Below are 72,089 nucleotides of genomic sequence, written 5' to 3' on the forward strand. Positions count from 1 at the left end.
GCGGCACCGTCGTACCCTTGCCCCCTGCACTTAGAAAGGTCTAAGCCGCTGTCCTCCACAGCCGCAACAATCTCCCTTGTAAGCTCGCTGGCCGACGAGTCGTTAACCTCACGAAATCCAACGAAAGACTCTTTGATCCTCACATTAGTGGCAACACCGAGAGCATCTCGCTCAACTATGACATATCTGAAGATCTGACTCACTGATCTACTTTAGCCACATCTTGTGTTGTGTCCATAATCACGGAAAAAATGGAGCATATCGTATTTCATCTAGAATGTGTTTCTGAGTATGTTTTGCAAGAATTTCGATTAGCTCATTTTGTATCAGTGGGCTCAGGTACTTGATCGAGCGAGCAGGGCGGCTAATCAGATCTTTAAGCACTGGGTCGTACATTGCCAGGAGCTCAATGATAGAAAGGAAATTGCCATTGTTAATTTCTCCTATTTGTTCCCTATGTCCTCTAAAGGGAATGTTGTTCATAGCTAGAGTGAGTGTAACATTAATCACACGGTGTAGTACCTGTCTCCAAAAGCTGGCCTCATGAAGTATGTCCCTCTCCATATCCTTATCCATAGTTTTGTTCTGACGCCAGTGGTCGCACACCACACATGCAGCTTTATGTACAGCGGATGACTCGTGTTGTTGAATTTTCTTTGATAAATTACGCCAGGTGTTTGTTTTCCATGTTGATATAGCAAAAAGCCAACAGGGCTTGCAGTAGGCTACATCTAGTGAGGGAGAATAACACAGCCATGTCCTCGGTATCTCCAAACCAGACTTTGTATGGCAAACGTAATATGCCGTAGTAAAGGAGCGGTTATCCTGTGCGGGATCCCGTGGGAAACGGCCAGTAGGTTTGCATGACCCCAAAGATAGTATATAATGTTTAACATTTGAGTCTAGATTCTCAGGAAAATGTCCCATGTCCGTTGGATACTCATGCAAAGATGATATAGCAGTGATGGGCATAGAATCTACCTCCTTCTCCTCAACACTGTTGGATGACCCGCTGATGTTAGCACAGGCCACCGAGCTCTCTGCGGGTGCATCACTCCATTCCTCCTCAACATTTTCACCTTTAGCATTAGCCAGTGAGCTGCTAGGCCTACTGTCAACGGTCGCTTCAGGTGCTTCACTGTCTTGCTCCAGCTCAATGTCGATCTCGCCCTCCTGTGCTATCTTTTTAAAGAAGCTTCCTATTTTTGGTCATTTAGATCTTACTTTCTCTAATTCCTCCTTTCGTTTTCGCTTTTGAAAGCCACTTTTGTGTTTGTAATTTGACGACGACTCCATTCTCTGTCTCAAGTTCAACAATACTGTTTTGAACGCACTACGCATGTTCACTTAGGCTACGATATCCCACAATTCCCGGTCCCAATTCGAAACAAATTACGTCAAAATCCATAATTGTTGGTTTCAAACATGTATTTAATGATCAGTAAAATATGTTGTTGACACTATTTATTCCAATAAATTTGCTTAATTACTTTATACATGTATTTATGTAGTCAGATGACATTCTTAGAGGGAACGTTTTACAATGAAAGGCCCGGTCGCGAGTGACGATTAATGCTATAGGGGGCCCGGCTGTCAATCATGTATTTCAGTGTGATGCGGGCCCCTGATTGGACCAGGCCCGTAAGCAACTGCGTACCCTGCTTACCGATAGTTACGCCCCTGAACCTAGCCTAAGCTACCCACAAATTCTGATACTTCTAGCTTCTATACTCTTTAACATGCCTTCAATAATGCATGACTGTCATGATAGAGATAGAAATTAAGGAGGAGGAATCAGTTGTGTGTACCTATCTGTTCCTATGTTATTTTTAAGTTTGTAGAACCCAACTAGCTAACGCTAACGTTAGACTATTATTTAGCTTCTAACTATAGCATAGACTGTATATATAGAACTGAACAGTGTGGCTGCATTCTGCAGTGTTCTATGGAATTGAAGCCGCCGAGGCGACGCCATCTTGGAAAATTTGGAGCCAATTTGAAGTGCGGCTGCGCAGCAAAAGTTGAAGCATGCGCAGTGAAGAGGAGTCGCGGTCAGGCACGCCCACTCAGTTGCCACTCAGCGAGTTAAACACGCCCCTTGTCAAGTGAAACCCGCCCCTTCTCCTTTCCACAACGCAGGTCGACTCGGCGCCGAAGGCTAGCTGGCTGGATGAATTTTGCGGCTGTGAGTTAGCTAAACAGTACAAACAACAATCGGTTTGTTCTTGTCTGGTAAGTGTTCCGTATCAACTGAAAAGTTTTTTTTGTCTATTGGTGTTCTTAAATACGTCTAAGAGAGCTTATTATGTTGATTATAGATTGTGACAATTTAGTATGGTGAATACTAATGAGCTAACAACAGAAATACGGACAGCGAATTACATGCTAACGTTAGCAGCTACATTAACGTTACCGGTAGGCTAAGTTAGTCGTTGAAGTGAAGATTAGCACACAGCTCCCGTAAGAGTCGATGCATGATATACTTGGTTTTATTAGTTGTTGCTGTTTTCAAATATCTCAATGTATGCCATCTCAACATGGAGTAACCATTGACTGTACATGGGGATTAATAACACTAGACAGTCAGTACAGTATATGATGTGATAAAGCAACGGTATGATGTGATAAAGCAACGCAAGTTAACGTAATGTGAAGCATGGACCTCATCAACCTCATGTTAATGTAACTACTAGCCAGTTTGCCAGCGTTGCATTTTTTCTAACGTTAACGACAGACACCTCTGTTAGAGCTACTTCTGTGATGGTAGGTCGGTAGCATAGATAGACTGTAAAAAATAGATCGGTAGGTCGGTAGTTGTAGACCGCATAAGTGAATGATCGATAAATGAAACGCCTGCATTAAACACTACGCCAAGAACCAGTCACTTCCCAGGGATATCGGTGAACATTTGAGAAAGACCTTAGTTTGTCATCTAACGTCCATGATCAGTCATACTGATGACGTTATTTTTCAAGCTGACGCAAGTTAATAACATTCACACCGCATATTTAAATGTGTAGTTAACATTAGGTAGGCTGTGAAGTTTATTGCACACATATTTTAATTAATTGGTATTACTAGTGGTGTTGAGTGCCTGATTAGATGCTTTGTAATGTTGTAAAATTGTCTGACTAACTTTATTGTAACTTTCCTTTTTGCAGGTAAGATATGGGTGATGGCTGAATGTACTGGAGGTGGCGGCAAGGTGGTCTCCATGGTCTACATTAGTCTGCAAGCAAGGGAATGCCTACGTGAAGTAGGGGTGGGCGATATAGACAAAAAATAATATCTCGATATTTTTTGTGATTTTGATGATAACGATAATTAGTCGATATCCAAGATTGGATCCAAGATGGCGGCGCGTACACACGCAGCGACCTCTCTCTGTCCCAACCGTACGGTGTTTTGTTCGTTTAAAAAGTGTTTGTCCGAAAGTTTTACGTGTTCGTCTCGTCTTACTACGTCGTACTACAAGTACAGCAGGCAGTTTTTAATTGACATCTGCAAAAGCAAGTTTTGCAGCGTTCTGGACTTTGCAACAGAGACGCTAAAGGAACTCGGACTACTCCGGCCTGCAACAACACCGGACTCGCCTGCTACTCCTCCCCCGGAAAGAAAGCGTCGGAAGCGGTGTGCGAGGAAGCAGAAGAGGGGCAAGCGCGGAGGCGTCCGGGCCAGGTTAGCGGCCAGCCCAACTCGCCCAGCAATACCATCCATTCTCCTGGCAAATGTACGATCACTGGACAACAAAATGGATCACATACGACTGCTGAGATCAACGAACCGGACAGTAAGTAACTGCTGTGTGCTCGTCTTCACTGAGACTTGGTTAAATGACAACATTCCGGACTCTGCTGTACAACTGGAGCAGCTAGCATGCTATCGAGCAGACAGGGCCATTGTAAGGGGAGGTAAATCACGAGGAGGAGGAATCTGTGTTTACATCCGTGACGAATGGTGCCGGGACACTGTAGTAGTATGCAAACACTGCTCACCACTGGCAGAGTTTATGATCATAAAGTGCCGTCCTTTTTACCTGCCAAGGGAAATTACTGCGATTCTGCTAGTCGCAGTATACATCCCGCCTACCAACAACAACAGCGATAAGAACGCGGCTCTTAGTGAACTGTACCAGGCTGTCAGTGAACAACAGACAGCACACCCAGACGGTTTCACCATCTTCACTGGAGATTTTAACCATGCTGATCTCAAAACTGTACTTCCAAAGCTACACCAGCATGTTGATTTTCCAACAAGAGGAGATAACATCCTGGACCTGGTCTACACTACACACAAAGGAGCATACAAAGCCACCCCCCTCCCCCACATTGGACTTTCAGACCATATCACTGTTATGCTAATGCCCGCATACAGACAAAGGGTAAAAGCGAACAAACCGGTTCGTAAGCAGGTAAAAGTGTGGCCTGAGGGAGCCTCCGATGCTCTTCAAGACTGCTTTGACACAACAGACTGGGAAATGTTTAAGCAGGCAGCCACTTACAACAACCGGACAGACATAGAGGAGTATACAGACACTGTAACCTCTTACATCACCAAGTGCATCGATGATGTGACCCACACAAAAGACATCATCACTCGGGCTAACTGGAAGCCATGGCTGACAGGGGATGTCCTCAGGCTGCTGAGGGCCAGAGACAAAGCCTACAGAGCTGGGGATGAAGCTGGCATGAAAACAGCGAGAGCCAACCTGTCCCGTGGCATCAAGGAAGCAAAAAAGGAATACACTCACAAGATAACCACCCACTTCAAAGACAGCAGGAACTCACAAAGCCTATGGCAGGGCATTCAGGCCCTCACGGACTACAAGCCCGCGCCACAGAGCTGTGAGAGCAACATCCCTCTGCTCAACAACCTGAACCGCTTCTTTGCTCGCTTTGAAGCACAAAACAGCACCTGCCCACAGAAGACCCATCCCCCTCTACATGAGCAGCCCCTGTGCCTCTCTGCCGACAGCGTGAAGAGGACACTTGCTGCTATCAACACCCGTAAGGCAACAGGTCCAGACAACATCCCAGGTCGTGCGCTGAAGGACTGTGCAGGGGAGCTTAAGGATGTCTTCACAGATATCTTTAACACTTCCCTGAAGCAAGCCATCGTCCCATCATGTTTCAAAGCTGCCACCATCATACCTGTGCCGAAGAAAACTGCTCCATCCTGCTTCAATGACTACCGCCCTGTGGCACTGACACCCATCATCATGAAGTGCTTTGAGCGGCTTGTCATGTCACATATCAAAGCCATTCTCCCCCCCACCCTGGACCCCTTCCAGTTTGCATACCGAGCCAAGCGGTCTACAGAGGATGCAATCTGCTCTGCCCTCCACCCAGCCCTCACCCACCTGGAAAAAAGAGACTCATATGTGAGATTGCTGTTTATAGACTTCAGTTCTGCATTCAACACCATAATACCACAACAACTCATCTGCAAACTTGACAAACTGGGACTCAGTACCTACCTCTGCAACTGGCTACTGGACTTCCTCTGTCAGAGGCCCCAAGTAGTACGTGTTGGCAACAATACCTCAAGCAGCATCACACTGAGCACAGGGGCCCCCCAAGGCTGCATGCTCAGTCCGCTGCTCTTCACCCTGCTGACGCATGACTGCACGGCAACCTACAGCAACAATCACATAGTGAAATTTGCTGACGACACAACTCTGGTGGGTCTCATCACCAAGGGCGACGAGACTCAATACAGGTTGGAGGTCGACCATCTGACCACGTGGTGCAGGGACAACAACCTCCTGCTGAACGTCAGCAAGACCAAAGAGATTGTTGTTGACTTCCGGAGAGGTCACACCCAACACCTGCCACTGACCATCGACGGTGCTGTGGTGGAGAGAGCGAGCAGCACCAAATTCCTGGGGGTGCACATCAGCGAAGACCTCTCCTGGACCACCAACACTGCATCACTGGCGAAGAGAGCTCAGCGCCGCCTGTACTTCCTGCGGAAACTCAGGCGAGCAAGTGCTCCACCAGCCATCATGACCACATTCTACCGAGGCACCATCGAAAGCATCCTCTCCAGCTGTATCGCTGTGTGGGGCGGAAGCTGCACTGAATACAACAGGAAAGCCCTGCAGCGCATAGTGAACACAGCTGGAAGGATTATTGGTGCTTCACTCCCCTCCCTGAAGGACATTTACACCACCCACCTCACCCGCAAGGCGACCAAAATTGTGAGTGATGCAAGTCACCCCGCTCACAATCTGTTTGATCTACTGCCCTCTGGGAAGAGGTACAGAAGCCTGCGCTCCCGCACTACCAGACTCACCAACAGCTTCATACACCAAGCCGTAAGGATGCTGAACTCTCTCCCTCCTCTCCCCCCTCCACCCTCAGCTACATAACATCCTGGACATTGGACCCAAAATGGCCGCCTGCACTACTCCACTTGCACACTTGCACACTTTACAACTGGTGTTGTTGTCCTGAAAACACAACACTTCTGCTGCTCTTACATAACTTGCACCACTATGCCACTTTCTTCTTACTTAGGTCAAACAGAACTACCCAAGCCTTTTATTGGCCTGTATTTGCACTAGTATTTTTATTGACTGTCTATGCACAATTTCAACCACATTTTGCTGCTCTTATTTTTTCATTATTATATGTGCCCTCTTATTTACTTATTTACTTACTTTTTTATTTACTTATTACTTACTTTTTTTGTTTACTTGAATGTTATGTTTGTCTGTGGACCTAAATTGGTAAAATACGTCTTGTCTTCACCGTGGGATAGTGAGAAACGTAATTTCGATCTCTTTGTATGTCTGGAACATGTGAAGAAATTGACAATAAAGCTGACTTTGACTTTGACTTTGATATCCTTTAAAAACATTTTTTGTTAAAGTCTGACTTACTTTACAGCTCATTATTTATGAATAGCATCATTACAATAATAACCAATAACCTAACCTGTGACTTTTTAACCAAATCAACCAATGCATTGTCACTCTATGACACATTTCCAATTCTGCCCCCACTTGTGTGTGTTGCAATGACATGGTCTAGCCAGCTACATTAGAGAAGATGAATAGGCCTAACAGTTTCCCAAGAGAAAGTCTGAAGCTGGAGTTACTTTCAAACCTTTACATAGGATTCACTGTAAAACTAAGAGCAGACCAACAGAGTAGCCTACATCTCAGTTATTTCCTTATATGTTTTGTTTTAGAGCAATCACGTAGGTTAGCATTCCAAGTTACAGAATAGAAACTAATGTGTTAGCTTATGGCTAATGTATATGAGAAATCCCATAGAGATGCTAACGGTTAGCATAATCGGTAAACGTAGATATTTAGAGCGAACTTCAGTCCATTTACAAAAGAGTTACATGATAATAGTTATTTGTTTACAACTGACTATTAAAATACTCAAAGGCTAATGTTTTCTCTCCATATAATACCGTGTAGGACAAAACGTGACTGTCTCATCAATGCTACTTGAACAGAAGTAGCCGCATAAAATCCCAAGTAGGCTACTCTTGCTGCACAAAATAAACATTAGGTGTGCGTGGGACAACGTTGTGACCCACTAGTGATCACGTGACACTTGCTCTGCTGCACTTCTCCCGCATCGCCTACCTCCTGGGAATGTATGAGTCTTCAGTGCGTGATTTCGAGTGTTTTTTCCCCATAAGTAATTTAAATACTCGATAATGTCAATTTGCACATCGTTAAAACAACAATCATATTATCGCAGACGATATATATCGCCCACCCCTAACGTGAAGTGGTTTGGCTGGGGTGGTCTGAGGTGGTCTGAGGTGGCATGTCCTCCCCCTTTCTCCAAGTCCCCTGACATCCATCTCCCTGACATCATCACCCACCGTCACTGGATCAACCTGAAGCCCCTTATACATGGGACATGGCACAGCACCACTACGTTCTGAAAACACATGACTTTCAATAACTTGCCTGGCACCAAGAAAGGTCTGCCGCTGCTCTGAACCTTCTGTTAATGTGACATCATTCATACTTGAGGCTGTACACATCCCTTTGTTTCTATTTTCTTCATTGATGTCACCCAAACTTCAACTTTCTGTATGCCCTGAACTCACACAAATTGTAAATTGCAATGCGCCATTTAACCAGTGGTGTAGTCTAGTTAGTTAGTTGTAGTGGTGGGTACACTGTGAGCAACCCCAAATGTTATTAAATACGTATCCTTGCCTATTTTAAATGGGTATACTGAGATGATGATGCTTTTTAAATGGGTTTACTGTGTAGTCCTGTGTATCACGTAGACTATACCATACCACGGTCATTTAACTGCCTTGGTATTTAAGTCAGAGGCCATTGCTTAGTATTTAACTGTAGCCTGCACAAAGATGTAGACATTACAAGAATATTAATATCAGAATAATTATTAGTTGATACTAAATCAATATTGAATGTTTTTTTTTATTTCTTTTGTGTGATATATCATTCAGAATGCTGCAACATGACTGGTCTTCAATCAGCCAAAGAGGACACATCGTAACTCCTCTCCTAGTTACTCTCCATTGGCTCCCTACAGTAGCCAGAATTAAATTTAAATCTCTCACTTTGGCCTATAGGACACTGACTGGATCTGCTCCTTGTTATTTTAATTCAATGATCAAGATATACATCCCCAACCACCCACTGAGGTCTTATGATGAGCGTCTGTTGTGTCGACCAATCTTAAACGCTAGGTCAAATTCAAGACTCTTTTCCTCAGTGGTTCCATGTTGGTGGAATGAGTTGCCCAGTGCTCTTCGTTCTTGTGATAGTTTTTGGTCTTTTAAGCACTTCTTATACATTATGGTTTGTATGCAGTAGTACTGTTTTATTTTCATTATAGGCTGTTGATTAATTTGACATTGTTTATTATTGATATTCTCCTTAATGTAGTCTTACCATGTTTTTGTTATTATATTATTGATTGAATGGGCATTATCATTTATTATTGCTTTCCCCCCTCATTTTCATTGTTTATTTCATTAGGCTATTGATTGATCCCTGTTTTAAGTATTATATTGTTTTGTATTTGTTAAGGGTAACCATAACCATCATGCACTTGAAACAAAGAATAAAAATGTTTCTTTAAACGTAGTACCACTTTAAACACATCACACACTGAACAGCAAAGTAGCTTCCTGATTATGTGTAAAATGTTTACAGAGTATCCTGATGTAGTAGGTCCATGTTCTCATATTTTTACAGCTGACATGAAGGCTGCAGTATTACATTTTTGATTTATAATGGAGCACCCTCTCTGGTGAAAGACTAGCAAGCATGTGGTAGAGGCATACGATTACAGACATATTGAGAGAGCCTATCAATGAGTTGTCACAGTTTTCAATTTAGACGTATTATTTTGAAATGATGTACGTCTACGGGAGGATTTACACATCACTGGCAAGACCTGATCAAATCATACCAATGCAAAATGCTTCTCCAGCAGTGCAATCGCAGGTAACAACGATACCTTAACGCATTTTCAGATACCGCTGTTCTGAACATACTAAGCAAATTGGCCATTTGTAACTTTGAATCCCTCCTCACGTTAAGCTATGGTCCAATAACGTGTTCACTAAAACACAAGTAACATTATTTGTCGGGCTGATTCATAAATGGGCATACCGAGGTTGTCGACCTAGCAGGCTAGGTGGCGTTTATTGCCATTCGCAAAACTAAGCAAGAGTTAACGTTAATGAAACTTAACATCGCCTTCTCCAGTGACAAAGTGTATTCAAATGAAGCTGCAACGATGATAGCGGCAATCACTGGTTACGTTAAACCATTTGAAACAAGTAGGAATGATGGTGACTATGGCTAACGTCACTTCGGATCAATATAGCAAGCAGAGCCCTTTTACTTTACCTATCAACTGGCTAATGCTAGCATGATGTAGCATGCTATGAGCTAATATACTTAGCATCTACGAAAGAACAGCACATATCTTTTTTCACAAAGAATCGGTCACAACTAACAACGATGTCTCTTACAAACAACTACACAATCAGTGTTTCCCCTAGAATTTTTTCCAGCAGCGGTGCTATTACTTGGCGGGAGGGGGGGGGGGGGGGTTGTTGCGCATTTTTTTTTTTTTTTTATATATCATACCTTCGTGTTTCTTTTGTGGACATTTTCAGCTTTCTTTTACATTATTGGTTAAAAATGATAGAAGAAAAATTAAATGGCACAACCATTTAATGACCATTAATAATTAAAAGATTATTTACAATTTATTTAAATTTGTCTTAATGGCAAAGGCCACACCCAATCTGCGAGCACTTAATTTTTCTGGGCTTTGAATTGAATTGAATTGTGGGGGGGCCATTAATGCTGACACGCATGCACGTAGCCAGATGCTCTCCTTGTAGTCTAATTCTCAGTCCCAAAACAACAAACCCACGTATAAAAAAGTAAATACTCACTTTTCTTCTACATCACTCCCACAGTTACCATACAACTCACTCACAATTAACTCGAAAAAGACCTAGGCTACTTGATTGAAGTGCGACCGTTCGTCTCACCGTCAAGAGAACGCTGAAGTTATGAGAACATGTCTTTCTGATAAGAGAATAGGCTCCTATATGTCTAATGCCGTAAACGTAGAAAAGGTCTGTTTGTGATAGCCTATTATAGCTAAGTGGACAGAATTTAGGCTATACGTATATGCCAACATATGCGCATATTTCCTTTAACTATCAGACAGTTTAAACAGGCCTAGACTGTGTTCGCCTAGCTTTCCCATGCAAACATTACATATAGCCCTACGCTAACGTTACAAGTCTAGGCTACAATTAACGTTAAGACCATACACCTTGTAGCACATTGGTTTACTCTATTGCATTACTTACGTTTTAATAATTTGTCGTTGAATGTTGATGGAGGCTCATCTTTGGGAAATCAGCTCTCTGGATAAAATTGTCAGCCGGAGCAAGAGTTCTCAGAGTTGACGACACGGGGGTAAATCCAATCAGCAGAAAGAACCGCATCACAACAGTAGGCTAAATCGCAACAAACTTTTTTCCCCCCATGTTAAATTAATTTCGGTAATCATGAATTGGTTTCTTTTATTTGATGTAGGCTAGGAGAGGAGGATGCATGTTTCACATTAGTGTCAATGTGTCAAAGCAGGCTTTGGATCAGAGGAATTGCTCAAGCTTAACATATGGCATAGGCTACAAGCGAATTCACGGCATACAAACAGCTTCGTGATGAAATATAACTAATATCATTTTTTATTGTCACCAGGCCTATAAGTAGACTATTTATTGTGTAACCTACAAGTGAACGATGACACCATAGGCTACACTGTGGCGGAGCAAGACCCCATCAGTCGGATAGCTAAACAATGTAACCGTGTTCAGAACGTAGGCTAGCCATATGGGCTGCAGACTTGTCTTTGGGCTTGTAATCACCTGACACATCATGCCGCATATATGTCCTGAATAATGAGAGGCTAAGTGCGGATTTGATGCACTTAACTTACTCAAGACTTTCAGAAAACAATTTCGAGATGACGTTGGCCATTGTGCTTTTACAGTGTGTTAAGTGAATCTCGTGATATTATGTTGCAGCGGCGCTGAAAATCCAGCGGCGGCGCTGCGCCGCTGTTAAATACATTGTAGGGGAAACACTGACAATGTATGACTATAAATATGTATTTAGGCAGACTGTGATAAGATATATAATGATAATAACAGCAACACTTATTTAGGTTAGATTATGTGTCGAAATCAGGTGTCGTTAAAATAAGTGAGCGATGACGTGGTAGTGTCTGCAGCCTAGACCAGGGGTTCCCAAACTTTTCCACGACAAGGCCCCCCAAATACCGCTAGGTTCTGGCCAAGGACCCCCTTGATGTGTTATTAAACCCATCGAGAATACTACGGCAAATGTAAAAATACATTAAGCTAATCCTAATAATTATTTTAGCCACAAACACTTCGCGATGGAGCATACAGTGTGTAAAAATTGTATTTGGGGATTTCTGCTATATGAGAGCTATCACTCTACTATTATTCCCAGTCATTATCATGAAAAATATAATGTTCAGATATGTGACACATTATTATAATGGCATTGTATAACAACCCTAATAGTAATAAGTATATTTTAACATTTTCAAATGTATTTATTTGTTGCTTTTATTTTTCCTTCCAACTTGCTGAGGCCCCCCTGGCACCCCCTCGCGGCCTCCACTTTGAAAACCACTGGCCTAGACGGTAAAACATAATGGACAAAGCGTCGTGTCTGCAGCCAGCCAGCTGTCAATCATAGGTGTAAACATGCCCTTTTTAGATTGTTAATATAACATCAAAAAAAATTATTTCAGCGAGAAAAGAAAAATTGTGTGTATTGAAGCATCTTGAAAACTATTTTTTCGAATAAAAAGTTGTTGATACAAAAATAGTTTTAGGTGAGAAAAGTGACATGGAAAGTTGGCTACTTGGCCATTGAAATACATGGGGATGGGCAGAGTTACACATTGTACTGCAGCCAGCCACCAGGGGGCTCTGGACTAACGCTCGCATCACTCTTAACAGACGGCACACTGTCCAGTTCTGTATATACAGTCTAGGTTTTTAACAGTTATGTGTCAGTTTAAGACAGCTGGTGAGTGCTAGGATCAGCAAGACTTGTTGTAAGTGTTGCTATGAGAGGAGATGTTCTCTAAAGAGCTGGGTCTTCAGGAGTTTTTTGAAAATGGAAAGGGATGTCCCTGCCCTTGTAGGAACTGGCAGTGTGTTCCACCAACGAGGAACAACAGATGAGAAAAGTTTGGATTGGCCTGAGCGTACTGGTGGTAGAGCTAGACGTCGTTCGTCTGAGGAGCGCAGCGGTCTGGAGGTAGCGTATGTCTGTATGAGGGCATTCAAGTAGGTGGGAGCAGAACCGGAGACTACTTTGTAGGCAAGCGTTAGAGCCTTGAATTTGATGCGGGCCACCATAGGTAGCCTGTGTAGCTGGATGAGCAGCGGGGTAACGTGCCCTTTTGGGTTGGTTGTAGACCAGGCGCGCCGCCGCGTTCTGGATCATCTGAAGTGGTTTCACTGCACAGGCTGGGAGACCTGTCAGGAGGGCGTTGCAGTAGTCGAGTTGTGAGATGACTATTGCCTGAACCAGAAGTTGGGTAGCATCTTGAGACAAGTAAGTCCTGATTTTCCGTATGTTGTAGAGTGCGAAAGGGCATGACCAGGCGACTGAGGCAACATGATCTGAGAAGTTTAGTTGGTTGCCAGTGACCATGCGTTTGATTGGCCGATTGGCCAGTGACCATGCGTTTGATTGGCCAGTGACCATGCGTTTGATTGGTTAGTGACCATGCGTTTGAGATCATTTAGATAAGGCCCTAAGGGCCCATAGGCCTTTTGTGTGGACATGTGCTACAGGTGTTCACCTGCCTTGGACATGTGCTCCAGGTAACCCAGAACCTACTGTAATATGCCTACTGTACTGTAAAATGCCTACTGTATTAGTCCGCACAAAGTTTGTGAGATCAGACAGACAGTTGAAAAATGGCGAGTGAACAGCGTGTGTGCAATAGTGTGGAGTTTCTCTTAAAGAACTCATTCGAAAGACTTGAGTTTGTAGTTAAATTATCAAAGACTGATTGCATAGACATTTGATGGGGCTAATCCGGTGGCAGGCAGGTGTGGATATCAATTTGTAAATCAAAATAGGATTGGTAGACTGTCGGAATGGCGGTAGCCTACTAAAATGGGATTGGCAGCATGTCGGACGGAAATAGCAGCATGTCGGAGAGCAGTGTAGTCAAATCCTGTCTGCATAAAGAGGCGTGTCGATGACGTATTGATGAGCGTACGTTGCAACCGGCCAACAGCAGCGGCATAAATAACCGGCGCACACCTGATATAAAGTCGATTTTCTCCAGACTGGAATGCTCAAAAATGCTAAAAATGTACCTGAAATGTTTAGAAGGGTTTGAGGATAATGAAAACGTGCCCGAAATTCACATTCCTAACTCTATAGAACCAAGACCTTAACATATGTGGTAAAATTCTGAGCTATGCCCATAGACTTCAATGGAGCAGTCGCTGCCTTTGCTCTGCATAAAGGGGGATTATGACCCCCCCTCGTGCGATCTAGGTTCCCGGAAGTGGCTCCTGATGAAATATCTTGCTCCGCCTTAACAATCTTTGGTGTAGCCAAAGATCCTTGATTACTAGCAAGATAGAGCAACGTAATTCGTTACTATGGGAGCAAAACGGGAGTTCCGGTCTGCATACGTGGGAGTGTCACCTTACGTCACTAAATAAACTTTCTCTCTTAATAAGCAATAAGAACAAATAAACATAATTGTGTTCACAGTATTATTGTATATAATCGTGTATGATACCAATGAATCATTCTTTAGGACATGATATGAATAATTTAATTAGTCATGTGAACCGAGCTAGCTAGCTAGCTAACGCTAGCTTAAAATGCTATACAAGTGGATGGTAGTAGCTTTGGCATAGTACAGCTATGCGCTAACAAGTGACTAGTAGTTGAAGGACTTCGCTTAAACTTAATATACTGTTGCAAATTCACTTGAGTATAAACTATCCACTTTAACTAATGTCAGTAATGTTATTCAGCTAAGTGTCATTTCAAAGAAATTACACTTCTCCGTTTAAAATGTTACCTTAGCTAAGAGGCTAGCTAGCATGCTAACAACCAGACAGTAACTGGCAGCAGCATGGTCTGATATTAAGTTATTTTATTACAAATCCGAACGCTAAAAAATTACACTTTTAGGCTTGAACTGATCCCAAACACTTAACAGATTATGATAAAAATTTTCAAAAAACCCTCAACAAATCCAGAAAGACATAATGACCAATTTATTTGTAAAATTCCACAAATCTCCATTGACATTGAATTTATACCAGTGTTACGTACAGCTGTCTCTGAACATTCTTTGATATTCACGTGAACACACAGTTGCGTACAGTTTACTTTTTTCAGCGAATGTAATTAATCATTTCCGGGTCAACAAAAAACGTAAATACCGTTGGAAACCCTGATTTGTCATCTTTCTGCTGGACTTCGTTTGGAGGACGGGCTGCACTAGAGAAGTAAGTATGGCGATATACCTTTTCTGCGTTGAACACTTCTCAAAATGGCCATGGGGGCGGGTTTGGCGTTTGTCCTCAAATAAAGTGGGGAAGAGTTAAAACGACTATAGTGACGACTTGTGGCAAAATTTGTTGAGATGAAAAGTCAAGTAGACATGTTGAATTCACTTTTTCCGTTGTGTTTAAAATGTTAGCGTGAAAATTAAAGGACGGTTTTTTTACTTTTGTAACGGTCCTTCAGAATACGTCGCGAGAAGAGACGAGAGACTGAACTAGCGTCGTTTGATAGCCATATATTGTTACACAGAAGTAGCCTATATATTTTTTCAGTTTAAAATATAAACTGTGAACCAAAACTACACAGTTAACTATTCTGTTTCAGTATGCCTATATTAACTATTAGACCAGGGGCCCCAGCTTTTTCTTAATATGAAAATGAATAAAATATTTTAATATAATTTCATTTAATTGTCAAGCTTTACTTGAAGTATATGGACTAATAGGCTATATCTATATTTCTATGATAGAAATTAATGGAAAATACAGTATAGCCATGACGATAATAGCATAGAATGGTAGTTTAGTAAAGTGTAGTGACTGACTATCTGTGTTAAAACGTCTCTGATGTCTTTTGACCCCAGACTGATTTAATGTTGTATTTACCATCAAAAAATGGCCCTTTGGAAAGAAAAGGTTGCCGACCCCTGTGTTAGACCAAGTTTTCTAGGCTTTGAATAAATAAAAGTGCCACCAGGGAGAGCCATTACTGTATTCAAAAGGCAGGTTTGACATTTGTGCTTTGTGCACTAATCAGTGAAAGGAAATAAACTATACTTTGATATTTTTTTTTGGTCTCTGCATTTATCCCAATCCGTGAATTAGTGAAACACACTCAGCACACAGTGAACAGTGAGGTGAAGCACACACTAATCCCGGCGCAGTGAGCTGCCTGCAACAACAGCGGCGCTCGGGGAGCAGTGAGGGGTTAGGTGCCTTGCTCAAGGGCACTTCAGCCGTGGCCTACCGGTCGGGGTTCGAACCCTCCGGTTACAGGTCCGAAGTGCTAACCAGTAGGCCACGGCTGCCCCGGTAGCCTCAAGAAGACCGAATGACATGGAGACCGAGAGGATTCCCGGGGCTACGGTGGCACGGGTGGACGAGCTATTCCACGTCTGCCCTGGACGACCGGTTCGGACTCCGCGGGACCCCTGAGCTCATCTACAACTGCGATGAGACCGGATTCGGCGACAAGGGCTCCTCCAGAAAGCGTGTTCTCTGTGGGAAAGGCCAAAAGACCGTCTATGCGCAGCAGGTGACAACCAGAGAACACGTCACGGTGCACTGCTGCGTAAACGCTGCTGGGGAGGCCATACCACCATTTGTCATCTTCGCAAAGTGCCTCCCCAGCACAGCCTACGGTTTGGAGGGGCCCACCAATGCGCTCTACGGTGTGTCTGGTACGGGGTACATGGACAGTGAGCTGTTTTTGAAGTGGCTGGAGCACTTCGTGAAATATGCCCGGCAGGAGCGACCACTCCTCCTCTTCATGGACCAACATGACACTCATGTTGGGACAAGAGTGGTCGACTTCTGTCGGGCGAACCAGATCGAGGTGGCGTGCCTGCCATCGCACGCCACCCATGTGCTCCAGCCGCTGGATGTGTCGGTGTACGGCCCTCTGAAGGCGGCATTTTCAGATCTGGCGAGACATCTGGGGCTGGTGAGAGGCAACCTCATCATCGGGAAGAAGAACTTCACGCCGGTGCTGAAGGTCGCGTTTGAGCCTGTAACCCACACAACATCCAGAGTGGGTTCAAGAACACAGGCGTGTAACCCACACAACATCCAGAGTGGGTTCAAGAACACAGGCCTGTAACCCACACAACATCCAGAGTGGGTTCAAGAACACAGGCCTGTAACCCACACAACATCCAGAGTGGGTTCAAGAACACAGGCCTGTTCCCGCTGGACAGGAAGAGTCCAAGGTGAGTTGACAAAAATAATAATAATACTAATACAACCATCATGAAAAGTTAAATGATTTGTATCTTCATTTGTTTAAACACTGCACTCATAGTATCTGTTTTTCAGTTTTTTTCTTGTGTTGCAGCTCGTCAAAGGCCTTACCACCCGCCCAAGGGATGAATACATCGACCAGGAGGACAGAGACGATGACTCGTCCACCTCCCATCCCAGCACCGGCGAGGATACCCCCACTGCCTCCACCAGCCACATCAACACCGCTGCCGCCAATGCCGTGCCCGACCCCGTACCCCTGTCCACCACCGTAGTTTCCACCAGCGTTGTCGCCGCTTCCCCAACCCCCTGGTAAGGGGCGGTGTCATCCCGGCGGCATTGGCCGAAATTCTAATGCCGCCACAATTCGACCGGCCGTCCAGGGGGCGGGGAAGAAGGATGCCTCTGCCCGCCAGAGTGATCACCAGCGACACTCACGCTGCGCTACTAGCAGAGAAGCGGGCAGAGGAAGCCAGAAGAGAACAGGCCCGGCAGGATCGGGCAAACCGGCGCGTCGTCCGGCAGGATCGGGCAAACCAGCGCGTCGTCCGGCAGCAGCAGGAGGCTGCACAGGGCTGTGAGGGAGGCCGCAAAACGGCAGAAGGAGGCAGCACAGCAGGAAGCTCGGCAGCAGAGAGAGGCGCTACAGGCATCGGCCCGGGCTGCCAGGGAGGCCCAGGAGGCAGACAGGGAGCTCCGGGAGGCAGTGCCTTCTGCGGGCAAGGAGGGCAACGACTTTTTGTACAATGTGACTCCTGTACCCTCTGGCACCACGCCAAGTGCGTCAACGTCGGCATGGTACCAGAGGGTACATGGTACTGTGACGTGTGCCGAGCAGACGCAGCAATGGAGGCGGCGACCGTTTTTGAAATGTGAAAAAACCCTTAAAAAAAACAACAACAAAAAAACATTAAAAAAAAACATTAAAAAAAGAGTTATTTTTAAATTCCATTGTGTGTGATTTTCCAAATATTTGTAAATATTATTCTAAATTATTTTCTATTCTATATGTCCTGGTCTTACAAAGGCCGCATTTAAAATTTTAAATGAGAATAGTTGTATATAGTTCCTTTGTGTGTGATTTTCCGAATATTTGTAAATAGTATTCTAAATTATTTTCTATTCTCTATGTCCTGGTCTTACAAGGGCCTCATTCAATGTTTTATCATTAGTTCTCTGCTCTGTTCTCTATGTCCTGGTCTTACAAGGGCCTCTGCACTGTTCTTCATGTCCAGGTCTTACAAGGGCCGCATTCAATTAATCACTTGTGCCATGCTGTATTACTGGTCTTACAAGGTCTTCTTGTAATTGCACTTTAATCATTACAGGCGTCATGTTTCTGGTCTTACCAGGTCTTGTTGTAGTATTGCACTTCAATATCTAAGTGTTGTGTCCATGGTGCTTACAAGTACAGAAGTAGCCTACTTCAAATGTTGTGTTTCTGACACAAAGCCTTCATGAAATTGCACGTTTTAATGCTATATGTGGTGTTAAAAAGAGTGTTCCCAAATATAATACATTTTGCCGTTTGTTTTTAACAGTAAAACAATGAATGTAGTTGCTACTAAGTTGTTGTCCCACACTTTGAACCATTTATGTTATGCCGCGTCGGCTACTGGACACTGTACAGTGGCAGTTTCTGTTCCTGTGATTGTGATTAAACACTTGATACACTTTTGAATGTAACATAAAATATTTCACTACTGCACTACTACCAATGATTTGAGGACTTCTCATTTATTATTTCATGGGCAACAGAGTTAACAGTTAACAGTTTATGGACGCGTAAGTATGAAAACTACTTGCCGTTATGGTGGACCTAAATCTAAGCTAATCTTAAAATGATCCTTACCACGTATTAAGCCACCAAAACTCTTTGACGAAGTAATTTAACAACAAACAAATATACCAACATTATTTACTACATGAAAAGCGTTTACGGTGTGAAATGTTTGTTTAAATTGTATTACAACGGCGCTGTACGCAACTGTGTTTCGCGAACGTCAAGCCGAAATCTCTAGTTCTGTCAAAATCAGAAAAAGTCGGCACAAAGCTCAAATAATCGGTCGAAGGATTGACCACAATGTTCAGAGGTAAGTGAATTTGGATTTTTCTTGAAGAAAAGACTCTTTTGAATGAGGTATACAGGAAGTGTATTGATTACCGTGTCACTCAATCGTCTTAAGAGAAATGCAAAAAACTCCGCTCCACTAGGGGTAGACTGTACGTAACACTGGTATAAATTCCTAGTGCAGCGAGGGTTTACTGTGGTCTGCATAAAGGGGGATTTTCCCCCCCTCCCCCTTGCAATAATCGAACGTGGAAATTGTCGAACGTTTGCGCCTCTCACTCCGCTTGAACCAAGGGGGCAGGCGAATTCCCGGAAGTAGAAGGATTGACGTAGGCTAACCTCTCTGCTAACTCCCATAGAGCTGGTAAGTCCCGCCCTTTCCGCTATCCCCGCTGGACCTCTAGATTGAAAAATCGTTAATGCAAGTGAATGTGAGAAAATAATTATTTTCTGGTCCCGTTTGAATTTTGCCATGAATGTGAACATATGTTGTCTGTGATTTTTTAATATAAATTTTCGTGTAAAGATTGCTACAATTGAGCGGGTAGAAGTTTGATGCGGTTAAACTTTGTGTGAGAGCACTTTGTGGACTACAACTTTCCGCTAGACGACAGCTAACTAGTTTCCCTTAACCATCAGTTGGTCGGGATGTAGAGGGTTATTAAGATCGACTTTGAACACAGTGAACCATACATCTTTACAATCACACTGTATCATAGTGTTAATGTATTGAGTGAAGCTAGACATGTTTCGAATATTTTTGTTACCATGTGTGTTTATTCCTGCCGTTACAAAAACTAGCATCTCAGTTAATGTTAGCGATTAGAGCTAGCTCACGTCACAGGCGACATGTAGTCTTTCTCGTTATGTCTTTTTCACAACTGATAGCCGAAGAATCATATAATATACTGTCAAACACGTAACATGAAAAATTATATTAAAAATTCACAGACAACATATGTTCACATTCATGGCACAATTCAAACGGGACCAGAAAATAATTATTTTCTCACATTCACTTGCATTGACGATTTTTCAATCTAGAGGTCCACTGTGGGTTTAGCGGATGGGCGGGACTTACCAGCTCTATAGAAGCCCATTCATTCTAGGATTTTTTTGAAATACCATAACTTCATATAACATATATCCTGTGCCGATATTTTATTTATATAATTTCAGAGGTTTTCGATGGATTGACCGTAGGTCGGAAAAGTGGAAAGAAGATTAGCTTCAAGGCTATAACTTTTTTGTTTTGTTTTAGCATGACTGTTTTTGAAGATGATCATGTATGGTAGCTTCAACATTAACACGACTTGGTGAGGATGATATTAATAATAATACATAAATAAATGTTTAACTTTGATGACTTTGAAGGCGAAGGAAGTGTGAGAAGAATTTCTGTGTATCTATCATATGAGTTACAAGATTCAGTTCTATGGCTAACGTCATGAAGTTAAGTGTGAGTCTGCGCAGTACTGGGGGGACCAACTGAAAAATCGTTCTATTTGACTCAGTGCCCTCCCATTGAAAACGACGGAGTCTGTACGTCCATTTGTTTTACTGTCTATGGCTTGAACCAGAGAATGTCTAATAAGGGGAGAACTGCCACTCTCGGAAAACTTCCGGTTTCTGAACTGGTTGCAGTTCCTTCTGTGGTTCCACATGAGGGCGCTCGTCCACGAGTGCAGAATGTATGGAGGTCTATGGAGCTGTACCCCTCAAAATCCACTTTTCTTGGGATATAATTTTTTTTCAAGTAATTTGAGTATTGCATTCGAAAGGGGAGGCAAAGAAAATACACTTGGTTGAGTATTATATTTTTTAAAGTCACTTAATTGTTCTAAAAAGCCTTTCAAATGTGTCAATGACGTCATTCATTAGCACAATGCTAGCGTGTTATGTGCAACAACGACCCAACCTGTAAGAAATCAAAAAGTACTCGTTCATTCAACTTTTGACCTATAACCCATGTTGTAGTTATACAAACTACAATCAAATCTGAGATTTGTCAACGACAATCAGGTGAAAGAGACCAATTTAGCGGTCTAGCTCCATTGACTCCCATTCACTCTGCACTCATGGCGATCGCCCCCAGTGGAACTCTGGTGGAACTGCATCCAAAATTCGGTACAATGGGACTTAAAGGGGTGGTTCAGGATTTTGGACATAGGACCTCATTTCCAAGTAAGCAAGTGTGATATTTATCAGTGGAGACCGTTTTCAACACGTTTCATCCAGTCGTTCTAATTGCAGAGTTCGCAGGTGCTAGGCTAGCGCAAGTCAACGGTATGTGCTAGCCTGCCACTAAAAACAGTCTTACCTACTCCAAAGGACACTCGAGGCAAATTCCAGACAATCGATGTAAATGTCTGTGTTGATAGAATAGTGTAAGAAATACAACTACCCTCGCATCGCGTTGCAATAGTTATACTTTGTTCCCTGAAGTTGGTAGTAGTCATTTTGCATCTCAGCGGCGGACTGATATTACCAAGGCTACTACTAGGTATCCCCATTGGAGTGCGCTTTACTGTTTACTTTTTGGCGCAGTACTACTAACTGGAGCAAGTATAATTCCGCCGCTGCTAAGACACTAGTCCCTCATAATGTAATGCGATCGTTGAAATGCAAGGATAGAATAATGTTAGAAATAAAACTATCAATACAGACATTTACATCGATAGTCTGGCGTTATAATTTATTTGCCTTGGGTGTACTTTGGAGTGGGTAAGACTGTTTTTAGTGGCAGGCTAGCACATACCGTTGACTTGCGCTAGCCTAGCACCTGCGAACTCTGCAATTAGAACGACTGGATGAAACGTGTTGAAAACGGTCTCCACTGATAAATATCACACTTGCTTACTTGGAAATGAGGTCCTATGTCCAAAATCCTGAACCACCCCTTTAATACGGAGTGGCAATGCTCTCCGTAGACGGGCTCTGCTTGAACCCTCTCTGGTGTAGTGTTTGGCAGTGGTGTAATGTGTCTGCCACTGCGACAGGTGGAAGCCGTGAGCTACGGGATTTCTATCTTTCTCTCTTGTTGCCGATGTTGCGCAGGCGCAGAATGTCTAAGGAAACTGAATAGGGAAAGCGAGGAAAGCCACGATTTGCTGATGCAGGAGTGGTGAAATCTACTGAGAGGGCGTTGAAAGAGGAATGCATGTAAAATGATTAAGACAAGGTGTCTTTGATTGACAGGTAAGAACACATAGCAGAGCTGACAAAACGTATTTGTATCTTTAACATGTTTCATGTAAACTCGGGTTACGGACATATTAATGAAACAACAAGAAGTTTAAAATAACGTTAGAGAACCAGCCTCTGAGCTAAGGATAACCACTTCGGTCAACGAGCGTTCTATTTTAACTGGTGGAAGTTTTTGATCCGGGAGAAGTTGAAGAGCTTGCTCCTATGTTGGGATAACGGTTGCTTCATTATTTTAATGTTCGTCGTGTTAAGAACGTTTGTCTTTAACCTATATTCCGCTAGCGCCGCCGTTAAGCTAACTTTGGTTACTCTGATAACGTTAGCTATCGAAACATTACCATAGCTGTGTTAGCTAGTTATATCATTAGCCAACGTCAATTAGCATAGCTATTGTTACTCGCATAGCTATCGTTACCACACCTGCTCTCTAACGTTAATTCTAAACGACTCGATGTCAGTAGCTAATGTTACCGATGGATCAGGTCGAATCCTGCGAGCAGAGTTAAATAGGAAGAAGTTTCTGCATCTTACTGTCTGATAAAATAAAGTATGTGTTGCTCACCCATGTTGTCTAATGTCAGCTAGCCGCGGCAAATGTTAGCCTGATGGCTTTGTTATTGTAACTCGGTGTCTTTGGTGATTTGAGTCAGTAAAGTGACATGCACTAGACGATTGATTGTGAAGGCAAGATGTATTTTTCAGTACCCCCTCTTGGCTGGGTTATTTTAGGGGGTGTATCGTATTCGTAGTTGCCCTGAACGAACTGATAGTCACTGACAGTAAGTTACAAATTACATTACAGCTGATTCAAAATGCTGGAGCACGCCTGGTCTTCAATCAGCCAAAGAGGACACATGTAACTCCTCTCCTAGTTACTCTCCATTGGCTCCCTATAGTAGCCAGAATTAAATTAAAATCTCTCACTTTGGCCTATAGGACACTAACTAGATCTGCTCCTAGTTATTTTAATTCAATAATCAAGCCTTACATCCCCAACCGCCCACTGCGGTCTTCTGGTGAGCGTATGTTGTGTCGACCAGTCATGAAAACTGGGTCTAATTCCAGACTCTTTTCTTCAGTGGTTCCATGTTGGTGGAATGAACTGCCCAGTGCTCTCCGTTCCTGTGGTAGTTTTGGGTCGTTTAAGAGGGGTCTAAAGACATTCCTATTCAACATATACTTAGTTGTTTAAGCGCTTATGTGTTATGGTTTATATAATGTTGTTTTATTTTAATTGGGCTGTTAATTAATTTGACATTATTGTTTATTATTGATATTCTCCTTAATGTAGTCTTAGCATGTCATTGTTTTTATATTATTGATTGAATTGACATTATTGTTTTATTATTGCCTTTCCCCTTTTTTACGTTGCTTTTTATTAGGCTATTGCTTGAATTGATATTATTGTATACTACAACTATTCTCCTTACTATATTTGACCTACATTTTAATCTGTTCCCTGTTCAATTTTAAATATTATTATGTTGTTTTGTATTTATGTGTCGCTTTGGACAAAGGCGTCTGCTAAATCCATAACCATAACCATACAAATGACAAACAACGCACGTGACGTCCCAACTGCGTCTGCGCCCACTGTTGTAATGCTACTGTGTCAAGTGGTCAGTTATCTGTCCGCTATCTGTCATTCCAACCGCTTGTCCACCCCAAATTTCCATACGTTCGTACAATGCTCGTAGTCAGCAAAACTTCTTCAGTAAACCAGACACGCCTCTTTCTAGACAGTGCAGTGCTGGCCACCGCCAGTTCTGGGAGGTAGTTGTCAGAGCCTCATGGTTGTGTGACGGCGCACATTTTATAGCGCTTTATCTAAATACCCAAAGCACTTTACAATGAAGTATTTGTGTTGGTGTACAGAGCTGTATGTTAGACTGAAATAAGGCATCACAGTGTAGCTGTAACCCGACTGTGCTCTTGCAGGTGTGTGTGTGCGTGCTCAGGTGTGACTTGTAACTGTGCTCTTGCAGGTGTGTGTGCGTGCTCAGGTGTGACTTGTGACTGTGCTCTTGCAGGTGTGTGTGCGTGCTCAGGTGTGACTTGTGACTGTGCTCTTGCAGGTGTGTGTGCGTGCTCAGGTGTGACTGTGCTCTTGCAGGTGTGTGTGCGTGCTCAGGTGTGACTGTGCTCTTGCAGGTGTGTGTGCGTGCTCAGGTGTGACTGTGCTCTTGCAGGTGTGTGTGCGTGCTCAGGTGTGACTTGTGACTGTGCTCTTGCAGGTGTGTGTGCGTGCTCAGGTGTGACTGTGCTCTTGCAGGTGTGTGTGCGTGCTCAGGTGTGACTGTGCTCTTGCAGGTGTGTGTGCATGCTCAGGTGTGACTTGTGACTGTGCTCTTGCAGGTGTGTGTGCGTGCTCAGGTGAGGATGACAATGGCTCATGTTGGAGCAGTGGTCGCGGCGGTGACTGGGCTCATGGCCATCCTCCTACACTCATCCATACACCGCATAGACGAGGGACACGTGGGCGTCTACTACAGGTAAGGGACACTACGGGTAAGGGACAGGTGGGGGTCTACTACAGGTAAGGGACAGGTGGGGGTGTACTACGGGTAAGGCACAGGTGGGGGTCTACTACAGGTAAGGGACAGGTGGGGGTGTACTACGGGTAAGGCACAGGTGGGGGTGTACTACAGGTAAGGCACAGGTGGGGGTGTACTACAGGTAGGGGAGACTACAGGTGGGGGGATACTGCAGGTAAGGGACACTACAGGTGGGGGTCTACTACAGGTAAGGGACACTACAGGTGGGGGTGTACTACAGGTAAGGGACAGGTGGGGGTGTACTACGGGTAAGGGACAGGTGGGGGTGTACTACAGGTGGGGGTGTACTACAGGTAAGGCACAGGTGGGGGTCTACTACAGGTAAGGGACACCTCAGGTAAGGGACACGAGTGAGGTTAGGTGTGTTTTATGTGTGTGTGTTTTATGTGTGTGTATTTTCATTCTCGTTCACAGAGGTGGAGCACTCTTGACTTTCCCGAACGGGCCTGGATACCATATCATGCTGCCTTTTATCACTACCTACAGATCTGTGCAGGTGTGTGTGTGTGTGTGTGTGTGTGTGTGGTAGAGAGAGACAGAGGGTGTACACTACCTCTGAAGACGATGTATGTTTGATTTGACACATGCTCAGTCAACTGAATCAGGCTTAATGCTGAGCTCCTGAGCTCCTAGCTTGTTAGCAGCTTTCTCTACAGCTCTGTGCAGGTGTGTGTGTGTGTGTGTGCAGGTGTGTGTGTGTGTGAGTGTGTGTGAGTGTGTGTGAGTGTGTGTGTGTGTGTGCAGGTGTGTGTGAGTGTGTAGGGTTGCAAAGGGGCGGAAAATTTCCATGGGAAGTTAAGCTGGGGAATTTTGGAAATATTCCAAATTGGAAACTTTCATGGAATTAAAGGAAATTATCGGAATTTACGGGAATTAACTGGGATTTTTTTGTAATTCCTACTGTTTCATATACATTAACATTTTGTTTCGTAATAAGCAATATGATTTGTTTGTTTGTGTTTTCGCTTCACTTAGCATACAAAGCTAGCTACCATGCTAGCGGGAATTCCATTCTCTGCCTATGGTTTACTAGCATGCTAAGCTAGCAACACTGAAACCACTAAACTGCCCAAGAGACACCACGCCACTCAACAACAAAATCCAATTGGTTGGAACATTGACTGACTATCATTTTGTTCAGTTAGAATACCAGAAAATGGTAAAACAAATAAAAATATAATGACACAACATACCACCCCAACCAAACCTTATAGATTATGTAAGTTATATATAAGTTGTCAAGCTTAATCAGACAGATTAATTGTCCCATTACAGCTTATGCAAAATGATGTACATCCATTTGAATGAGGACAAAAGTGACGACAAGCCCATAACTGGGCAACTCTGTTTGCAAACTTCCCCCAGTTTCACACCAGTTATTCCCACATGAGATGACATTTTCACTGGGAATTTATTTTCCCCATGCACATTAACGCACCATAGGTTTACTTTACGTCTCGTAGCCTATGCTGATTGCTGTGTGCATGGGATTGACGTATGTGCAGGGTAGAAATTTGACTGAAATTGCATTAAATCAGGTTGTTTTAACTAATATTATTCTGCAAGATGGGTTTTGTCCACTACATTTAAGTTCCCTGTTATAGACTAACTTGCCATATTAAAAATTCCCAGTTTATTCCCATTAATTCCCGTTAATTTCCGTATATATTCCCGTTAATTCCCATGGAAAGTTTCCAACTTCCGGAAAATTCCCGGAATTTTGCAACCCTGTGTGTGTGTGTGTTTCTCTACAGCTCCAATACTCTGTTTCTCATCAAGTAGAAGCTGAATATAGCTGTGCTGCTGTGTCAGGGATGTACACCAGTTTTATTGGGTGGAGAAGTTCTGTGATCTAATCTTCTGGCAATGTTTACATATCAATAGTAAGTATTTATCAACTATCTCTCTCCCCCCAGACGACACTGCAGACAGATGAGATTAAGAATGTGCCTTGTGGAACCAGGTGCCCACACACACACACACACACACACACATACAGTGGGGTCCCCGTTAAGTTTGGACGGGTTCCTTCATGAATCACGCACCCCATTTTCTCAGCAGAAATGGCACAAACTGCATTTGACACAAACAACCACAAGGTGTCACTTGGGTGCCACTACTATTTTTGATGCGACTGACTTACTGCTTCCATGATGCAGCGGGGGCACGGGAACTTAAATTGATCACGGTAGTTTAAGCTTACACTTGACAAAACATTCTAATATGAAAATGTAGATGCAATTGTTGTAAAATGGTGCAGCTCCTTTAAGAAAGCACCGTGTGCAGGGATGGAGAGAGAGAAAGCGAGAGGGGATAGGCCTATGTGTGTTAGAACTTAGCGTGTGGAAAAAGTATGTGCTGTTGAGACTGGAGCGAGTCATATTCAAAATAATGCAAAAAAAGCAATTATCCTCATTCATTGCAACCAAAGCATGCCTGCTTGCCGACGTTCAAACGAAAAATATATCAAAGCACCTTTTGCGTTTGAATGTAGCACGAAAAAATGTTTAAACAGCTGGACAAATGATTTAGCTAATTGATTATATAACCTGTACACCAGCAATTGTTGAACATTTACCTGTACAAGTATATTGACAGTAGCCCAGCCTAACAGCATGTTGTAGGCCTACTGTAGAAATTTCACTTAAATTGCAACTGCAACATGCCTGCTTGCCAACGTTCAAACGACAACGAAAAAGATAATAAAACAACAAGAGGGTTGAGTCTGAATGACACTGAGACACTGAGATTTTAGACACTGAGTTTTTGTAGTTAAGAAATATTTTCGTATAAAAAATGGTCATTCTTCAATCTCCTTCACTGACGCCTATGGAAAAGGCTTAACGTCCCAAAACAACGATCAATGATCATCAAATTTCTCTCTCACATTGCTCCTCATAACCATCTATAAAAAAGTGTTTTTTCTTTTCTTTTTGAGCACGCCCGAATCCCAGGACATAACGCACTGGACCTTATAATAGGCTCGAGATATAATTCCAAAGGGGGCAGATAGGGGCCACTGCACTTAAAACTTAAAAAGATGAAGCTTTCCGAACTTTGAAATTGCGATCAGTGACTGGCATCGGGTGAACGAAGCTTTTCGAAGTTGAACAGGCTATTAAAAACTATTTGCGCACCTCCATGTCACAGGAGAGACTTGGCTCTCCCTTATATGAAAAAGACGTTAGGCTACCTGCAAACTGGCCTATGATTTCATTGCTGAGTTTGCGGCAAAGCAAGAAAATGTTTTTTTTTCCTGAGTCAGGATATGGCGAGTCAGTGTCATTTATTTGTCCAATGTTAGCCTATACATACAGACCAGTACATCTTATCAATAGTTTGAATGTCGTGTGTGTTTCTGCTCATTGACAAATACCGTTCAGCACAATGATTCATGCCCAATTAATTCCCCCTGTTAAAGTGTTCGCCTTTGTTACACTATTTGGTTTCGTGATGTAGCCTATGATAAACACCATATGGCCAAATATGTGACTCAGCTAATGTTATAGGCTATACAAGGCAAGGCAAGCTGGTGTAGCTTATTAGACTAGGCTACTATTAAAATACACCGACGGTAGCCTTGGCTATGTGTAAAGTAAGCTATCGCATGATTTCATGCACGTAAGTGAAAAGGGCCTTGCATCTGTCAAGTTTGCACAGGGCCTCGCATCCCCTTGCGACGGCCCTGCAGCTCCTCCTAAGACAGCGAGGAAAAAGTTAAAATGCGCGATAAACCCGGGAAAAGTTGACAGGTTTGTTTCGGTCCCGGTGATTATTTGTGAAATTGTGCAAACGACAGCCTTTTCAAGGCATTTCAAGGAAGGAGTCGTAGCATGCAAGCTCCCAAATTGACCCAGTAGCCTAAGGCATCAATAAATTGTTGGGACTGGGGAGGGTCATGCGTTTTGTCTCAATCACTTTGGAGGGTCATAGAAAAAATTCTTGCTGGCGAGGGAGGGTCACGTCTTTTTTGACTAACGCTCCCAAAACGCCTCCGGTAGCCCCTTAATTAAATAAATAACGAACAGTCCCTAATTGATTAATAGGCTAGGCCTACACCAGCAATTGTTGAACATTGACCTGTACAGGACATTGACAGTAGCCCAGCCTAACAAGCAAATGTAAATAATGTAATCTGCATCGCTTTATTTAACAAACTGCAAGCAACAAGAGCATTGAGTTCGCTGTAAGGCCAAACCCAAGAGCAAAGCCTATCTGTTAAGGCAGTCGATAGGCTATATAACGAGCTGTGTGCCTGGAAAGACGATAGATGACGGCTCTGGTCATCCCATACCCTCCCCCCACTTCCTGTAGCCTACCATTATGAAGACCTGTAGCCTAAAACGACTCGTTGCCGTTTTGTGACATTAAGCTTTTTCACGTTAAGCCCCCTCCCTTCTTTCACAAGCAGTGGGGGAGCGCGGGGCACAAAGTAACACTTTTTGGTAGACAAAGGAGGGTTCTCCGCGCTTATGTCGTTTGGCCACAATCCGTTGCAACCAGGCCAGGACAGATATTTTAGAGAGGAGAGACGCCGGTGCAGCTCAGATGTCTTCTTAATTTTCTTTATTCTTCAGTAAAAGGTGCAGAACATTATTAAACTTTGACTAACATTTCGATGTGTCGATGTTTTTGACTAACGAACATCGAAACGTTAGTCAAAGTTTAATAATGTTCTGCACCTTTTACTAAAGAATAAAGAAAATTAAGAAGACATCTGAGCTGCACCGGCGTCTCTCCTTCTCTCTAACACTTTTTGGCTTTGGCTAAATATTTCTAAAATCATTTGAGTTTCACTAGTCACATGTTTTAACAAGCAACACTTGTTATTGAACTAATAACAGACGTGTGTCGAAAATTGACTTTATTTTCCATACGGAGAAATAACATATGCAGAGTCTAACCAAGGTCAATCTTGCCAAAAAAGCCCTCAAACCTGAAAACACATGAGGCAAAAGTGCAAAACATCACAAAACTAGCTAAACTAACACGCGCATATTTTTGTATTGCAATCATTGTAGCCTACAGTTGTAACAGCGCGTAACAGTCGTTTTACTCCCCGGATGCACTCATTATAAAGAACGTTTAACGTGTCCCAAAAACAGCTATCAATTAATCACCAAACGTCTTATAAACAAGTATTGCCAGGAGCAACACCTTGCAAAAAATGATAACAATAGGCCTAGGCCTTTATATGGCTCTGCTCCTGCCTAGATTCGAACTCAGAACTACCTGAAAGTTGCAGACCTGTTCTGGAAATATGTGCATTAACCCACTCGACCGTCAGACAACGCTATCTGCTTCGAGTAGGCCTATTGGGTAGGACTGTAGCCTACACTGGTTGCTGTGGCACAGTCTTGTGACCGAATTCGTTTTTCTTTGTCATATGAATGCTGTCATTTTGTTAACATTACTGTTAAGGAGATGCTGTAGGCAAAGTCTATATTTCAACCTCGTTAGTGTAGTAAAAAAAATCAGAACTATTCACAAGGTTTCTGGGCAGCATATTTATGTTCTGTTAGCAAGCGAACTTCTCATGACTACCGACAAAGTAGCCTACTGCCAGCTGACGAAGCTCTCATTTTAAAACATTACTGAGAGACAGACACTGTACAATCAAGAAATCTTGCCACTGAATCCAAAACTATGTTTAACATTATGTACAAGGCTTAAGCTACAGTGGACTACTAGCATGTTGCAGGGGCTGCTAATAACACAGAGAAACGCACTGAAAACTCGGCCAATCACAGCCCTTGCTGTCGAATGCGCCGTCTGGTTCGACCGTGGAACTCCACAGCGGACTATGCTGCCCCCAAGCGGCTGCAGTTGTACTTACATTTCACCATTCACCATGATCGTGAATGAAGTGTCAATTTTTAACTGGGACCCACTGTACACACACACACACACACACACACACACTTCAGACAGATGAGATTAAGAATGTGTCTTGTGGAACCAGGTACCTCTCACTCACCCCCTGTCCATATCACATGTCTGTCTCTTCATTTGCCACACACTGTGTGTGTGTGTGTGTGTGCATGCATAGCAGTAATAGCATTTTCCCTCTGACATTACATGAGATCTCTGTGTCTGTGTGGTGCTGTGTCTGTTTCAACCCCATTAAACCAGTGTCTAAATGCCTGGCGTCTAAATGCCTGGCGTCTAAATGCCCGGCGTCTAAATACCCGGCGTCTAAATGCCCGGTGTCTAAATACCCCGGCGTCTAAATGTCTAAATACCCGGTGTCTAAATGCCCAGTGAATAAAGGCCCGGTGTCTAAATGCCCAGTGGCTAAACGCCCAGTGGTGGCTCCTTAGAGAGAAAAATAATTATATATGATAACATAAACACAATTCAGTATTTCGTTCACTTTGTATTTACTCAAAGAAAATGTTAAAATGTTGTTGTTGTTGCTGTGTTTGCCTACTGTGTCTTAGAAGTCTCAGTAGTAGCAGATGTTACTGTGTGAGATCTACCCGGCCATCTACAGAAGCAGAGAATGACACTGCCTTGCCTCACTGACACTAAAAAGTAACCTTTCAGAATTAAGTTTGTTTGTGTTGCCAAGGAAAATTCGATCTCTCCAACACCGAGAAAAAAGTTTAACTGGGGCTAGCCTTGTCTGCCTTGAATCACAATTCAACATTCCATATTTCACTGTAACTGTAGTGAATGACGTAGGTAGCCACGTTAAACTGTGTAGCTAAACCTGCTGCTAAAGCTAGTTCACACTCACGTTAAACTGTGAAGCTAAACCTGCTGCTAAAGCTAGTTCACACTCACGTTAAACTGTGTAGCTAAACCTGCTGCTAAAGCTAGTTCACACTTCATACTCACGTTAAACTGTGTAGCTAAACCTGCTGCTAAAGCTAGTTCACATTCACACAAAGCTCTCATTCATGGAAGCTAAACGATGGAGGGTGATGTACTTCAATATATACTTTTTTGACGTCAGCTAGCTAACCAGCTACTTATAAAAATAAGGAAAGACTACCTCGGAAACTGAACGTAATCAAGGTGATGGCAAGTGCCGGTTGGCACAGTTGCAATGAGGATACCTACTCACTAGCAGCAGCGACTAGCAGGCTCAGTTGCAATGGGAAAACAAATGTTATTTTGTTAGCCATGGGTTTTGTTTAATGACACACACACACACACACACACACACACACTGTAAAAGCATTCCCATTTGTGTCCTCTGTAGCGGGGGTGTGATGATCTACTTTGACCGAATCGAGGTTGTGAACATGCTGGTGCCGACTGCAGGTAAGACTGACTTGGTGTTTTGCATGCCTGCTTTTCATAGGTCTTCTGCAGACTCCTGTCATTGGTGCTCTGGTGTTTTGCATGCCTGCTTTTCATAGGTCTTCTCTAGACTAGGGATCGACCGATATGGTTTTTTCAGGGCCGATACCGATATCAATTATTACCAAAACAGGAGGCCGATAACCGATATGTAAAACCGATATGTCAGTTGTCAAAAAGGGGGGTAGATGGTAAAGGCTATATGCTGCAAAAAATTAATTCAAAATAATTTAATTATGCAAACTTTTCTTTCTTCTTTTGATACACAATTGTCTATCAACTTGCATCACTTTGCAAGTGTAAATCCTGTGTATCATGTTAATCCAAGAGCTGAGTGATGGCAATTATTTTCATAGAGTAGGCCTGCACAATGGGCTATGTGCTTGTTAAGGGACCTGTCACAAAGAGGATGCTTTGCCATCGTGTGTGTGAGTGCGGGAGAGGGAGAGGAAGAGGTGCATGCGTGATGGCAAGTGTTACGGTTGAATAGTTTAACAAAACAGTTTTAAAATAGTTCTTAGGCTAGGACATCCCCAACATGTTTGTGGACAACAGCGCCCCCTCTGAGGGTGGAGGAGCGGTGCAGGAGGACGGCGCCGAGCTCACAGAGAACAGGCCCCGCCACAAGGGTGCGCCGTCCCGCACCCACACAGAGGGGCAGTGAGGGGCCACCGAGCCCCTGGAATCCGAGATGACCCACCCTGTCCATCTCTGTCCGTCCGTCTGTCCGTTGACTTTGAATGTCCCTTTGACGATCTGTCTGATGCAATGTGTGTGTGTCTGATCCAATGTGTGTGTGTGTGTGTGTGTGTGTGTGTGTTTTGCAGTGGTGGACATTGTGAGGAACTACACCGCTGACTACGATAAAACACTCATCTTCAACAAGATCCACCACGAGCTCAACCAGTTCTGTAGTGTACACACGCTTCAGGAAGTTTACATTGAGCTCTTCGGTGAGAACACACTCACACACGTACACACACACTAACACACAGTAATCATGAGACTGAGTTTTTGAAGAGCTGTGTGTGTGTGTGTGGTTTCAGACATCATCGATGAGAACCTGAGGACGGCCTTGCAGAAGGATCTGACTAATATGGCCCCCGGGCTCACCATTCAGGTCAGGGGTCGCGGGGTTACGACCTTTAAGTGACACCAACACTGGAAACATTGTGCATAGACATGTAGACAACATGTGTATACACACACACACTCAACATGTATACACACTCAACATGTATACACACACAACATGTATACACACACAACAGACACATGTACACACACAAACACAACATGTGTACACACACAACATGTGTACACACAACAGACACATGTACACACACACACACAACATAATAATAATAATAAGCTTTATTTGTATAGCACCTTTCATACACAGAATGCAGCTCAAAGTGCTTTACATTTGAAGCATGTAACACAATAATAGTCAGTCAGTCATTATCAATCACTTTTCTTTGCTGTTTATGATCTACTCAGCAACATATCAAAAATATAGAAAATGACGTCATAAGACTGGCAGCCTTAACCCTCTTATTACACTAATTATCTTACATGTGTACACACAACAGACACATGTACACACACACACACAACATGTGTACACACACAACATGTGTACACAACAGACACATGTACACACACACAACATGTATACACACACATGTACACAACAGACACATGTACACACACACACGTATGGTTTGGGTCTCAGGATGCTTTGGAGATTGCTAGCTTAGCTCTGTGTGTTTGGTTGTGCTAGATCACTAGCTTAGCTCTGTGTGTTTGGTTGTGCTAGATCACTAGCTTAGCTCTGTGTGTTTGGTTGTGCTAGATCACTAGCTTAGCTCTGTGTGTTTGGTTGTGCTAGATCACTAGCTTAGCTCTGTGTGTTTGGTTGTGCTAGATCACTAGCTTAGCTCTGTGTGTTTGGTTGTGCTAGATCACTAGCTTAGCTCTGTGTGTTTGGTTGTGCTAGATCACTAGCTTAGCTCTGTGTGTTTGGTTGTGCTAGATCACTAGCTTAGCTCTGTGTGTTTGGTTGTGCTATATCACTTCTGCTAAGCCTGAAATACTCTGCAGTCTTCCAGTGTCATTTCCTCTGCACCTCCTGTTAGTAAGTGTGACTGTCTGTGGCCTGGAGGATGAAATTAATTTAAACACCATAAATGAAATATCATTAATCCTGCTGTTGCATCAGTAATCATCCAGAATCAGTAAACTAGGGAAGAGATTTCACAGACGAGACATATGAAAGATATACACTGCCACAATGACATCATGTTGTCTCTGTACACTAGACTGCAATGGGGTTGTCATTAGTTCACAGCCTCTCAGTTTTATGTACTGTGAGTGTGTGTGTGAGTGTGTCCTCGCTCTCTGACACTTTCTGTGTGTTATCCAGGCTGTGCGCGTCACCAAGCCGAAAATCCCCGAGTCGATCAGGAGGAACTATGAGCTTATGTGAGTTCTGCAACAACACAACACAACAATAGAGCTCAGCAACAACACAATAAAACTGCTCAACACAACAATTCAGCTCAGCTCAACACAATACAATAGAGTTCAGCTCAACACAACTCAATAGAGTTCATTTCAACTCAACACAATAGAGTTCAGCTCAACACAATAGAAAAGACTCATCAGACTGAACCCCCCCCCCCCCCCCCCCCACACACACACACACACACACACACACACCTTCTCCATAGGGAGGCGGAGAAGACTCGTCTGATGATCACGGCCCAGACACAGAAGGTCGTGGAGAAGGAGGCTGAGACGGAGAGAAAGAAAGCCATCATCGGTCAGTTTCACCCTACACACGCACACGCACACACACACGCACACACACACACACACACACACACACAGAGAAAGAAAGCCATCATCGGTCAGTTTCACCCTACACACGCACACGCGCGCACACACACACACACACACACACACACAGAGAAAGAAAGCCATCATCGGTCAGTTTCACCCTACACACGCACACACGCACACGCGCGCACACACACACACACACACAGAGAAAGAAAGCCATCATCGGTCAGTTTCACCCTACACACACACACACACACACAGAGAGAGAAAGCCATCATCGGTCAGTTTCACCCTACACACACACACACACACACACAGAGAGAGAAAGCCATCATCGGTCAGTTTCACCCTACGCACGCACGCACGCACACACACACACACACACAGAGAGAGAAAGAAAGAAAGCCATCATCGGTCAGTTTCACCCTACACACACACACACACACACACACAGTGAGAAAGAAAGCCATCATCGGTCAGTTTCACCTTTCATCCTACACACATGCACACACACACACACATGCGCACGCGCACACACACGCATCCAACCGTTCATACAAACACACACACAACAGCCAAATGTTTATTCACACAGAGACACACACACACACACACACAACATCCAACTGTTTATATACACACACACACACACACACACAAAGCTTAGAGATTGTGTTTCAACACGCACACACTGTCCTCATGTGAACAGCTCAAGCTTTTTAAGTAATGTACATGTTTTCATTTCATTATAGCGCTTTACAAACACAGATTAATCTTACTATGTCTCAATTAAATTAATCTTACTATGTCTCAATTAAATGAATCTTACTATGTCTCAATTAAATTAATCTTATTCCACTGCTTGGTTGAATTTCCCATCGTCCTACGTAATTTAGAACGACCATTAACCGTATGTTATCTGCACACCTATGAAGTAGATCCATTTTTTTGGCCGTATCACACTTGTATATTAATTCGCCGAACTCCTTGTGAAGTTTAAGTATAAGTATATATACTTTTTTGATCCCGTGAGGGGAAATTTGGTCTCTGCATTTAACCCAATCGGTGAATTAGTGAAATACAAACGGCACACAGTGTACACACAGTGAGGTGAAGCACACACTAATCCCGGCGCAGTGAGCTGCCTGCTTCAACGGCGGCGCTCGGGGAGCAGTGAGGGGTTAGGTGCCTTGCTCAAGGGCACTTCAGCCGCGGCCCACTGGTCGGGGCTCGAACCGGCAACCCTCCGGTTACAAGTCCAGAGTGCTAACCAGTGGGCCACGGCTGCCCCATAAAAAAGTTTAAATGAACTGTCACGTTGCATCCGAGCTGTAAAATGCAGACGTTCAGAACATTGCAACATTGTAGCATATGACGGAGGTGGCTTTTAGCTAGATGGATGACATGCAGGCAAGTAAAATAGCGATGTTTCAAAGCTAAAGTTCATCAGAATCTTGGGATACGCCCGCTTGACAACGGGAGAGATAGAACTAACGACTGGCCTTTGGCCGTAGCAACCATCCATTTAGAACTAGTAACGGCAGTTTGTCCTGTGAGTTGAGAAATTAGTTGATATGTGTCGGAAGAAAAAAGTTTTACAAATAAGACAGTTTTAGCGATTAAAACGTTTAAATTGTAACAGGAAATGAACACAACAGTGGAATAAGCGGGATAATGGACTCCACGGTGGTCTGTTCACAGAAGTTCGCCTCCGCTTCGCGTCGGGGCCGTTTTACAACCTCGACCGTGCATTAACTTCTGTGAACAGACCACCGTGTCGTCCATTATCCCTTACTTACTACGTCTCAATTAAATTAATCTTACTATGTCTCAATTAAATTTAATCAACTAAACTACAGGGCCATAGCTTTCTAAAGAAGTCAAGCGTTTGTTTTTTAGGCCAAAAGAGGTGGGAACAGTGCAATATCGGGGGAAAAAGACAAAAACATGCACATTCCATATGAAGTTAATGTGTGTGTGTGTGTGTGTGTGTGTGTGTGTGGTGTGTAGAGGCGCAGAAGGTGCTCCAGGTGGCTGAGATCCATTTCCAGCAGAAGGTGATGGAGAAGCAGACTGAAAAGAAGATCTCAGAGATTGAGGGTGAGTGAGCGTGTGTGTGTGAGAGCGTGTGTGTGTGAGAGCGTGTGTGTGTGAGAGCGTGTGTGTGTGAGAGCGTGTGTGAGTGTGAGTGTGCGCGCCCAACTGTTACCCTACCCCACTACCGGCACACGTGTGTGTGCATGTGAGACATAGCTCTCTCCAGAGGTATATTTGATGTGCTTTTGTGTTTTTGTACATTGTACTTCAGTGTCTGCGTGTGTGCTGTACAGTTTTCCTGTGTGTGTGTGTGTGTGTGTGTGTGTAGATAGATAGATAGATAGATAGATACTTTATTGATCCCCAGGGAAAATGTGTGTGTGTGTGTGCGTTGCACTAGTAAGATAGTAAGAAGTGTTTTCTTTTTTAGACTCTGCATTTCTGGCACGAGAGAAGGCCAAAGCAGATGCTGAGTACTACACAGCAGAGAAGATTGCTGAAGCCAACAGGGTAAATACACACACACACACACACACACACACAATTATACTCAAAACACACCCCTTGCACACACAGTAAGGGTGTCACGATTTCGATTTTATATCGAAATCGATCGAAATTACATCTCAATCTCGAATTTCGAACTTAAAAGTAGAATCGACGATGCAGCCACACCCCCAATGTCACGTCCAGCATGTATGCCAAGACGCACAAACACACACGTCCAGCATGTATGCCAAGACGCACAAACACACACGTCCAGCATGTATGCCAAGACGCACAAACACACACACACGTGCTGAACTGCGGCGTCAACACTCCTCTAATTTTAGGCTGCAGCATCACATCAACCTACCGCAATCAGCCAGTTAAAATATACACATCAACCTACCGCAATCAGCCAGTTATAATATACACATCAACCTACCGCAATCAGCCAGTTAAAATATACACATCAACCTACCGCAATCAGCCAGTTAAAATATACACATCAACCTACCGCAATCAGCTACACATCAACCTACCGAAATCAGCCAGTTAAAATATACACATCGACCTACAGAAATCAGCCAGTTATAATATACACATCAACCTACCGAAATCAGCCAGTTAAAATATACACATCAACCTACCGAAATCAGCCAGTTAAAATATACACATCAACCTACCGCAACCAAATCAGTTAAAATATACACATCAACCTACCGAAATCAGCCAGTTAAAATATACACATCAACCTACCGAAATCAGCCAGTTATAATATACACATCAACCTACCGAAATCAAATCAGTTAAAATACACATCAACCTACCGAAATCAAAGCCCCTCTTGCTACTTTGAAATCACAGGTGTGGAAGTATTCGTTCATTCACGTCAATTAAAACTAACTTGGCCTACTCAACTTAGCAAGTGAAAAGATGATCTAGTTACAGTCCAAAGTTACTTTAAGGCTTAAAATGCACATTGATAAGTACATATTCCATGAACACTAACCTTGGGTCTCTTCGGAGTGTGCTGAAACTTTTTTTTTTAAAATTAACATTCTGTGTTGTTTCATTCCACTATGTTCACGTCTCTGTTTTAGCCTAATGTTAGTTCTGTTTACATTACAACCTCGCGGTTGGAACGGATTCAAAATAAAAAGCAGTTTCAAAATAAAAGCCCCCCGAAAAGGAAAAGGCCAAAAAGAATAAATAACATATAAGGAATGCATTAATAGTAATATTTTAAAAAAGATTGAAAATCGAATCGAATCGTGACTTTAAAATCGAAAATTACATTGAATCGAGGATTTGGAGAATCGTGACACAACAGACACAAAGCAATAAATCCATCACGGGCCCAACAGCTTTTTCGTCTAAAAAAAGTAAAAGTTCACTAGTGCAGCCAGCCGGTTTCCACAACTCCGTCTTAGTACTGTATTAACCGAGGGCTCTTTATGTCTTCTCCCTCTCTCTCTCGCTCTCTCTCTCTCTCTCTCTCTCTCTCTCTACCCCCCCCCCCCCCCCTCTTTCTCCCTCTCCCCCTCCTGAGTAGGTGAAGTTGACCCCTGAGTACCTGCAGATGGTGAAGTACCAGGCCATTGCGTCCAACAGCAAGATCTACTTTGGCCAGGACATCCCCAACATGTTTGTGGACAACAGCGCCCCCTCTGAGGGTGGAGGAGCGGTGCAGGAGGACGGCGCCGAGCTCACAGAGAACAGGCCCCGCCACAAGGGTGCGCCGTCCCGCACCCACACAGAGGGGCAGTGAGGGGCCACCGAGCCCCTGGACTCCGAGATGACCCACCCTGTCCATCTCTGTCCGTCCGTCTGTCTGTCCGTTGACTTTGAATGTCCCTTTGACGATCTGTCTGATGCAATGTGTGTGTGTCTGATGCAATGTGTGTGTGTGTGTGTGTGTGTGTGTGTGTGTGTGTCTGTCTGATGGAATGTGTGTGTCTGATGCAATGTGTGTGTGTGTGTGTGTGTGTGTGTGTGTGTCTGTCTGATGCAGTGTGTGTCTGTCTTATGCAATGTGTGTGTGTCTGATGCAATGTGTGGTCTGCCTGCTGATATGACCACCAGGTTGTCTGTTGATCTGAATGGCCCACTGACTGGACGATTGTCTGTTGTCTGTCTGTCTATTGGTCAGTGGGGTTTGGGCTCTTAATGTCTTGATGCTTCACCAGCTTGTAAGGGTGCTCTCTCTGCTAGGATCCTAGGGCAAGAGAGACTGCGTGCGTGCGTGGGTCGGTGCGTGCGTGCGTGCGTGCGTGGGTCGGTGCGTGCGCGTGTGCGTGCGTGCACGGGTCGGTGCATGTGTGCGTGCGTGGGTCGGTGTGTGCGTGCGTGCGTGCGTGCGCGGGTCGGTGCATGTGTGCGCGTGCGCGTTTCCTGATGCTGTTGCCAGGCAACGCTCCAGGGGCCCTAATCTCCTGCACCTGCCTCTGTGCCGCACATTCATCTGGGACAGAGTCTGTTGGAGTGAAGCCTGATGGCGTGCGTGCGTGCGTGTGTGTGTGGAATGGACCAGCTCTGAGTCTGTTTGGGTCAGCAGCAATGTTGGGTGGGGTCAGGTCATCTGGGTGGGGTCAGGTCAGGTCATCTGGGTGGGGTCAGGTCAGGTCATCTGGGCTAACTGGAACATCAAGCTTCTGTGTGTCGGGAACGGAGTGTGAACTCCACCCACCGTCTACATCAGCAACCCTCTCCTCCTCAAACACATTTGTCTTAAGACTGGTAACACACACACACACACACACAGATACATTATGACTGGTAACACACACATGCACACACGCACATTTGAGTCTTAGTGTTTGTATGTTGCACAGTTCTGATTGATGCCCGCGTGTTAGTTCATGCCATAACAGCGGGACGGCTGTAGAACTTTCTGTAGGCTCATCGTCTGCTTTTACGCAGACTACAGACTGCCCTCGAGTTGACCAGGGGCAGTTACCTACAATCACCATGGCAACGGGCCTGTCCACCACCATGTCTGAACAGCTGCAAAGCAAACTAGTCATGCCATCAGTGGTGCTTTCCTTAGTGGCTGTACATTTGGGACCCACACATGAGCTACCTTATTGCGTTAGCATGTAGCGTAGCTGTCATCAGAGCTACCTTATTGCGTTAGCATGTAGCGTAGCTGTCATCAGAGCTACCTTATTGCGTTAGCATGTAGCGTAGCTGTCATCAGAGTTGCCTTAGCATGTAGCGTAGCTGTCATCAGAGTTACCTTATTGCGTTAGCATGTAGCGTAGCTGTCATCAGAGTTACCTTATTGCGTTAGCATGTAGCGTAGCTGTCATCAGAGCTACCTTATTGCGTTAGCATGTAGCGTAGCTGTCGGTCTGTAGGGGTTGAATGGCTGCTGACCTTTAGCCTTGCGATAGAAAAGGAGAAGGCTAAGGACGAGGGATCCCAAAACACTAGAGCTTATCTGCGCTGTTGTGGCTGTTTGACTTAATTATTATTTTGTGTTTTTGATTGTTTTCTGGCATGCATGTGTTTTGGGTTTTTGCTCTGTTTACGTTAGCTGTGTATGGGGCAGAGAACTCTGGGTAATGTAGTTATGAGAGTTATGAGCCTTCACTGCCTCTGCCTTTGAGGGGGTCCAGCAGATTCCCTCTCTCTCTCTCTCTCTCTCTCTCTCTCTCTCTCTCTCTCTCTCTCTCTCTCTCTCTCTCTCTCTCTCCCTCTGTCTTTGTCTCTTTTTATCTGTCTGTCTGTCTTTCTCTCTTTCTGCTTCACTGTAAATGCCAACAGTCATCACTCGGTTATTTCCAGGCTTCTGTCTTGTTCTCTGCTTATTTGCGTGCGTGCGTGCGTAGCTCCTGTCTTGCTCTCTGCTTATTTGCGTGCGTGCGTGCGTGCGTGCGTAGCTCCTGTCTTGTTCTCTGCTCTGTGTGGAAGTTGGTTTTGGGGTCTATGGGACTTTTCAGCGCTGCAGCTTAATGAGCCGTGTGTGTGGAAGGGTCGTGTGTGTGTGTGCTGGGTGAGCCGTGTGTGTGGGACTAAAGGTGTGTGTGCTTGATTGATATTTGTTTGGCTGTTTTTATGTGTGTAGGGGGTGCTTGAATAGTTTTAATTTGGTGTATATGTGGGGGGTTGATTGCATGAGAATTTTCTGTGTGTGTGTGTCAGCAGTGCATTAACGTAAAGGATGGAAACGTGGTGAACAGGGCAAATCTAATTACTCTAAGGGCTCTGAGAAACAGCTCATTGTGAGAAAGCCCTCTTTGCCTCAGCAGAGTTGCTGCTGGTCATTTCCGTTTCCACCACTAGAGGGTGACGTCTGCACATGCACTGGTGTGTGTCGACCCCCTGCACCCAACAGCAGTCTGAGGCGTCTCCCACTCTAAACCACCCCAGTCCAGATGTGCTGTTCCTCAGCATTAAAGACTCTACTAAACTCCGCTGGCATTGCGTTACCATAGCGTTGCGTTAGCATAGCGTTGGCTGTGCCATCTGGGCAGCGTTGGTTGGCAGTGCCATCTGGGCAGCATTGTAACTAATTATTAATCCATTGGCAACAGACTGATGGAGATTTGACCAATAACATGAATAATATCAAATATTACTGATGACAATGAAAGTACTGATCAAAGTCAAACAAATCAGGCAATCTGGATGGCATACTGTGTTAGTTTAGAAGATAAAAAGGTTGATTTCCTTGCTACGGGGGAAGCTGCTTGCTTTAGTAGGATTTGAAATGCCCAAATGGGCCTGTGGGGGCGCTGTTCTCTTCTGTGTTCTCTGCTGTGGATGCTCTCTCTTTTATACAGCCGGCATAACATGAACAATGCCTCCTGATTTTACAACAAACTTTATATGCAAAATTGATTAAATTTTCGATTGATGAAGTGTTCGATAATGTAAAATAAAGCCTATTTTGATACCACTGAGATGGAATTGTGTCTGTGTGTGTTTGTGTGTGTCAGGGGTGGAAATTAGATTAGGAAAATGTGTACATTTACCAGCCACTGGCAGCGTTTTGGGTCAAATTTACCAGCCACTCAATATTAAATTATTACTTTGTGTCTGAACTCGATCAACCACTTTCATATTTTACCAGCTGGTGGCTGGTACTCATTTCCTTCCCTTTGTGTGTGTGTGTGTGTGTGTGTGTGTGTGTGTTAGCCTGACGAGCCAGACCCACAATAAAATGTAGGGTCTGGGCACTCACTGTTGGCAGTGCTCAGTCCGAGGGGCGGGGATAATCGGTTGTCTTTCAAATTCCCTCTGCACGCAATAGGACAGCGGCAGCGCTATGAGTCCCATGCGTTTTCCCACCGGCGGAGTTAGTTGGCTGGTTCAAACTTTTGCCAACTTAAAAAGCTTAACTTGTGTCACGCTGTTCGCCAACAGCAACATCCATCTTCTTTGTTTTCAAGTAGCAGGGAATTCAAACCGTTGCAACCGATAGCTTTTCAATAGCTTAGCTGTTTTCTGAAGCAGATAGCTTTTCGATAGCTTTTTGATAGCTTAGCTGTTTTCTTGACCATGTAGCGCAGTAGCTTACAGAAGCTCCATTTTCCAGAGTATTTGTGGAGCTCACAGTAGAGCTTCCTTCTGGCTGCCCATGCATGATCATTTAGGCTATATTCTGTATAAATTTGGAAGACAAACTAATTTTCCATACCAGAGATGAAGCAATGTAATTGTGCTGGCAAAGATGGTAGTATATTGCGTGATTTTGTTTAGCATAGGCTGTCAAATTTGTATGAGCGAAACTGAATGGGTTTGTTCTTTCAAATGGAAAAAAGTGGAATGAAACTGGGATAATCAAGTGAAGCTTTTATAGGCGAAAATCTACCCAACAATGAAGATGCAAACATGCACGCATGCACAGTTCCAGTACATAGTGCATGCCTTTGCTGCAGTACTTTGAATATAGTGAGTGTATATACTTAGTAGGCCACATATACACACCCTCACTCTTGAATTCCCCCTTGGGGATCAATAAAGTATCTATCTAGAGCTGAGCTCCAGTAAAAAGTTAGCTTGCAGTTTATCCTGTAATATTAAAAAAAATGGCTAAATCTAAACTGGGCCACATATGCTCTCTCAGTAGCCAAGGCCACATATGCATACACACTCAGTAGGCCCTACCTTCCTTTCACTATTACGTAGAGCCTTTTTTTCTCAAACTGATTTTATTTTGGTTATCGTTTTTGAACTGAAAATATCTTATAGCCTCCATGTGTACATCAAGGTAACTAAGTTACTGTATCTATTATGAAGTTGTGTTGGCTAGGTCATTGAAATAGCACTGACTTTGCATGAAGCTGGTTCACTTTATTGGTTTATGTTCATTTTTTGGTAAACTACAAAGTAGCTTCTGATGTAGTAAACTACTTTTGTGGAATTTATGTAACTTAGCTTGCTACATTAGCTCACTTTTCTAAGTAGCTTGCGCATCACTGCTTACAATGAATTAGGTCAACTAACTGCATGGCAAATATACTGAAGGTACAAATGTATATTGAGTGTACAGTACAAGGTTAATTTGATGTGTATATTGAGTATATACTAAAGGTTAATTTAATGTGTACATACTTAAGGTTAATTTGATGTGTAGCTCTTTCAGAGAAGTTCGGTTAAAGCAACACTAGTTTTTTCACCTTAAAATAGTGGTTTCAAACTCGTTTCAATACAAGTAGGTGGAACTGATCACAGAAAAGTGCATCATTGTTGATAGTGTCATGTGTGCAAATTACCAACAAAGGCGTCCAGTAATTGTTTTAAGACAAGACAGTAAATGATAGATAGATAGATAGATACTTTATTGATCCTCAAGGGGAAATTCAAGATATTCACATCGTTCATGCACTGGGACCTTCCTCTGGTCACTCTAGAGTCCCACCCACATCCGCCTGTGCTGATGACATCACGGAAAGGACCTTGGGGATGTTGGGGGTTGCCATGGAGATACCCACTGGAGGCGTGGTGGAAAATGGACACACCCACTGGAGACGTGTCCGAGGAAGAGATGGATGGCAGCGAATGAGACGTCACTGCCACAGGAAGTGAGTCATGGAGGAACTAACAGGATTACGGAGTGATGTCATCACCATCATCTGGTGGGATTATTTAACACCATCCTCATCACACTCACACACAGACACACTCACACACACACACACATACACACACATACTCACACTCACACATACACACACATACTCACACACACACATACACACACACACACACAGTTGTGCTCCAGTTCCAGTGTGTTTCTCTGACCCAGTTTCCTGTGTTGTCTTTGGACATGAACTCGATGGCTGTCAGTATTATCTGTGTGTGTGTCTTATTATGAACTCGATGGCTGTCAGTATAATTTGTGTGTGTGTGTGTGTTTGTGTGTCTTATTATGAACTCGATGGCTGTCAGTATTATCTGTGTGTGTGTCTTATTATGAACTCGATGGCTGTCAGTTTTATTTGTTTGCTAGATGCAGGAAATGTCTGAGTTTGTGGTTGAAGCCAGAGTCATGACTACCTCCACCCCCACCCCCCCCCCGCCCCCCCACACACACCCACACACAAACACAAGAGGGATGGGATGACCCTCACACGCACACACACACCCACACAGACATATGCACGCACACAAACACAAGAGGCATGGGATTACCCTCACACACACACACACACACACACTGACATGGAGTCACCCGCTTACACACACACACACACACACACACACATAGTTTGACCCTGCAGGGCCACCGTCCCTGACTGAGTGGTGGAGAGAGTGCTGGCCTGCTGACCCTTCACACTTTCCCAGGGTGCATCTCTCTCTCTCACACACACACACACACACACACTCTGCAGCTCGGAGCTTTCCCAGGGTGCATCTCTCTCTCTCACACACACACACACACACACTTGTGATGTGGTGGTTGTTTATTCACATATGAAACAAGAGAAAGATAATGTTGAGAGTTATGAGTTATTTGAGATTGTTTGAAATAAATAAAAAAAAAAACACACACACCTACCAAGAAACCAAAATGGGAAGTTGTGGAGAATGAATCAGCTTGTCCTGTGTGTGTGTGTGTGTGTGTGTGTGTGTGTCATGATTGTGCTGAAGGGGGAAGTCCTGTGAGGAAATGTGTTCTCTGCATTTTACCGATCCAGTGCACACACACACACACTCATACACATACTTGGAGCCACATGCACTAGGAGTACTCCTACACACACTCATACACACACATACACTAGGAGTGCTCCTACACACTCATACACACCCGGAGCAGTGGGCAGCCCTTAATGCGGCACAGGGGGTTCCATGGATGTGCAGAGCTGCTTTATTCACCCCCCCCACACACACACACACGTTTAATCACCCCCCCACCCCACACACACACGCACACACACGTTTAATCACCCCCCCCCCCCCCCACACACACACACACACACACGTTTACTCACCCCCCCCCCCCCCCACACACACACACACACACGTTAAATCACTCTCCCCCCCCCCCCCCCCCCCCCACACACACACACACACACACACATTAAATCACTCTCCCCCCCCCCCCCCCCCCCCACACACACACGTTAAATCACCCCCCCCCCCCCCCCCACACACACACGTTAAATCACTCTCCCCCCCCACACACACACACGTTAAATCACTCTCCCCCCCCACACACACACACACACACGTTAAATCACTCTCCCCCCCACACACACACACGTTAAATCACTCTCCCCCCCCCCCCACACACACACACACACACACACACACACGTTAAATCACTCTCCCCACCCACGTTTTTTCCTACCAGTAAGGCACGCTTTGGCCACAAGTCTCATTCCCACACACACACACACTCTGCAACGCTTTGGCCACAAGTCTCATTCCCACACACACACACACTCTGCAACGCTTCGGCCACAAGTCCCACACACACACACACTCTGCAACGCTTTGGCCACAAGTCCCATACACACACACACACTCTGCAACGCTTTGGCCACAAGTCCCATTCCCATACATACACACACACACACACTCTGCAACGCTTCGGCCACAAGTCCCATTCCCATACACACACACACACTCTGCAACGCTTTGGCCACAAGTCCCATACACACACACACTCTGCAACGCTTTGGCCACAAGTCCCACACACACACACACACTCTGCAACGCTTTGGCCACAAGTCCCATTCCCATACACACACACACACTCTGCAACGCTTCGGCCACAAGTCCCACACACACACACACACTCTGCAACGCTTCGGCCACAAGTCCCATACACACACACACACTCTGCAACGCTTTGGCCACAAGTCCCATTCCCATACACACACACACACTCTGCAACGCTTCGGCCACAAGTCCCAGTCCCTAACCAGAAGGCCCCAGATGCCCAGAAGCAGCAGTGTGTGTTTGTATTTGAGTGAGTGTGTTTGACAAGCGTCTGCATCTTGTGATTGTCTATGTGTGTGTATGAAAGAGTAAGAGACAGTGTGTGTGTGTGTGTGTGTGTGTGTTTATGTGTATGAAAGAGTAAGAGTGTGTGTGATGCGCTCCTTCCTGGATGTGTTGCACCACTTCCTTCCCTTTGCCTTGCACTCAGCGCCACAGGAAACAGACACACCCTGATAGGGGTACCACTGTGTGTGTGTGTGTGTGTGTGTGCGCGTGTGCATGCGTGCGTGTGTGTGTTTGTAACAGCATGTGTTATACCTCCCTGAGGACCTCATACAGGAAGCATCACTCAGTGCACCTCTCCAGAACCACACCACACATGTACTCTTATTGTTAATCTCTCTATCTTTCCTTTTCTCTCTTTCTCTTTTCTCTTTTTCTCCCTCTCTCTCTTTCCCTTTCTCTCTCTTTCTCCCTCTCTCTCTCTCTATTTCTCCCTCCCTCTCTCTCTCAAATTCAAATTCAAAATGCTTTACTGGCAAGACAAAAAAGGTATTTGCATTTCCAAAGCAATCATACAGAATAATTCATAGAAGATGTTTAGATGCAGGGTAGGAATTTCACGGCGGCCACGACGGCAATGGTTCGCGAGACAAATACTATGATTAAATTGAATCATATTCTAGGTTCTGCGCCAATCTCCCTACCCATTCACAAAGGGAGTCGTGAAGTATTCTTGGTGGAATACTTCACGAACCCTTCGTTCAACACATGGCAAACCATATATCAAAATAAACAGCAGACCTTACCGAACACGAAGGTTTAAAGCTGAGCTGTGCTTAAATTGTTCAATACATGATTTCATAGGCCAAATATAAAATAAATGTTAAATATAGCCTAGATATCTGTAAATATTAGATGATCAGATGATTTACAATTCTATGTAATATGTCATGTTTCATGTTTTTGTAATGTTTTATACAGTGATGCAGGTCTACTGCTGTAAATAGGCTAAATGCAACTTTGATCATTTTTATAGCCTACTACTGTTAACTTTGGCCTTGGTGCCCTGACATGTAGCCTTTATGCCCCCCACCAAATATGCCCAACTGAAGGCCAAGTGGCCTTGCCCCTAAAATTGTGAAATTCCAAGCCTGTTTAGATGTGTATTATATAGATTTCAATTTATATTCAATTATATGTACAATAGCCATAGAGGACAAGATTTATAAACATAAAGATTTAAATGTATGTTAAATAACCATGGCAATAGAGGACAAGATTTATAAACATAAAGATTTAAATGTATGTTAAATAACCATGGCAATAGAGGACAAGATTTATAAACATAAAGATTTAAATGTATGTTAAATATGTTAAATGTATGTATTTTGTAGGGACTACATGTCGTCAGCGTCTCTCGCTCTTTCTCCCTGTCTGATATATATGTGTGTGTGTGTTTAGACTGATGAATTAATGTATGAAGAGGTTAGGGGGCCCTCCTGACCTGACAGTGTGTGTGTGTGTGTGTGTGTGTGCGTGCGGGCCATTATGTTGGTGGTGTTGAGGTCATTATGTTGGTGTTGAGTTCATTATGTTGGTGGCGTTGAGGTCATTATCTTAGTGGCGTTAAGGTCATTATCTTGGTGGCGTTGAGTTCATTATGTTGGTGGTGTTGAGGTCATTATGTTAGTGCTGTTGAGGTCATTATGTTGGTGGTGTTGAGGTCATTATGTTGGTGGCGTTGAGCTCATTATGTTGGCGTTGAGGTCATTATGTTGGTGTTGAGTTCATTATGTTGGTGGCGTTGAGGTCATTATCTTAGTGGCGTTAAGGTCATTATCTTGGTGGCGTTGAGTTCATTATGTTGGTGGTGTTGAGGTCATTATGTTAGTGCTGTTGAGGTCATTATTTGGTGGTGTTGAGGTCATTATGTTGGTGTTTAGGTCATTATGTTGGTGTTGAGTTCATTATGTTGGTGGCGTTGAGGTCATTATCTTAGTGGCGTTAAGGTCATTATCTTGGTGGCGTTAAGGTCATTATGTTGGTGGCGTTGAGGTCATTATGTTGGTGGCGTTGAGGTCATTATGTTGGTGTTGAGGTTATTATGAGGTCATTATGTTGGTGGCGTTGAGGTCATTATGTTGGTGGTGTTGAGTTCATTATGTTGGTGTTGAGGTTATTATGAGGTCATTATGTTGGTGGCGTTGAGGTCATTATGTTGGTGTTGAGGTTATTATGAGGTCATTATGTTGGTGTTGAGGCCATTATGTTGGTGGTGTTGAGTTCATTATGTTAGTGTTGAGGTCATTATGTTGGTGTTGAGTTCATTATGTTGGTGGCGTTGAGGTCATTATCTTAGTGGCGTTAAGGTCATTATCTTGGTGGCGTTGAGTTCATTATGTTGGTGGCGTTGAGGTCATTATGTTGGTGGCGTTGAGGTCATTATGTTGGTGTTGAGGTTATTATGAGGTCATTATGTTGGTGATGTTGAGGTCATTATGTTGGTGGCATTGAGGCCATTATGAGGTCATTATATTGGTGTTGAGGTCACTATGAGGTCATTATGTTGGTGTTGAGTTCATTATGTTGGTGTTGAATTCATTATGTTGGTGTTGAGGTCATTATGAGGTCATTATGTTGGTGTTGAGGTCATTATGTTGGTGGCATTGAGGCCATTATGAGGTCATTATGTTGGTGTTGAGGCCATTATGTTGGTGGCGTTGAGGCCATTATGACGTCATTATGTTGGTGTTGAGGTCATTATGTTGGTGGCGTTGAGGCCATTATGAGGTAATTATGTTGGTGTTGAGGTCATTATGAGGTCATTATGTTGGTGTTGAGGTCATTATGAGGTCATTATGTTGGTGTTGAGGTCATTATGTTGGTGGCGTTGAGGCCATTATGAGGTCAATATGTTGGTGTTGAGGTCATTATGAGGTAATTATGTTGGTGTTGAGGCCATTATGAGGTCATTATGTTGGTGGCGTTGAGGCCATCATGAGGTCATTATGTTGGTGTTGAGGTCATTATGTTGGTGTTGAGGTCATTATGAGGTCGTTATGTTGGTGTTGAGGTCATTATGTTGGTGGTGTTGAGGTCATTATGTTGGTGGTGTTGAGGTCATTATGTTGGTGTTGAGGTCATTATGAGGTCATTATGTTGGTGTTGAGGTCATTATGTTGGTGGCGTTGAGGCCATTATGAGGTCATTATGTTGGTGTTGAGGTCATTATGTTGGTGGCGTTGAGGTCATTATCTTAGTGGCGTTAAGGTCATTATCTTGGTGGCGTTGAGTTCATTATGTTGGTGGCGTTGAGGTCATTATGTTGGTGGCGTTGAGGTCATTATGTTGGTGGCGTTAAGGTCATTATGTTGGTGGTGTTGAGGTCATTATGTTGGTGTTGAGGTTATTATGAGGTCATTATGTTGGTGGCGTTGAGGTCATTATGTTGGTGTTGAGGTCATTATGAGGTCATTATGTTGGTGTTGAGGTCATTATGTCGGTGGTGTTGAGGTCATTATGTTGGTGTTGAGGTTATTATGAGGTCATTATGTTGGTGGCGTTGAGGTCATTATGTTGGTGTTGAGGCCATTATGTTGGTGATGTTGAGGTCATTATGTTGGTGGCATTGAGGCCATTATGTTGGTGTTGAGGTCACTATGAGGTCATTATGTTGGTGTTGAGTTCATTATGTTGGTGTTGAATTCATTATGTTGGTGTTGAGGTCATTATGTTGGTGTTGAGGTCATTATGTTGGTGTTGAGGTCATTATGTTGGTGGCATTGAGGCCATTATGTTGGTGTTGAGTTCCTGCTTCTCTAGTGTTTACAGGCCAGTGCCCTCTGGTGCCCTCTCGCTCTGGGCATTCCCCTTGGCCATGCCTTAGGAGCCCTGTCTGTCCCCACGGCGATGCTGATGATATTATGGTCTGTCTCCATGGCGATGCTGATGAAATTATGGTCTGCTGAGAGCTGAACAATGAGGCTGCAGTGTAGGAGCTCTGAGGTCAGCATGTCAGCACCTGTGTACTAGTGTGTGTGTGTGTGTCTGTGTGTCACACACACACACACACCACAGAAATATACAGATAGATAGATGATAGATTGATACTTTATTGATCCTCAAGGGGAAATTCAAGGGTCTCAGTAGCATACAGACATAACACACAACATGCACTTACAACAGAAATGGTAAACATAAGTATAAGTATAAACATATAACTAAACTCCACTGTACAATAAAGACAGTAGAATATAAGATAAGAAACTAACAAAACTAAATACACTATATAAATTAAATTAAGAAAGTCCAATGTGCTTGAGGGTGATCAAGCATAAGACGCTTGTAGTGACAGGGCCGGGACTGGTGAGGTGCTAAAGGGAGTGAGTGTCATGGTGAAGGTGCAAACAGTAGTCCAACCATAGTCCTTAGTTATGTGTGCCTGGCAAGGTGCTCAAGAGAGTGGGTGAAGGTGCAAAAAGTAATCCAACATTAGTGCAACAGGAAGGTCTAGAGACCAGCATAAATAATATAGACAAATAGGAGAGTAAAGTGTAATGTAGACAAGGTAAATAAAAAACTATTTCAGTGCAAGGTTGAGGTAACAGTGTAGCAGTAAAACAGTAGTGAAAACATTAGGCTGTGTACAATAGTAAAACAGTAGTAAAACAGTAGTAAGCAGTAGTGGGCAGTCAGTACTCAAAAAACATGGACATGGAGAGGGTGGAGAGGCAGACAGACTAAGCAGAGAAGTCTATCTCTCCTCTTCCCTTTAGTGAGGCATTGAACAGTTCAATGGCCCTAGGAACAAATGACTTCCTCAGCCTTTCAGTTGTGCATGGCAGTGAGCGAAGTCTCCAGCTGATCAAGCTCTTTTGGTTTTTGATAGTGCTGTAGAGCGGATGACATTCATTGTCCAAGATGTTGATCAGTTTGTTTAGGGTCCTCTTGTCAGATATTGAAGTGATGCACTCCAGTTCAGCTCCCACTACAAAGCCAGCTTTCCTTACCAGCCTGTCAAGTCGCCCAGCATCCTTCTTCTTTGTGCTTCCTCCCCAGCATACCACTGCATAAAAGAGGGCGCTGGCCACAACAGACTGATAGAACACATTGAAGGACCGCAGCCTCCTCAGGAAGTACAGCCTGCTCTGCCCTTTCTTGTAGAGTGCGTCAGTGTTGGCTGACCAGTCCAGTTTATTGTCCAGGTGGAGACCCAGATACTTGTAGGTGCTAACCACCTCCACATTGACCCCATCAATGTGGACTGGTAGCAGAGTGGGCTTAGACCTGCGGAAATCCACCACCATCTCCTTGGTCTTTGAAGTGTTAAGTTGAAGATGATTGAGTTTGCACCATTGCACAAAGTCCTCCACCAGGCTCCTGTACTCCTCCTCCTGCCCGTTCCTGATACACCCCACAATTGCAGTATCATCAGAAAACTTCTGCATGTGGCATGACTCGGTGTTGTAGCAGAAGTCAGATGTGTACAGGGTGAACAGGACTGGAGAGAGCACAGTTCCCTGTGGCGCTCCGGTGCTGCAGATCACAGAGAGACAGTTCTTCAGTCTGACGAACTGTGGTCGCTCGGTCAGGTAATCTGTAATCCAGGTTACCAGGTGAGTGTCCACACCCATCTGCAAGAGCTTGTCTCCCAATCTGAGGGGCTGAATGGTGTTAAAAGCACTTGAGAAATCAAAGAACATGGTTCTCACAGCACTTTTCCCCTTGTCCAGGTGGGAATGTGTCCTGTGTAGAAGATAAGTGATGGCATCATCCACGCCCACTTTCTCCTGGTAAGCAAACTGTAACGGGTGTAGTGCATGGCGTACCTGGGGTCTGAACATGCCTAAGACCAATCGCTCCATTGTCTTCATCACATGTGATGTAAGAGCGACAGGTCTGTAGTCATTAAGCTCACTAGGGTGTGGCTTCTTAGGGACAGGGGTGAGACATGATGTCTTCCACAGTGTTGGAACTTGTCCAAGGCGTAGGCTCAAATTGAAGATGTGCTTCAGTGGCTCCCCCAGTTCAGCAGCACAGGCCTTGAGTAGCCTTGGGCACAGTCTGTCAGGCCCAGCTGCTTTATTGCTGCGCAATTTCTTAAGTTGGACTGTCACTTGATCTTTTGTAATGGTGAGTGGTGTAAGGGGAGGGGAGGGGGAGGGGTGCATCTGGGATCTGTGTGTCTGATGGCTGTTGACTGAGGTCGTTGTCACCTCATTGTTCATGATCGCCATGTGGGGGAGGGGTGCAAAATCCAGTGATGGTGGGGGTACGATAGCCTGTGATGATGGAGGTGAGAGTTGCGCTGGTATTGAGGGGGTGTGAGGGTGGGGGCTGGGGGATGGTGGACAGACCACCGCCATTGGAGCTGGAGCAGGGCAGTCAAACCTGTTGTAGAAGTGGTTCAACTGGTTTGCCCTGTCCAGGTCCCCCTCCACAGAGCTGCTGTTCTTCTTCAGGCCAGTGATAACCTTCATGCAGTCCCATGTCTCCTTCAAGTTGTTTTCCTGCAGCTTCTGTTCCACCTTCTTTCTGTAATCCTCCTTAGCTTCCTTCAGCTTGACTTTTAGTTCCCCTTGCACGCGCCTCAGCTCTGCCATGTCCCCCTCTCTGAACGCCATCTTTTTCCTGTTGAGAAGGGTCTTGACATTGCTGGTTATCCAAGGCTTGTTGTTGGGAAAGCAGCGTACAGTTCTGGTGGGAACAACAATGTCCATGCAGAAGTTCAGGTAGTCAGTTGTGCACTGTGTGACCTCCTCCAAGTCCTCTCCATTCTGTAACACACTCCAGTCAGTACTCTGTACTCGAAGCAGTCTCTCAGAGCCTCATCCACTTCGGGTGTCCACTTCCTGAAGGTGCGTGTGGGAACTGGTAGCCTCTGTACTTTGGGCTTGTACATTGGCTGTAGATGAATGAGGTTGTGGTCTGACTTTCCCAGTGGGGGGAGGGGGTTTGCACTGTATGCATCCCTCACGTTTGCATACATGAGGTCTATTGTCCTGTTTTTCCTTGTAGGGCAGTCAACATACTGGTAAAAATTTGTGAGTGTGGAATCCAGTGTTATGTGATTGAAGTCGCCAGAGATCACAAAAAAGGCGTCAGTGTGTTGGGTTTGAAGCCTTGCGATTGTGGAGTGGATGACGTCACACGCTGTATCCGGAAGAGCTCGAGGTGGAACGTAAACACAGACAGCAATTGCGTGCGAGAACTCCCTCGGCATGTAGTATGTACGGAGACTAACCGCTAGTAACTCCACATCCTTACAGCATACAGTCTCCTTCACTGTTACATGTCCGGGATTGCACCATCTATTGTTAATGTACAGCACCAGTCCGCCTCCCTTCTTTTTGCCAGAAAGTTTACAGTCTCTGTCCAAACGAGCTACACTGAAGCCAGGCAGCTCAACGTTAGAAGTGGGGATATGGCTTGTTAGCCACGTCTCCGTAAAGCATAACAAACTACATTCCCTGTACAACTTCTGGTTTCTTACCAGGGCATCCAGTTCGTCAGTCTTGTTAGCCAGTGAGTTCACGTTTCCCATCACAATCGATGGAACTGAGGGCTTGTGTCTCCACTTCTTCTCCCGACGCCTCGTCTTCACTTCAACTCCCGCTCTGCAACCCCGAAAGCACCACAGTTCCTCTGGAATGTTTACGTGAACCGTCGTATTGCAAGCAGCTGATTCCTTGTGTACACAAGTTTGTTGCTGCTGGAGCATTGTAATAGATCCATATCCATAGGATAGAATGAAAACACTCCTCAAAGTGCGTAATCCAAAAAAGTTGTGAAGTAAAAAAGTAAAATGTAAACAAAAGACGTTTAAGAAAAAACACGAAGACACGGAGCTACCTCGACAGGCTGCCTCTCTCGACGGCGCCGGTGAAGCACCCAAACACACACTCACACCACAGAAACAAACACAAACAGACACACACACAAACACCCACACCACATATACACAAAAACACACACATACCACAAACACATCACACACATACCACATACACAGAAACACACCACACACACACACACACACACCACATACATGCACAGCTACGCACGCACACACACACATATACCGTAAAACGTCAAATAATAGCCCGGGCTTTTATTTTCTAAAATTGCCAAACTGCACGGGCTAGTATTTGAGACAGGCCTTTAACTCCTTAATTAATATCATTATTATTAATATATATCCGCTGATAGCCTAACTGAAGCCTGTTGTTCATTCATAGTGTTGGAGATGCAGATGCAAATAGCATACTGGTCGCAGGAAAGCATTATACATCATATTGGGGTTTTATAATTAGAATGTGTTTAACAAATCAGTGCTATATTTAACAAATCAGTTCATGTAAGGGACTGTACGATATTTACCGGGGGGGGGGGGCTAAGAGAATTTTTTAAGCCTTAGGGGAAGGCCCAGGAGAATTTTTTTTGGCCTGGGGGGAGGGCCGAGGAAAATTATTTTTTCCTGATCCATGATATTTTGTTTGGACCCCCCCCACTTTTGCCGTGCGAAATACCAGTGCTGTTTTCAGCATCTGTTTAGTGCTTCATTGTCATTTTCATTGGATTCTCCCATTTGCGTGTAAATCGCTCGTAAGCTTTTTATTTTTTTGTTACACGCATTCTCTCAAAAAACCCGGTACGACAAATAAATAATAACCTATAGGTTTATGCTATGTAAAACTTCCCATTAACAGACTGCACAATCTCGTATTCACTCTGTTGGATATCTGAAGCCAGTTTGTCTACTTATATGTAAATCCTCAAATTATGGTCGGGGTCTTAAGACAAAGTACAGGCCTTTAGGGGCAGGATTGTATTCGAGACAGCCCTTTATTTCTTATGCGAGTTTGATATTTAATTTACTTTTGGACTGTTTGATTATATTGTTGGGACTGATGTTGGGACTGATGGGGCACTGAAATCTGGGGAGGTAATTTGATGATCACTATTACGTTCCATGTTGAAAGAGTGTCGGGATTTCAAACAAACCATCCGCTTTCATGCGTTCACTGAACGTCCGCGGTGCTGTAATGGAAACCTTATTGTGTAGCCAAGTAGCCTATTGAGTTATTTTTAAATTATGCATGATTTACTTTGTATTAATTTCGTAGGCTGGAATGCCTCGAGTCGCGGCAACAATTGTGTTTAAATGTAGTAGCGTGTTTCAGCCTCTGGCGAGCTCTGGCAAGGCGGCAAGCGACTGAGCTTGAGCGACATGTTGGAGAACCAGCTGGAAAGTCAGTGGCCGAATGCACGCAAGAGTTGTATACATAAGAAACACCCAGAGTTTGGGGGTGCCAAAACGGGTAACTCTCCCTCTATCGCGCGTAAATGACACAGGGGAGAATTCTGGAAGGGTGAAATATGCGTAATATGCGTTTTTTTTACTTTACGCACGCACTTGGGTTAATTCCCCTCTTAGTGTTTTGTTGTGCCTATACAGTGTTGGGAGTAACGCGTTATATGTTGGCATTGTATGTTGACAGCTGCTGGACTGGACGGTGGAAGAATAACGATTTTTTTTAACTCTCAATTACTGTAACTGTGTGTCAACCTGGCGTTCGTTAGGACCGTACCACTGGAGGAGGGACCGCTCATAAACTCCCCTTAATTGTTGCAAATATAGACTAGATATAGTCGTGACTTCCGAACAGTTTTTGTGAGTGCTACTTTGTTAGTATTTGATAGTAAGGGGCTGCGACCGTTCTACACATAGACTGTATATATACAGTCTATAGTTCTACATGTAGGCTGCTGAAGTGCCGCGAGGGCGCAGCAAATGAACTTCAGAAACAATATATTTAAGCTCACGACATTCAGACTGGCACAAAAAGTTAACGGCCCACCTGGAATACTCCCGAAGCTCCCGATAGCCACTCATGGCATTCAAAGCATTAAATAACTTAATTTAACAGATATTGCAACTGCATGGTTAACTATACCATGAGGTTAATAAAGCTGGTTCCGAATTAGTCATTGAATTAATAGCTTTATTTTGTTATATAGAAGTATCTAAATAACCTGTTAAAACAGGGGTGGGCAACTAATTTCCCCAAGGGGCCACATGACAAACTGGGACTGTTGAGGAGGGCCGGACCCAAAATACCGAACTCAAGTCTGAACTTAATTCTGTCCAATTCTATTCTGTTCTTGTATAACATTAAGTAAATCATATGGTTTTGTTTACTACTCGTAAGAACAGATGAAAATGTAAGGAAGACCAAGGAAAAACAGCAATAGGCTATTTAATCTATGTCCAGTATTTAATCCTCATTCTCGAAAATTATTTTTTGACATTGACATTTTTTTTCAGTTTTCAAAGACTGAAAAAGTACTACAATATCTAAATAATAAGGCTAGGCCATGAAAATGTGAAGGAGTCAGTACAACCATAGGCCTGTGCCACCATTTCATCAACACTCAGCAATATTTCATCATTAAATCATTACCATCATTAAATTAACTCTATGCAGAATTAGACTATGAAAATGTGGAGCAGACAATAGTAGGCTGTCATTAGTTAATCAACATGCACAAAGAAAACTATTTTAAAAATGTAGGCTATGTTTTTGCTTTAACTTTATGCACAAAACTGTGATTGGTCAACTCACCCTGTGTGTTGAGCCGGCTGCTTCAAGCAACCTGTGGGTAGTAGCATCATACTAGTTCGCTAACATAAGCTTTGCTAATAAACTCAGACATATTTTGGTTACAATGACGGGGTTATCCGAATGTAAACTATCTATCTGCCAGTAACGTTTTAAAATTAACACTTCATATCGCCAACAAACAGCAGGAGTTCGTTCTGACAACCTTTGCGGTGGTGAGCGACGCAGACATAAGAGACACAAAACTTTGAAAGGTTTACGCCGACTTAAAGGCAACTGCATTGTGTCGACGCAGAAGCATAAATTCTATTCACCAGCACATCGGTGAGGGTGTTTACGTCGTATGCATCCACGCACAAATGTATGGGCGTACAAATAGCAGTCGCTTTCAAAATAAAAGCAACAATATTGATTAGCGTGCATTATCTCTATGCTAGGCTCTTGACTATTGTTCTTTCACGGACCTTACGCGGGCCGGTCAGGGAAAGCCCACGGGCCGGATGTGGCCCGCGGACCGTATGTTGCCCATGTATGTGTTAAAATGTACCAGAATTCAGGACATTGCATCTAGTCCAAAAAACATGTCTGCCTCCGACGCCCATGGATCAGCGCTGTGTGTGTACCCGTGTGTGTGTATGTGTGCTTATGACATTTGCTGGCCGTTTTAACCTTGTAAACGTCATTTTTCGACCAGTTTTATTTAATTCACATAGGGGGGAGGGCCTAGGAGAATTTTTTTGAGCCGGGGGGACGCCCCTGGAAAAAAAAATTTGACCAGGGGGGAGGGCCAGGCAGAACATTTTTAACCCGATCGTCTGGCGACCGGCCCTCCCCCCCCGCTAAATATCGTACAGTCCCTAAGACATACTATATTTTCTCTTAGATTATCGGGAGCTTAAAAAAAAAAAAAACTGTGCCAGGCGAACAATGTCTGTCATCCACTCCACAGCACTATTACAAAGCAGAAGAGCTTGAACAGCTGGAGACTTCGCTCACTGCCTTGCACGACAGACTGAGGAAGTCATTTGTCCCCAGGGCCATTAAACTGTTCAATGCCTCACTTAAGGGTAGAGGAGAGATAGACTTCTCTGCATAGTCTGTCTGCCTCTCCACCTTCTCCATGTTTGTGTACGTACTGTCCACTAGCCTACTGTTTTACTGCTACACTGTTTACATGCTATTAGCACATAACCCCTCCCTTCCTCCCACAGCCTGGATTGTGGCCGTACTTAATACTTAATACTTAATACTTAATATTTGACCAATGGCTGTAACCCTATTACTTCAACATATTCTTGCACTGATATAGTTTTTATATTACTTTGTCTACATTATTCTCTTATATGTCCATATTTATTTTATGCTGGTCTCTAGACTTTACTGGACTTACTTATTTGCACCATCACCATGACTCTTACTCTCATATAGCACCTTGCCATGGTCACAGAATCACAGGCTCAGTCCCTGCCCTGTCACTGCAAGCGCCTCATGCTTGATCACACTATGTGGATATTTGATTTAGTTTTATTTAGTATTTAGTGGGGTTTTTTTATCTTCTACTGTCTTTATTGTTCAGTGGTGTTTTTTTATATGTATATACTTATATTACTTTTTCTACTGTAAGTGCATGTTGTGTGTGATGTCTGTATGCTACTGAGACTTTCCCCTTGGGGATCAATAAAGTATCTATCTATCTATTTATCTATCTATCTATCTATCTATGTGACAGCCATGAGCTGAACAATAGCACTACAAGTTAATATCGAGCCGAGGAAGTTGGAACTTGTTGTTGAAACACATTAAAATAATACAAATGGGAAGAAAGCATGAAGGCTACCCTGTAAAACAACTGGGCAAGTGTGTGTGTGTGTGGGTGTGTGGGTATTAGAGCCGGAAGTGTCCCATTGGGATGAATGATCTCCAGAGAGACAGAGACAGGTCTGTCTGTTGATTGCATTATCTCAAGTGTGTGTGTGTGTGTGTGTGTGTGCACCAGTGGCTAAATATAGATGCAGTCAAGGAGGAGCAGCAACCCAACCAGCCCAGATGCCCCCACTAATGCACTGAGAACAGGGCTAAAATATGCCCCACTAATGCACTAGAACTGAGAACAGGGCTAAAATATGCCCCACTAATGCACTGAGAACAGGGCTAAAATATGCCCCACTAATGCACTAGAACTGAGAACAGGGCTAAAATATGCCCCACTAATGCACTAGAACTGAGAACAGGGCTAAAATATGCCCCACTAATGCACTGAGAACAGGGCTAAAATATGCCCCACTAATGCACTGAGAACAGGGCTAAAATATGCCCCACTAATGCACTAGAACTGAGAACAGGGCTAAAATATGCCCCACTAATGCACTGAGAACAGGGCTAAAATATGCCCCACTAATGCACTGAGAACAGGGCTAAAATATGCCCCACTAATGCACTGAGAACAGGGCTAAAATATGCTCCACTAATGCACTGAGAACAGGGCTAAAATATGCCCCACTAATGCACTGAGAACAGGGCTAAAATATGCTCCACTAATGCACTGAGAACAGGGCTAAAATATGCTCCACTAATGCACTGAGAACATGGCTAAAATATGCTCCACTAATGCACTGAGAACAGGGCTAAAATATGCCCCACTAATGCACTGAGAACAGGGCTAAAATATGCCCCACTAATGCACTGAGAACAGGGCTAAAATATGCCCCACTAATGCACTGAGAACAGGGCTAAAATATGCCCCACTAATGCACTGAGAACAGGGCTAAAATATGCCCCACTAATGCACTGAGAACATGGCTAAAATATGCCCCACTAATGCACTAGAACTGAGAACAGGGCTAAAAGCTGAGAGAACATGGAGGAAAACTAATCAACAGGTTTTTTTTTAAAGATAAAATATGAAACTCTAATAAAGCTGTTGGGTGTGAGAGAAGGATCCACCTCTCTGAGGTCATTGGTGGAAACAGTGGACGCTGAAGGATGCTGATCTCCGCCACTGACAGGCTACTACATCAAACACCCTTTGACACACTCCGTCAGGGATCTAAAAAGCCTGCATCTCCGGCAGGCAAAAGCAAAGTCGTTTCTATAAGGGTATTGCTAACATTGGTAATGAGTTTGATAGTGCACCCAAAATTGGGATTTTTTAGCACTATTACGCAATCTGAGCTCAGCAACATTGTAACTCAGACCAGCTCCTCAACATGTGCTCTGGATCCAGTCCCTACTAGATTCCTCAACATGTGCTCTGGATCCAGTCCCTACTAGATTCCTCAAGAACGTATATGATAGTTTGGCTCCCTGTATTCTCAAGATAATAAATACCTCATTAGAAATCACACACACTCTCTCTCTCTCTCTCTCTCACACACTCTCTCTCTCATGCCTGTGTGTGTGTACGTTTATTAATGTGTGTGTGTATGCCTTTGTGTATGCACATTTATAAATGTGCGTGTGGACAAAGAACGTATTTAATTAAACTTTTTAAAAGAATAAAGTGGATGTAGCATCAGTCTCGTCCTTTCTCTCTCTCTCTACCACTGTCTATCCCTTTCTCTATCTCTCTCTGTCCCTCTGTCTCTCTCTCCCCCTCTATCTCTCTGTCTCTCTATCTCTTTCTCTCTCTCTCCGTTTGTGCAGTCGTGGTTCTGTGTGTTCGCTGCAGAATCTGATCCTGAATCAGCCGTTTGTACAGCTGTGGTTCCTTCCTCAGTGACTCAGCGGCTCTGTGCTCTTCACGAACACACACACACACACACACACTCATTAACCCTTCACACACTAACACACACACACACACACACACACTCACTAACCCTTCACACACTAACAAACACACACACTCACTAACCCACTTCTCTGGAGGCCAGATGGCTGTTTACCCCAAAACGTCATTTTTCTGTCTCCTGGGGACATGGGAGGGTGTGTGTGTGTGTGTGTGTATGTGAGCGTGTATGCGTGTGTGTGTGTGTGTGTATGCGTGTATGTGTGTGTGTGTGTGTGTGTATGTGAGCGTGTATGTGTGTGTGTGTGTATGTGTGTGTGTGTGTGTGTGTGTGTGTGTGTATGCGTGTGTGTGTATGTGTGTGTGTATGTGAGCGTGTGTGTGTCTCACATTCCTCTAGTTTCTCAAAATGCCTCAGCATTCCATCAGCAGGACGCTGCGTAGGGGAACTGTGCAGTTTTTTAGCTTAATTTACCCTTAAAGGGGCACTATGCCGTTTTTTCGCTTAATTTACCTTAACTCAGCATTTCTCAAACTGTGGGTCGCTGACGTGAAAAACAGTTTTTTTATTTATATTGTATTTTTTTTATTTTTTTTTATCTGTAGCCTACAGTGGGAGTTGCTTTCAAATGGCCACTTCAGTCGCGCATTCCGCGGCGTGAAACTTTAGTACCACTTTCAGCCACTGTGCGTCGCTCTGCCACTGTACATCGCTCTGTCAGTAGCCTGCCTGTCGCCTGCCTGTTGCCCCTTCTGAAAAAGCAGGCTACCGTTAAACATAATTGTTGCCGAGAGGGATCCCAGCCTACGAATTCAATAACAAAATAAATCATGCATAATTAAACATGACCTCGATTTAGGCTACTTGGGTATGGCTTAAGGCTTGACTACACGGTGGTAACGAAATAACTGTTCAGAATGAATCTGTAGCCTTGGGTAGGCTTCTGCAGAAAACAATGTTGTTGGCGATTTAATACTATCTAGCGACGTTTTTAACAGACTACGCTATAGAGGCTTAGACAACTATGACCCACGTTTTGGTTTCGTAAATTAATTTGTCCTACTTCTTGACTGCAATGTAGTCAATTGACTGCTTGACATGTCATTTTTATTTTTCTGTACAATAAACAAATACATCTGCTTTATGCCGCAGAATTACATTCATATTTGGCTGACTTCTGCAGACGCGCAAAAAAAACACTGCCACTTCCCTCCCCATATTCCACTGCTCACACATCAGACATCAAGGGTGCGTTTCCCAAAAGCTAACTACGTTAGCAACTAACATGGTTGAAACTATGTAAGTATACGAAAAAACTGTTTCCCAAACGATAGTTTGAACTATGGTGGTGGAACTTACATGACTGTCAAAGATGTCACTGACGCCAGTTATTTGTTTGCAAATTAATAATTATAAATATATTTAGGTTTCTAATTGACATTTACACTTCTAACCACCATACATCCATATTTTAAAATGCCCAAGGCCTTTACATAAATAAAAAAAGAAAATACATAAATTAAAAGTCAATTTGCAGCCACGTGCACGTAAGTCAAAGTCACACACCTGCAGATAATAATAAGGCGGTGTGCACTTTTTGACGAGTCAGCTGAGAATATGTAGCCTTTGACTTTCATGGAGGGGGGGGATTCCTTGTTAGTTTACGCAAACCAGGCCAAGAAGGCTGATTCTGATTTTGATAATATTATCTGCACAAAAGATAAACTTAGGTAAACATCGATGTGAATATTGTTGTCAAAATCTTAACCAATCTGCCGGCCTTAACGCAATGCGCCACAGAATTATGTGCAGGTGTGCCCGTTCACTTGCTACTAAATGTCATTAACCACCTTAGTCCAGACTACTGAAGTTTGGAAACTATCATGGTCCAAACTTACAAAGTACTATGTAAGTACGACAGTTTTGGGAAACAGTCGTAACTTACATGTTGGTTAGTTGAACGATGCATCGTGTTAGTAAAAAGCTAACCTCCGTAGTTGTACGGGAAACGCACCCCAGATCAGCTTGTAGGCCATTAGCAATCTGTTTATTTTATTTTATGAAGCCTATACAGTAGATCACTTGCCACATTCTCACTTTCAATAGACAGATGCAATAGCCATGGGTCAAGTATTGAGTATAAAGCAATTAAGATAGTAGCCTAAACAAAAAGTACTTCATACTATCATAAAAATGTGTTAAAACGAATAGCATTTTGCAACTTCAAAACACTGGATTAAATATTGTAGGCACAGGAGAAAACTTGTACATCCATTGGCCCGTGGGGAGATCACATGCAAGTTGCCTCTCCCTTCAGTGCTATGACTCTGTTGATGACTTTGTCCAGATGGTCTATGTATTTATTGCAACGTTTGGCTGTGAGTTTGTTTCGCCAAAAAAAACTCTATTGCAGATATCAATGCGTCTTTGTTCATGGGTTTGGCCTCACAGCAAAGGCTTAGACAACTATGACCCACGTTTTGGTTTCGTATATTAATTTTCCCTACTTATTGACTGCAATGTAGTAAATTGACTGCTTGACAGGTTATTTTTATTATTCTGTAAAATAAACAAATACATCTGCTTTATGCCGCAGAATTACGCACTTGGCCAGCCTATAGAACGGGCACATTTTGGAGAGAATAGAGAATGTACGCACGCAAGAATCTGTAGGCTATTTGTAGCTGGTTACCAGCAAACAATGTTTAATGCATTAACTCAAGACGTCAAACATTTTCTAAACAATACAAACAGAAAGGATGCAGCAGGCAGCAAATGTAGAAGAGTAATTTCCAGTGGAAGAACAAAATGCTGAATGAAGCCCAAAAATATGAAGGCATATCAAGCAAGTTGTTATTTTATGAAGACGTAAATGGTTGGGCTATAGGCCTAGTTTGCAAGAAGGAGACATAACTCGTGAGCATGCCACACTATCCACAGCTGTGGTAGCGGGGGGTAGGAGGATTACTGTTGTACAGGATTTATATAAAATTCTTCAACAGAAGGCCTTCCTCGAATGCAGGCTTGCCCAAAAAAAGGCCTGTGGTTTGCGCAGCCTACAGTAAGTAGTTCTTACATTACATTACATTTGGCTGACGCATTTTTAGCCAAAGCGACTAACAACATGGTAAACAGTTTAAGTTTTAAAGCAATTCTCAACAACTTTAGGACAATTTAAAAAACGGTATAGAGTACAGTAAGAATAAGTGGATCAGTGAGTGCTGTTTTTAACAGTTACGTGTCAGTTCAAGACGGCTGGTAAGTGCTAGGATCAGCAAGACTTGTTGTAAGTGGTGCTATGAGAGGAGATGTTCTCTAAAGAGCTGGGTCTTCAGGAGTTTTTTGAAAATGGAGAGGGATGTCCCTGCCCTTGTAGGAACTGGCAGTGTTTTCCACTTAGTGAGTTAGGAGTCCTCTCGACTTCTTTTAAGCTGTCTCAGAGGTGGAAAGTTGCGTTCGTTGGGGGCAGGGCCGGATTAACAATTCATAGACCCTTGGGAACAAATGTCTGATGGCCCACCCTGCCCCCCAGCCAACGTGAATTGGGTGGTCAGTTAATAGGCCTATATCGTGAAGATTTTTCTTGTCATTTAAGGCACGAGCGCATCTGTGAGGCCAAGCCTCACCAAGTAGCTCGTTTGTTTACAGCTAACATTACATTTAATTAAACTGCTTATAGGCTATGCCGAAATAGTTTCAACATTTTGAATATCAGTGTCGGGTGAATTAGGAAATGTTCTCAAAGTAGCCTTATGGCTGAAAGCTGCTTGGGATCCCCCCTGTCAAGCAATATAACCATACAAACGCGCGGCCTGCTCACTCATTGTTTCAAAAAGAGTAATTTCAGCTTTGTCGGAACTGCCCATTGTAGGCTACGTAAAAATAAACTTCCAAAACTAACGAAAAATATTTATCTTCTTTCAGTTAATTCAAAAGTTTCCAAAAAGTTAAAAACAGATGACATGATGCGCGTCACTGACATAATGCGCAAATAATATAGCCTAGATATTCCAATATATTTGAATACATGTGTTAATTTTAGAGGGGATATTCGAACGTCATTTTTGAGCAATTTTGACAGCCCTAGTCCACTGTAGGCTACGGCAATCGTCTATTAACACCTTCCACCTAACCCCGGTGAGTGGGGGTCACTATAATGCGTGTGAAATAGCACCATTGAGTAGCCTATGCGAAATAGCCTTAAAATCGTTTCGGTGTTGTGTGCCTTCTGGTTTCTCCACCTACTGGTTTCCTTGCGCGTGCATGCGCTGCAGCAGTTGTCAGACATTCACAAACAAGTTGTTTTAGGCGGTTTGAAGTCGCTTTTCATACGCCATGAGCGCTCGGCTACATTACAGCCACTCGGACAAAAGACATGTAAAAAAAATATATGTTTTGAAAACTAGCATTAAACTGGATTCGATCCCGCAAAAGCAACACACGCGTGACTCTCTCCAGCCTGATTCCCTACTCCTTGAGCCAACTAATACCTGGCTGTTACACGATACAATTAACTATTGTAGGCTACCATCAATTAATAACGTAGGCAACACCCAGGTAACATGTTGTCCAGGCTATCTGAAACAAGTGGTTGCCCTTCATCTACAACAACTGGTTACCTTGGGCTGCTACGGTCGTCAGTGCACTGTGCACAGTAGGCCTATGCTACTCTTTGTGGTTGATCAACTAAAAATAAAAGATGTATTTGGTGATGACGTTAATGTAGGCCTAGTAGACCTAAATTCTGATAAATTAAATGGTACGAGAAACGATCTACATAGCGCACCAGACCGCGATGTCTTCAAGGGTTGAATGAAGGGAGTTTGCAAAAATTAGCGTATTTTCGAATGTCTTTGTCAGGGAACATCTGACTTTTCAAAACCATAGGCCTGGTAGTCGCTCAGACAAGGAGTTATAAGATAAAGGCAATACCATTTGTGTCACCTAATGCAGTTCAGTGAATTAGCAAGATACCATCAGAAGCCAACAAACACCTGTGCGCGCGTTCTCTCTCCCCTGCGCATGAAGCTGTCTGCGTGTTGTAGGCTAGATTTGCGTGAGTTCTTTCTATTTGCTTTACTTTTGTGAGTTGCGACCACCTAGGCTATGTTATATATATATATATATATATATATATATATATATATATATATATATATATATATATATGTTATAGTGTGTTTAATTTACAATGGCACATTATGTATTTTTTTATTATTTATTATTATATCTTCAGCACCAGCTGATTTTAACTCTGCTGAAGAGGATATATTTAGAACTTGTCATTATTTCAATAAATTTGACAATTTTAAGCTTGACCTACCACTTTCTTAGAGTGATGAGGGACAGGTGGGGCTCGAAAATGCCCCCTTGATGAACTATACATATCAATAGAATGTGAAGAAATAACACTACTGACATTTTCTAATCGAAGAATATGCATAGCATTGCAGAGATCTCCTCCAGAATTAGCGTGCTAACCGACTAGCCCCAGGTCGTCCAGTCTTGCAATACCAGTTTATGTCTGAGGTGGCGACAGGGAGTAACATACCGGCCAAACCGTCTTCAGTGCAGCCCAGAGCAGTCGAGAAAGAGAACGGAATTACGCACGCTCTGCTCCCACCCCCTCCTGCTCCTTCCCTCCACCACGGAGTTCAAGTTCTACAGTGAAGTGTACTGCGAGAATGGCCGAAAGTTCTAGGAAGAGACCGAAGAGACCTCCATCGCCTCCAGCTAAAAAAACTCGATCTGAGGCGAAAAGAATATCAGATGGGAAGCAAGCAAATACATGTTAATCTAGGGAGTGCTGTCCACCGATGGAGACAGCTTGGATAGCAAGGAGATGCAGTTCTATTCTGAACTTGCGACATTTCTTCTTGACTGGTAAGTAAACATCTGTTAAACATAATTCATAATTTTGATTAAGCAAAGGAGATATTGTAGAATTAGCTCTCGAGCCACTAGGTAATGTTTGTCAGCTGTAGATCGCGGTAAATTGACTTCGTTCGACCGCCATTGCTAACGTTACCAACCTAGCGATAGCGTCCTTGCTGCATATGCTAAGCAGTTTGCCAAATACTATTATTTGTACGTGACCAAGTTTTGTGTCCTACACAATACATACAGTAGAGTGTAATGTTCCAATATGCAATAAATACATTTTGATATTGGTGAATGTTCACTGGCTTGTGGTCTCGCTAACGAATGATGTTGGCAGCATAAGATACTAAAATTACAACTAATGCTAGCTCTACACGATTAGGATAACTTTCAGATACGTTAGAATACTATCCTCTATCTCCGGTAACGTTATAAGTTGCTTAGATTGTGTCGGGCCTGTTGCAAAATAGCATCACCATTTTCCTTTGAAGCTCTTCAAACATGTCTTTATCACAATATACCCATGTGTGTGTTTGTATCTGTTTTCACAGGATCAGATCACCTCTTCATTTCCTGTGGCTCATCAACATGAAGCCTGACTCGTTAGCCCAACTTCTTGCTGTTGAAGACTGCTAAGGACTATCCATGTGCCCAGCTGTTTCCCTCCTGCCTCATATAGTCCAAAAGTTACATTTCTATTCATGTTGTTGCACTTGGTAGATGTAAAGTTTATTCCTGTCTTGTAGTTTTATACCAAGAATCAGGATTGGTGAAACATTGGTTGTGCCTGAAAGTGTTCTTTGATCAAGATTGGTATACTAACATCATGCTTTTCTCTCCTGTTCCTGACTTCTTAGAATCTATTTGTTGTTAGAGTTGTTTAAACTAATGTAATTTCAAGTTGTAGCTTTGGCTCTTGACATTTGTGCCCATAGTTTTAAATATGAACTCATAGCCTAAAGGTGCAAAGGAAAAGATGAACATACCATTTTAGTCATAATTCAGGTATTCTTTATGTTACATGAAATGTAGCCACTGTGCTCTTAGACAGTTTTATTGTTAGTTGTAGAGGATGATTGTGTAAGGAATAACGTTCTGTAAGGCGGTCATTATCGTGGCATATCTCCCGACAGTGATGCAGCGCTGGCCGTAGCCTGCCGAGTTTCACTTTCCTTGACATTCTCTGGTTATACTTAGCAACGGTCCGGTATTAAAAATGATCAGACCGTAGGACGTTGGGAAGTCCCATCGGAGTGAATGGATCATTCTACAGCATTATAAAGAGCCGTGTAATAAATGGTAATAATAATGACCTCTAATAGTAAACAGAACGATTGGCTGTAACCACTGACTACATGGAGCATTTTAGTTAGTGGCTACGTAGCAAGAACACCTGTGTTGCTGCCAGACTCTCACGGTTACTGTTCTCCAAACGCCTCTGCTGGTCAGCGCGCTCTCTGGCTGCTCTGACAGCTCGAGCCGTCCCTGTAGCCTACTGTTCTCTCCAGGTCTGGGACTGACACTAGACACCCAGGCCTTTTCTTCTTTGCCTGGCCCTTACGTTTGCCCACTCTTGTCTGACTCGATGCCGGGGGGATGTAATCTTCGTCGTCAGTCTCCACCCGAAAAAAATACCTTATTACTATTTTCAGTTTTATCCATCCATACAATCGCTACTACACGCAGGCTAGGCCTAGCCTTTGCTAAGACTCGCTTGCCATATGCCGCTAGCAAATTTGTATTTATTTCTCAAATGTCTCATTACCACCAATACCAGTGTGAAAAGCAAAACGTTAATAAAAACTGTTATATGTAGTGATCGGGTAAGGGTGAGCCGCTTGAAGAAGACATTTTCCGGATTTAGGAGGTTTTTTTTCTAGGCGGCGACCATAGACACAGAGACATTCTCTGATAGACACATAGGGATAGACAGATAGATAGCGAAGACGGAGACGGAGAGGAGGGGACGGAGGAGGGGGGAGGAGAGGAGGGGACGGAGGAGGGTGGAGGGGAGGGGAGGGGGGAGGGCAATGTGCGTTTAGTCGTTTCTACCACTAGCAAATCATTGTGACATCATTGTTTTCCTACATGCTGCCCCCAACTGGATTGGCGTGTGGAGTGTGAATTAAATAAAACGAAATCCTGACTGATTGTGCCTTTAACTGAACAGCTTTAGAGTCATTGGAATGGTTATATGTCTCGCTTCCCTCTAGCGCCTGTGAGCAGAAAAACCACCCTTGCAACAACGGCCTCAGAGACGGAAAGTCTCGCAGCCTTGCAATGTGACGAATTGCTTAACTGCACTAGGCCTACACACATACACACAAGATAGCGATGGAGTTTCTCAGACATTTGTCATGGCAGAGTCAACGAAAAGAAGCAGATAGCGAGTGAACCGTTGTCGGAGGAACAGAGAAGGAAATGGCAGACTGACAGATTGAGGAATGTAAAATATACTCCGAAGCTGTAGGGGGAGCTGTGCTGAGAAACCTGCAAGCAAAAAGCGAGAAAACGGCGGCGAAATTGCCAAAACTGCAGTTTCTCTTTAATGATGATGCCTCTGGAATGCTTTATAATGCCCCATAATGCTTTATAATGCCCCATAATGCTTTAGAATGCCCCATAATGCTTTATAATGCCCCAGAATTCTTTATAATGTCCCATAATGCTTTATAATGCCCCATAATGCTTTATAATGCCCCATAATACCCCATAATGCTTTATAATGCCCCATAATGCTTTAGAATGCCCCATAATGCTTTATAATGCCCCAGAATTCTTTATAATGTCCCATAATGCTTTATAATGCCCCATAATGCTTTATAATGCCCCATAATGCTTTAGAATGTCCCATAATGCCCCATAATGCTTTATAATGCCCCATAATGCTTTCACGTTGAGCCGTCCATTGGCAGCCTGCAGCTGTGACTGAGCTGCTCCACTATCAGAGGTCAACCCTCAGGGCTTTCTGAGAAGATCAAACCACTACCTTACCATCCTCTCTCCTAGACCCACACACACACTCACACACGGCAGAGTCCTGCGACCGCATAAATGTTGTGACATTCCTCAAATTCCCAGGTGGGGGTGTGGGCGGATAAGGAGCTCCTTGCGGGCCATAGACATTGAAGGGGACGTGTCCCCCCCAATATTCAAATATGACCAAAAGGTCCCCCCCAATATACGGACATAGAAAAAGAAAGAAATAAAAAAGCGCTATACTAGGCCTACAGGGAACCAGCACGCACCACCATCTGAAATGTACTCAAACATAAATACAGCACAAATTAGTGACCTAGTGATGGTTCCAGAGTAGCCTACACCCCTGAGTGGTTTGACCTGGTGGTTTTCCGTTTTTTCTTTTTGGTTTGTAAAAAAGAGGACATAACAGAAAAAACTGTATCAAAAGGCTATTTTGAACTAATTTGTGAACGACAGAGAGAAACGCAATGCAATTTCGCTGTAAACACGTTTCTTAAAGCCCCCCTGTGTAAGAAATTCTCCCATCTAGTGGTAAGGAGTTATATAGCAACCAACCTCTCAAGCGCTGCCTCGTTTAGAACTACGGGAGCCGTCACACATCAAAATTGACACTAGTTCTAGACTCCTAGCACGTCGAAGCATAAACTTCTCTCTGAAAGCGTAACTCTCGCCAAAATGCACCCTAGGGTGTTTTGTGAATGTACACGAGTCAAACTTAATTATGCATAATTATGTCTGAAGCGCCACTTTCAAGCTTGTCCGTGTTGTCAGTTTTGGGTCAAATGGAGTTTTGAATGGGAACTATTTTTTGATACATGATCGCGTCAAAATCGCTATTTTTAAAACACTAAGAAGGCTCGACACAACATGAAACTTCCATCTAAGTATCATCAGTGTCTCTACACATGAACTCGAGCATTGAGAACATTGTTCGTGTACACAGAGTTCACTAAAAGAAAGGTTTTGAACAACACCTTTCTTTTTAGTAAACTATGTGTACACTAACAATATTCTCAATGCTCAAGTTCATGTGTAGAGACACTGATGATAGTTCGATCAAAGTTTCACGTTGTGTCGAGCCTTCTTAGTGTTTTAAAATAGCGATTTTGACGCATCAAAATAGTAGGCTAATGCCCCTACGACTCCCATTCACGAAAATTTGACTCGGGTACATTCACAAAAACACCATAGGATGCATTTTGGCGAGAGTTACGATTGAATAGGCAATAATAACATATTCATAACATTTGTTATTTCCATTGCTTGTGTGCGATGCCAATGCAACTCTTTCGGACCGAGCTAGCTAGCTATCGTACTGCAGCTAAGGACTTTGGTTAAACTATATTGTTGCAAACTAAACTGAAATAACACGTTGAGCAACTTTGTGGTCTATTAGTCCTAGCATAACTATATTAGGTTAGGTTGTCAACTGTCTCTGGGTCTAGAAACTAGAGATCAAGTGAGCTGGTGACAGATCACGAACAAAGTTATTTCTCTCTATTTAAATTTCGTGGGAAAATACAATGTCAATGTCGGACTGTTAGGAAGATATGACTTGTAGAAAATGGGCTCGTAACTTACATTGCTGAATGTAGGGAAATTCTACAGATGAATCCAAGCTAATGTTTTTCTATGCATCCATGCCGAAGACTGAGCTGTATTCGCATATTATGTCCCTTGCTGGCCACCGGTATTTTAAAATGGCGCACGTACACGGCTAGTCGCCCCTGTGCTATGTAGATTTAAATGTGGATTTCTAAGCCAATAGGTATGCTTCGAGCTGTTGGTGGTGGTAATTAACCATGAATGGGACCACATTTATGAATGGGAAATGTTGATTTTGTTAACAAACAACTGAAAACGGGGGCTTTACAGTATC

The 72,089-nt window shown here is 43.6% G+C and overlaps 2 protein-coding genes and 2 long non-coding RNA genes across 4 annotated transcripts; 3 read left to right on the forward strand and 1 right to left on the reverse strand.

Moving 5' to 3' along the window:
• The first annotated feature begins 16,056 nt into the window (after nt 1-16,056).
• LOC121685206 lies at nt 16,057-18,106 on the forward strand. Its single transcript, XM_042065610.1, has 2 exons — nt 16,057-17,060; nt 17,186-18,106. The coding sequence occupies exon 1, from the start codon at nt 16,184-16,186 to the stop codon at nt 16,949-16,951; it is 768 nt and encodes a 255-aa protein (XP_041921544.1). The 5' UTR covers nt 16,057-16,183; the 3' UTR covers nt 16,952-17,060; nt 17,186-18,106.
• A 4,109-nt stretch (nt 18,107-22,215) lies between these two features.
• Nucleotides 22,216-39,863, forward strand: erlin1 (ER lipid raft associated 1). Its single transcript, XM_042065609.1, has 12 exons — nt 22,216-22,360; nt 24,725-24,861; nt 25,339-25,420; nt 26,841-26,887; nt 32,132-32,193; nt 33,060-33,185; nt 33,279-33,352; nt 34,658-34,716; nt 34,965-35,056; nt 37,087-37,176; nt 37,544-37,623; nt 39,152-39,863. The coding sequence occupies exons 2-12, from the start codon at nt 24,749-24,751 to the stop codon at nt 39,365-39,367; spliced, it is 1,041 nt and encodes a 346-aa protein (XP_041921543.1). The 5' UTR covers nt 22,216-22,360; nt 24,725-24,748; the 3' UTR covers nt 39,368-39,863.
• LOC121685213 lies at nt 39,761-45,837 on the reverse strand. Its single transcript, XR_006023295.1, has 3 exons — nt 45,826-45,837; nt 41,130-41,134; nt 39,761-39,803 (listed from the first exon to the last, which is right to left on the reverse strand). It is a non-coding gene; the product is annotated as an uncharacterized LOC121685213 (long non-coding RNA).
• LOC121685208 lies at nt 39,883-42,503 on the forward strand. Its single transcript, XR_006023286.1, has 2 exons — nt 39,883-40,172; nt 40,216-42,503. It is a non-coding gene; the product is annotated as an uncharacterized LOC121685208 (long non-coding RNA).
• Nucleotides 45,838-72,089: the final 26,252 nt, after the last annotated feature.

The sequence above is a fragment of the Alosa sapidissima genome, chromosome 16, assembly GCF_018492685.1.
Source record: "Alosa sapidissima isolate fAloSap1 chromosome 16, fAloSap1.pri, whole genome shotgun sequence".
NCBI classification, from domain to species: domain Eukaryota; kingdom Metazoa; phylum Chordata; class Actinopteri; order Clupeiformes; family Clupeidae; genus Alosa; species Alosa sapidissima.

What these genes read in the sequence shown, in the direction of transcription:
- erlin1 (XM_042065609.1), top strand. Translation starts at nt 24,749, where the DNA reads ATGACAATGGCTCATGTTGGAGCAGTGGTCGCGGCGGTGACTGGGCTC. An exon ending in CTACCTACAGATCTGTGCAG is followed by an intron (nt 25,421 to 26,840) that starts GTGTGTGTGTGT and finishes CTCTCCCCCCAG; the next exon opens with ACGACACTGCAGACAGATGA. An exon ending in GAAGATCTCAGAGATTGAGG is followed by an intron (nt 37,177 to 37,543) that starts GTGAGTGAGCGT and finishes TTTCTTTTTTAG; the next exon opens with ACTCTGCATTTCTGGCACGA.
- LOC121685206 (XM_042065610.1), top strand. Translation starts at nt 16,184, where the DNA reads ATGACATGGAGACCGAGAGGATTCCCGGGGCTACGGTGGCACGGGTGG.